This window comes from Oryza glaberrima, chromosome 4, assembly GCF_000147395.1.
Source record: "Oryza glaberrima chromosome 4, OglaRS2, whole genome shotgun sequence".
NCBI lineage: Eukaryota > Viridiplantae > Streptophyta > Magnoliopsida > Poales > Poaceae > Oryza > Oryza glaberrima.
This window is the reverse complement of record NC_068329.1, coordinates 12644849-12705796: the sequence shown is the minus strand read 5'-3', so window position 1 is coordinate 12705796 and position 60948 is coordinate 12644849. Positions and strand designations below refer to the sequence as shown.

The following is a 60948-nucleotide window of genomic DNA, read 5'->3' as shown; positions in this document are numbered from 1 at the left end:
GGAGGATGAAGTTGCAAACCTTTTAGGCACCTCCGATTTGTATGTAATCACCAAAATAAATTCACTAGAAATTTTGACATGACCTCCCCTCTTTTTTGAAGAAATTTTGAAGCTTGCTCGGGCAGCTGGAGGAGGAAGAAGACATATATATAGGGGTGGGACTTTAGTCATGGTTGGTGTTACCAACCGGGGCTAAAGATCCCCGAGCTCTTTAGTCCCGGTTGGTAATACCAACTAAGACTAAAGTTACGATCTTTAGTCCCGGTTGGTGTGTTACCAACCGGGACTAAAGATCCCGGGGGGCCTGACAGGCCCTGACAGCATTTGAACCGGGACTAAAGATCAAATATGCCCGTTACCCTTTTTAACCGGGACTAAAGATCATCTTTAGCCCCGGTTTTTATTGCATCCGGGACTATTGTGGAATTCGGCTGACCGACGAAAGATGGTTTCTCCACCAGTGACTGTACAACTTCTTGGCCTCTCCTTGCAACCAGAATGGGAGTTACTTCCATTTCATCACTTCCAAGGGAAATCCGTGGATTGAGATGATTGAACCGATTTGATGATAATCTCTTATATGTAGGTAATAGCTAGATTTTGGACTTTTAAGTCGCTTCTGGATCTCAATCTAGACACAATTCCGAAAAGTGCTTTTGCCTCCATAGAAAAATAGGAAAAGGAATTTCTACAAATTCAGGTTCAGACAAAAGCGTCGGCAAGCTTGTTGGCGGCTCTTCTGACAACTAAAAGTTGTAGGATCGAACAATAAGAACTAAGCTAACCAGAGAGGGTGAATGATTGTAGTACCCAAAAACCAAAACTTTTAGCGGAATTAAAAGTTACTCTCGAATCCGATGTAGATCGGTCTGACCGAGATTGATCTGCCAGTCTTACAGCACCTGTGCCATCGGTCTGACCAGTGTAGATCGCCTGGTCCAACCACTCTCGTCGCCTCCTCCTGTTGTCGGCGCCGTCGGTCTAACCACAATGGTGCTACTGGTCTGACCGCTGCGATGCCGCCGATCTAACCGTCGTGCACTCGCTAGTGTGACCGCCGAAACCCGAGCAAATACAAATTGAAGATCTCTTAAAGTAGATTAAAACTTTATTACTTCTCTCTATGTTTACAAAGTGTAACAACAGCACACATCACGAAAATCTCGACTAAACTTGAAACTCTAAATTTTCTCTAAACTCAACTCTCTCAAAAATCGGTACCGTAAGGCCACACCCTCCCTCTCTATTTATACCCGAGGTAGGCAGCATAAAACCACGAACCAACCTTGTACAAGAAGTCATAATCCCCTAGGAAACTTTCCCGTACAAGAAACAAACTTTACAAACTCCAAATTTACCAAATTTTGACTCCCTCCAAATTCAACTCTGCATCCCATACACACCTAATATCTCCATCATATGTCATATGGAATTTTCACCAACCACGTGCATTGATTTTTAGCCTAAGCATACCACATGATATCATGATCATCCAAACGTCATCTTGTCCCAAGTTGACTCCCGATTCATCACCGGAAACGCTCTCCCGGGGCATTAAGAATCACCTACACATGCATCAACCAAGAAACCATATCTGAGCACAAGTTCTCACCAACTTGACTCATTACTAGCAAACAACAGTATTACATACGCATAGTATCCACGGATATCCAAAGAATCAAGAATAAACTGAAACTGGCACAGTGTCGACCAGTCAAACCGCGAGATGGCCGGTCTAACCGCACACATAACGTCGGTCTGACCAGTTACCACAACACAGTCTGACTGAACACGCTCTATCAGTAGTAACCCTTGTTCATCACCTGAAAGTTCTAATTATCTCTGGGGTGGAGTGGAGCTATGGAGTAGTAAAAACCCAGCTGCACCCCCATAGTACAAATTTGTAGAGCTGCTTTGCTAACTCCGCTCAAAAAATAGAGAATTCATACTGATTGGCACAGCTCCAGCTCTAGATAAGTTAGAGTTGGGAGCTAGAGTGTGCCAAACAGGACCCTTCGTTCTGCAAGATCAGCGCCACACTACCGCTACTCAACTAGATGTCAACCTCAGCTCCCGCTTGCCTACCTCGAGTGACAGCGGCGTGGCACGATCTACCGGTGAGGATGGTAACAGCCGCTTCCTAGTAGTCGTCCTGTTCACTCCCTTTCCGCGATGGGCCGACGGCATGACCATCGATCGCGAGTACTCCCGATGTGTACGGGAGTGCGGCAGTACCACATATGGGTGCATTGGCTGGCAGTGGCGGCGCACGGGGCTATGGCCTGGACAAGATACACAGAACTACAGAAGCATTAGCAAAGGTATATTTACTAGGTCTTCTGGATTTACTCATTTTCCAGTTTTCTTTTTTAACCCTTTGTTGGTGTTTCTTAACAATATTACTAGAAATATAATTCCAAGCAATGGCACGGAAATACTCCTGGTATATTATGGTTACAGAGTTCATCCACAAGCGCACGGATATACTATTGTAGCATTTCACCCGAGAGTATTCCAAGGGTATCGTATTTATTTAATCCCTGTAAGATCATAGTAGAGAGAACCATACTAATAATTTATATGTTACTTGTAATAATTATAGTCTAAGCAGGGGTTAATATAAATCAAAGGTAGAATGACACACAAGCATGGAGCTACTCATTCTCGTACTAAATTACCTAAGCTAAGTGGAAAGAAAATAGAAAGAAAATCTATTCCTATACTTCTAGTATACATATTATACATACATTCTAGTTATATGATTAACAAGCTAAAACCCTATTTCCGATGCCCTCCTGTTACTTTGAGAAGCCACCCCTGACTGCCGAGTTCCTTACGACAGCTCGTCATGACCATATAACCAGGGCTAAATACGGAGGAGTACCCTCCCTAGGAAATTAACTTAGGACTATATACACGTGCGGAGGAATACCCGTACTGAGCTGTCACCATCAGCAGCCCACCTCTCATCCGTAGCATATAACCCCAAATAATGATATCCCGTAATCTAGACACCACGCCTAAACTACCAGATACTACTGTAGTAATATCGTCATGACATAGAGTAATTGCAATACCAAACATTATACTCATACCTATGTATCTCCCAGATAAGCTAGCAGTATAATCAGTATAACATGAACATAAAGTAAAGTTGGCATTCATATACTCGAAAAGTATTTCAATACCAGAAATGTATAAAGAAGAGTATTCTAAATAAAGTACAAAGCTTACAAAAGAGGAAAGGAGAGCTACTAGAGCCATACTCGAACTCTTCCGAAGGCTTCCGGACTCCGATTTCTATTCTATTCCTACTCCACTAGCTTAAGAACACTAAACTAAACTTGAAAGAATATAAGAGAGCTTTGCATGGAGTGTGTGAGTGAAGTGAGAAGGTGAAGTCCTTATATAGAGGTAGGTATGACGGTTGTGGAAGGCGAAATATCTGAAGTGCCCTCCAACCGTCATTAGGATGCATACCTGGATGTCCACGACGAACCCTGGCCTCAACGGTAGAGATGGGGGTTCGGCCGATCCATGGGCTGGCCCAATCCAGCCCATTTTCGGCTGGCGACCTCCTGGACTTCTTCTCTTTGCAGACTTGTGAATTTTGGCCTAATTGATCGTGACATTTCTGAGTTCTTTTCCCATTCATACATAAGTCTAATTCTCAACGTCATCAAATTGATTTATCGTTTAATTTGATGACGATTCTCCTCCACTTTATGTTTATTCTCTGCAAAATTTTAGTAAACCTAATACTAGTGGAATATTATTATTCTAACACAAATATGCATTGCAAGCATAACTAGTTCTCCTCTATTTTAATAATATTAACGGTCAAAATTGGTCGCTAACGACCGTCAACAAAACCCCCCAAGCTTGGTCCCGAGTAAAGGACGAAAGGAAACAAAGACTTGGTTATTAATCAGGAGTTGCTACTATGTTGTATATCTCAAAGATACGGGTGCAAGGTATATGTACTCTCTCTCAAATTAAATAATCTTTGGCACGGTGGCTTTCCCTTACCGCTGATTCCCACAAGACACTGCTTCTCCTTGTCTTGGGCGGTTGAAAGACAGAACAGCAATTAGAGCACTAATCACCCAATCTTCATTCAACTTTTATTCCAGAAATTTTCAAATGATTTTGCAAAAGAAAGTCAAGTTCCTCAAATGATTCACTCAATCTCTCTAAGTGTATCAATAGAAATTCCTCACCAAATTGCTTTTTTCGATTCCCACTCTAAGGTTTGATATGTAGAGCCCAGTAGGGATCAAAACATGGCATACTTGCATTCACATTTATTACTAAATCAAAAACTCAGACTAAAATAGATGACTAAACATACCCAAGATCAAGATCGTGCAAAGTATGTGTGTGATATATGGTGGAAATGAAATGTGAAAAAATAAAGAAAATGCTTCTCTTTTGTGCTTACTTCCTTCTCCCAAAAATCCTTGTTTTATTAATAAGGAGAGGGCATGGCTATTTTCTCTCCTTTTTATTTCAATGTCATGCTCATGCTTGAGAGAGCATAACTTTATTTTTATTTTTTTCTTTCATAACCATGCATTTCCCTCCTTCCTTTTTTTTCTCAAAAAGGATTTTCTTTTTAGGAGAAGAAAGCACATAAAAGCATGGAGAATTTATTTTGGTGGTAGAATGGAAATGGAATGGAATGGATAATTGCTAGCTCCCAGTGTTGGAGTTTAGCATGTGCATATATGTAGGTGTATGATCTTGATCATAAAGCATGAGAAGTATCTACACAAGTGACAAGAATTTGACAAAGTTCAATGGAATGACAAGTAACCAAAATGTATATAGTTTAATCATGATAGCATATTTTTGGCTCTGGTAGGAATTTATATCAAATGAGGAACTTCCAAATTTATCATTTTGAAAAACAAAACATCCGAAATTTAAGTCAAACTTAGAACAGGATCATAGCAACTCTTATTTACTATCTCATATCTCGCAACAACTTAGACTCATATTAGCAAATGCAGCTCATTTACCTCGAGTTCCCAGATAATTGTTGGCTACTTATGTTTAATTTTTGAGAGAGCACTTACCTATGAACCCATATATGAGAGATATAAAACATGGCAACTATTCATCATTTCAACAAAAGAGAACTAGTTTGTCTTACCTAGCATGACAAAATCTAACCTATCTTTTTGGTATTTTCTATTTTGCAAATTTTAATGTTGTTTTCAGATTCATAAAATGCAATTGAAAAAACAAACATGCAATTGGAAAGGGAAATATGCAATGTGATACAGGTTACCTCAGTGGGGGGAGAGATGTCTCCCCCCAAGCTTGGCTTTCGCTCAGGGCCCTTGGTAAGGATTGAACCCCTGAAAGCGGAAGTACGCTTGAAGGTCATCATTTTGTTGCTGCATCAGGTTGTTGATGTTGGTGAACTGAGCATCAGCAGTCTGTTGCCATTCTTGTGTCTATGCTACGTGTTCCTCGAGGTTGTGTTGGATCTCTCCCATCTGCATATCAAGGGTATCCATTCTCCTGGTGATTTCACCCAAGTCCCAACGAGAGGAACTTAAGCGCCATTCACCAAGAGATGGAGGCATACCACTTGGTTTGGGGGACTGATTGCTCCATCCTTCCCACTGAATGTCATGAGGCGCCTGCCACCGATCCTCACAGCCGCTTGCCCAGCTTGAGACTCTGATGCTGTGGCATGGAGCTTGGATCCATCTGGGTGCATCCCAGTTGGTTCCCAACATGCCTCATACATCTACACGGGTGTTGAGGATGATGAACCGAACCTTCTCGTTCATTCCTTGCCATGTTGCGCATCTCCCTGTATGTTCCACCTGCACGAGATTCTTCTATGGTCTGCTGGGGAATGGTTAGTTCATGACAGTTGTATAAATGATATCCCGCGTTAGGCAACGGAATTTCATTTGTACAACCGGGGAAAAAGTATATCAAAGATCCATCTACTCCATGTTTAAGAATATGCCCTTGCACTAGATAATTCTCATCAATACAGGGACGAGCAGCTGAGATATAAGCAATTTGGTCATTGTTAATGACCCCTAGTCCCTTCGCTATCCTAGTAATCAAGGAAGTGCACTCAACAGGAGCAGCAAATCTTATACTTTCTAACCATTGCCTTATCATACATTTCCCAGGAGCAACTTTGATTTTTCTAACCATGGCAAACATGATAATTAATTCATCCCCCTAATGGGTCTAAGATCACCTCTAGGAAACAATGTCATAGCGATCCATTTGTGCATAAGCCTAAGTGTAGGATTATGGATATCATTCGTCCTAGGTTTCTTGCAAATTGGAGCACCAGAAATGTCTTCCCAAAACCTATTTTTCTCGAACCCAGAAATTCCTTTCTGGAGATCGATTTTACAGAATCGTGAAAACCAAGAAGTGTACTTAATCCTTTCCATGAAAGTGTGTATTTCTTACGGAAAAAGCGAAAGGAAATTCCATCTTCTATTTCTTTCAAAGTGCACAGAAATTGCAAAGTAAGCAAACGAGAACCAGACTCATCTACCACAGCAAATCTCTGTCAACCAACAGCTTTCCAAATAGCACGAAAGTCAGTATCCATACCTATCTTTTTCAGCAACTCCGGAGAGTATTCTCGCGTATGAGCATACTCCCGGTCTCTCAGCATGTACTAGGCTTGCCTTTCCCGATCATCAACAAGGTCGAGGTCGGCGTCGCTCAAGAGACGTTGCGGAACGTCAGCATCCTCCATTGAGACATCAACAGATGAACGAGCACTAGACTCGTCATGATGACTTGACGAAGAGCCGGATCCCTTGAACAGACGAGACAATCGCCTCCTCATTCTGCACAATGGAGCAAAAACGGACTAACTCAGCGGGGGTTAGAATAGCAAGAGTTTCACCCGCCGGTTAGTTTCATCAGAGCAACTTGTATGTATGCAACTAAGTCTTTGAATTCAAGGGAAACTATCAAAGCTTGAATGAATTTGAGGGCAAAATTTGGAGAGGGAATGAAAATGTGTGGAAATGAGGTGGATTTCCCTCTCACAGCCGTCTTATATAGGGTACCCACAACGGTCAGAAATGACATGTGGGTCCCACTAGCCGTTGCCCTACCAAAAATGTCAGGTAGCTGTTGCCTGGCGGGTTCGGCCCAACCCCTGGTGGGCCCAATGTTGACGGTCCTTAAATCATAATATTTGACTGTCAATACTTGCATATAATGAAATAAAATGTGGTATCCAACTTAGTGGTAGGGATTATTACCAATCAATTCCACTAGTGTTGGTGAAATATGTGTATGCAGGTATTTCAAGGAGAAAACACACCCGGCATGTAAGGAAACACACCTCCGGCCAATCAGATGCAAGCACACGGATTGGAGGGCCCACAAGTCAGGTGAAACCGACATGGAATGAGTCATAACTGTCATAACCTCCATCAGAGCCCACTAGTCACTGTCCCTACCAAAGGAGAGGCCAGGAGGTGGGGCCCACGGTTCGCCCGAACCACCATACGCACCCCTCATCCTGGCCTTCCACGTGTACGCTCTGGATGAAGCCTCAATGACGGTTGGAGGGCATTTAGGATATTTCCCATAGCTGTAACCATCATATGGAGGCTATAAATAGAGCTCTCATCCCTCACTTCACTCACACACAACTTTGAGCTGAATTACAAGAGGCTCTATTTTATCTTTTGTACATTATAATAAGGTAGAGAGTGAGGGGAAGCTTTGGAGGAGTGCCCGGAAGTTTGGCGCTCATCTGACTTCAACCTCGACGAGTGTAGCTTCCTAGGAGGAATTCGGGAGTAGTACCGGAGCTGTCGGTACACTCTGCTCCGGGTTCGAAGAACTTCTTCTATAAAGTAAGCATTTGTGTTCCTTTCTTATGTTATTTAATTACTTTGTTGAAGTAAGATAGATCTCCATCTTTGTGGGTTCATTGTTTTGTATTTATACTAAGTGCTCTAGTACTAGGACTCTGGATAAAGAAGCAAGTTCCTATACAAGTATTAGAGTAATAATTAATAACTTAGACGTAGTGTCTAGGTTAGAGGTTACCTTTGTTTGTTGTGTATCCTACGGATTTGTTAGAGGTAGGCGGCAGGTGGTGACAGCCCTGAATTCCGCCCTAGTAATCCTCCACGTTCGGATACATCATAGAGCTATAGCCGGAACCACGCTGGCAGACTAACAGGGGTCGGTGCCCGAAGCAACAGATAGGAAATTATCTTTGGTTAGCTTAGATGATTAAAACACATAGAAAGTCCTCTCTAGCCTGCCTAGCCTACCTTTAGTTGTTGTCCTTGGATCTTCTTAGCCTTACACACGTTCCCTGAGTTCGATATCCTTTTGGGGTCACCCGAAGGTGAAGTGCTATAGCGGTATTCCATGCGCTTGCGAATTTATCTGTGGTCGTAAGAAATACCAACACCCAACCGGCCCCACTTTTGGCCGTTGGATTCCAACGGTCAGTGTGGTTGTGGCACAGCAAATTTTCGTTGAAACTTTTATTTTGGTTTGCTCTAAAAAATTCATTTGAAAGAATTTCCACAAAATTCAAATCCTAAATGCAAATTTTGAAATTCAAACATGCATTGATGCAAAAAATCAAATTGATGAAAATAAATATACGGATACATACCAATTTACCTGTTGATGAAGGTCGCGTCATTTTGGGTCCAACGTGCAAGACCGTACCTCCTTCCAGTTCAGTTTGCAGATTTTCCACCCATCTCCGGAGGTGATGGAGCGGGCGTCTTTGGCTTTTCCTTCCACACCTTCTTTGATTTTGGTGTGGGAGACGTCTTCTTTTGCTTCTTGGCCAGTGTACTGGATTTTACTGGCGTCTTCCAAAAACGGTTCTAGGGAAACGTTGTTTCATTCTCCAGGAAATTCTACCTGAATTTCACCAGGCTATCCGTTTTGGGTGGCTCCACTTCGACCACTTGGATGTTCTGCGGATTTGGCCCGTATTTGATTCTAACCATGGAGCATTGTTCGGTCCATGGCTGAAACTCAAACTTCTCTTCCTTCCCGTTGATATGGAAACGGATACTTCCCGTTCCCACATCTATGTTGGCTTCTGCGGTGCTAAGGAACGGACGCCCCAAGATAAGTGGCGTCTCCTTCTCCGTGTCCATGTCCAACACCACGAAATCAACCGGGATGAAGAAATCTCATATCTTAACCGGCACATCCTCTACTATCCCAGCTGGGTAACGGTCTGACGAGTCGGCCAGTTGCATGCGCATCAGTGTTGGTGCCAACACCGTGAAGTTGAGCTTGTCAAAGACGTCCTTGGGCATGACGCTGACACTTGCTCCAAGATCGCAAAGAGCTTGGTCGAACTATTGTGTCCCAATCGAACAGGTGACCGTAGGACACCCCGGATCTTTCTTCTTCTCCGGGAGCTTGTGGAGTATGACATTGCTGCACTGCTCCGTTAGCTTGTCCACCTCCGTTGTCGGGAGCGGTCTCTTGTTATTGAGGATATCCTTGAGATAGCGTGCGTATGTTGGCACTTGCATAGCGTCCAACAATAGTATGTTGATGTGGATCTTCTGGATTACTTCAACAAAGTGAGCGAACTGCTCGTCCACTGACGGTTTCCTGCTCCTTTGAGGAAACGGCAGCAATCGGGTGTCGCAGAATTCTTACGGCACAGTCATTTCTGGCTGAACCTCTTCATCAGCCATGTTACCAGATGGTGCTTTCCTGGTGATACCGCTAGTCCCTGCAGGGTTAGTATATGGCGGATCACGTGTGGACTTACCTCCCCTTGTTGTGATCGCCTTGACATTTTCAACGGAGTATTCGCGCTACCGTGGAATCCTCCCAGATTCATTTGCAGGTACTAAAGCAGCTAATTGAACCAGCTGGGTTTCAATCATCTTGTTAAAGCTTAGCTGGTTTTGAAATGCAGAAGCACAGCCATCTAATTTAACATTTATATTCTCTAAGACCTTGTCATTAGCAGCTAGCTTTTTGCTTAAAGCATCTATGGTTCTAACTTGCGCAAAGACGAGATCTTTCAAGGAGGGCTGGTTAGAGAAGTTACCGTTGTTGTTACCTCCATGGTAATATGGGCGTGGTTAGTTCCACCCCTAACATCCTTGTGGATGATACTCGTTGTTATTGTTGGCCATGTACATCGCCTCTTCACGGGTCTCCGAGCAGTCATTCCCAGAGTGACCCATGCTGCCGCAGACCTCACACGTAACGTGTGAGTCCAAGGCTTTGACGGTGCCTTGTGGCCGTTTGTCGTGGTCGTCCAAGCGTTTCATGAGGAGGTCCAACTTGGCAGCAAGCATTTCCGTCTCCTTAACCGTGTGCATGCCTCGCTGACGGGTCTGGAGTCGTTCCTCGCTCCAACCCATATTGGAGACCATCTTCTCTATTAAATCGATGGCTCCTCGAATCGTCTTTGAGAAGAAGGCTCCTCCAGCTGCCGCGTTCAGGTGGTCACGGGACGTGGGAGTGAGTCCATTGTAGAAGTTTTGCAAAATAAGCCAGTCGTCCATCCCATGATGAGGGCAAGCGGCCACATATTCCTGAAGTCGTTCCCACGTGTCAGGAATGGACTCATCCCTTGTCTGCTGGAAACTCAAAATTCTTCCACGACGGGGGTTGGTTTTGCCCATCGGGAAAAACTTCGATAGGAATGCCTTAGAACACCTGTCCCAGGTGTTGGCATAGAACCATTGCTTCGCTTTCCCAAGAAGAGAAAACAGGAATAGCCGCAGCCTAACGGCGTCTGGACTGACACCCTTCATGGTGTACGTGCTACAGATCTCCAGGAATTGTTGTAAGTGAGCATTGGCATCCTCGTTAGGCTTGCCGCAGAACGGGCTAGCCTGCGCCATCGTGATGAGGCTGAACTTCAGATCGAAATCCATGTCTCCCATGTTGATTTGCGGCCCAATGGCCACATTGTCAGCAGAGGAAGCAGCGAATTCACGGAGGGTCTTGTCAGCCATAGTCTTGAAAGTCGGTGGCGCTGATATGGCTGGTTTCATTGTCGAGAGAGCTACTAGAGCCATACCCGAACTCTTCTGAAGGCTTCCGAACTCCGATTTCTATTCTATTCCTACTCCACTAGTTTATGAACACTAAACTAAACTTGAGAGAATATGAGAGAGCTTTGCTTGGAGTGTGTGAGTGAAGTGAGAAGGTGAAGTCTTTATATAGAGGTAGGCATGACGGTTGTGGAAGAGGAAATGTCCGAAGTGCCCTTCAACCGTCATTGGGATGCAATCCTGGACATCCACGCCGAACCCTGGCCACAACGATGGAGATGGGGGTTCAGTCGAACCCCCTAGTTCGGCCGAACCATGGGCTGGCCCAATCCAGCCCATTTTCGGCTGTCGACCTCCTGGACTTCTTCTCTTTGTAGACTTGTGAATTTTGACCCTATTGATCCTGACATTTCTGAGTTCTTGACCCATTCATACATAAGCCTGATTCTCGATATCGTCCGATTGATTTATCGTTTAATTTGACGTCGATTCTCCTCCACTTTATATTTATTCTCTGCAAAAGGTTAGTAAACCTAATACTAGTGCAAAATTATTATTCTAACACAAATATGCATTGCAAGCATAACTAGTTCTCCTCTATTTTGGTACTATTGACGGTTGAAACTGGTCACTAACGACCATCAACACCTTTGTAAATTGCGATCTCAGATGTATTGTAGTTTTTTTTAAGATGTCGTATTGTATATTGTTGAAACACGAAGCAAAAGAGGAATGCTATCAATTTCATCAAGCACAAGTTAAAGAGAAATAATGGGTGATATCTTTTGAACGATTGTCTAGTTACGACTATTTTCATTAAAGTGAATGAAGAAAATATAATCCGCACTTTCATGACATTGTAAGGTGTAGATCACCCGACATGAAGTAGTATGATAATCTTGTTTAATTTTTTCTATCTATATAAGCATATTTAAGTCAAATGTTTTTTAATTGTCAATTTCAAGATGTTTCTAAGGTGCATTATTAATAAATCTTGGTGTATTTTTAACCTATTCTATTACCTATACTTGTATTATATATATCGGTCTAGTTACATTTACGGTATTTATAAAAAAATATATAAGTTGGGCCACTCATATCTTAAATCCTGGACACGCTACTGTTCTACAAAGAAGACACTTAACCATCCAAAATGGTCTAAAATGTGTAATGTGTACAGATCATATAAATGAAGATAGCAAGCATCTCCTTTTTACATGTCCATTTGCAAAGCAGTGTTGGCAGTTTCCAGGAATCACTTGGCAAGATTAATTGGATCTAATCGACATGACAGCTGACGGAGCACTCAATTCAGACACCCGCTTTTCATGGAAGTATTAGGAATTGCACCATGGAATATTTGGAGAAGAAAGAATGATCTAATTTTTAAGAATATTCAGCCAGGCTTTGCGAAATTGCTAATGCGCCGCGCGCCCTCCCGCGCGGCGAGGCACGTGGCGCGCGCGGAGAGGGCCGCGGCGGCAGCGCTTGCGTAGGGTGGGGCCGTGCGATTTTTTTTGGTTGTTTTCCTGTTCGGTTTCCCTCCTCTTTCTCGTTTCCGGTTTTCTTTCCTTTTTTTCTTTTCCTTTTTTCCTTTTCGGTTTTTTACAACATATACGTATACAAAGTTTTTATACGTATATATATAAAGTTGTATACGTGCATATAAGTTTGTATACGTCATATATAAAGTTTGTATACGTGTATACAAACTTTAGATACATACGCATATAAAGTTTGTATACTTGTATACATATACATACGATGTGTTTTTTGGTTTTTTTTATTTTTAATACATACGTATACAAAGTTTACATATTTCGTATACAAAGTTTACACACATCGTATACAAAGTTTATACACATTGTATACAAAGTTTATATATGTGTATATTTTTTTATATATAGAAATATATATTTGTTTATAATAGTAGTAGTAGTATAGCAGTAATAGTAGTAATAGTGGTGTAGTAGTAGTACTAGTAGTAGTAAATACTGGTAGTACTACTAGGGGGCGCCGCGCGCCTGCCCCCGCGCTCGGTCAGTCACGCATTAGGCGCCCCCCAGGTTTTGGTCTTCAAATAAGACTTTGCTCTAGATATATATATAGAGAGAGAGCAAAGGAGTCAGATAGAAACATCGCAATCATGGATTAGTACATTCTTGTAAAGACAAATGTATATTCTTGTAAAAAAAACTTCTTGTAAATATTTCCTTTCTATATTTAACATGTATATATATCTATTAGAATATATGGTAGTTAGAATCATATTAGGATATGATTGTTTTGTGTGGACTCCTTCCATATATGTAATCCTTCGTTATCTTCTCCCCCACGTACTCCTATATATACCGGCCCCTGAGGCTCAATACATTGTGTCCCACGTTAGGCAGTATTCCCCTCTCCCTATACTATCCAACAATATCTATCCATCTATCCATCCATAGCTATACTAATCGACATCGCCTTGGCAACACTGGCGCGCGTGTTTGTCCCGAGTTGTCCCGAGGTCTGGCAAACCCTGTGTGACGTCTCGTCCTTTACGGTTCGACTACATCGGCTCTTCGGCGTCATCTTCCTTAGTGACCGTCGCAATTGTGTCACCGTCTTCGTCTCCAGCGTGTCCTCGCGCACCATTGGTCCACGACGCCCTCTCGTCCATCCACGACCACTTCTACGGTGCCCCCTGCACCTTGCGGCTCGGCTACCTCGACATCAGCTTCCTGACTTCGGCTACATCGACCACGGCTACTCTACGCACGGCTACCTCGACCACGGCTCCCTCGCATCCTTCGCTTTGGCTACATCGACTATAGCACAAAGGGCTATCATCCGTGTTGAGCACTCTTGTCGGTTTCTTCTCCGGTCCAAGTGTCCGCGCTGCTCATGCTTGGACTGCGGGGGGATATTAGAGTATATGGTAGTTAGAGGTATATTAGGATATGATGGATTTGTGTGGACTCCTTCCATATCCGTAATCCTTCCTTATCTCCTCCCACATGTACTCCTGTATATACCGGTCCCTGAGGCTCAATACATTGTGTCCTACGTTAGGCAGTATTCTCCTCTCCCTATACTATCCAACAATATCTATTCATCTATCCATCCATAGTTATACTAATTGGTATATAGGAGTTGCTACGTTCATTAGAAAGATTTGACCACTGATTAAATGTATCATGACCGTAGAATAATATTATAATCATATGTGGACTTTTAAAGCCCAGCCAGCCTTGCATGCGTACATTTGGACTAGCATATATAAATCTAAATCTTACTTTTGTCGATCTCAACAGAAATCGAGGATTTCTTGCCCACGAGATGGCCGACGGGAGGGGTTTCCTAGCTAGCTACTTTCCTTCATCGATCGAGTACTGCAAAGGCGACGAAGCTAGCGCTAACGGTGAAGCACGCCGAGAGCCCAAGATGCCGCGTGCAGGAACGTCATCAACATGATCACTAGCTACCGCTGTCCTGCCTGCCGTATGCTGTACATGCATCAAGTTCTACTTCTAGTCTGTGCATGCATGATATATACGGCAACGATCACGCGTAGCGAAAATAATGAGACCTATTAATTAATTAGAACAGCAGTGATTCATCCTGAAAGTGGGCAATTTTGGAGGCCATCCATCCAACTGAACTTTTCCTAAAATCTCCAGCGGCTGCTAGCTGGAAGCTCCCCTCAAACAGTTCAGACTTTCACTCAGTAAATAAGAATCTATAATTATAGAATCCAAATAATAAACTAGAAGCTAGAAGCTTCTACAGATTTTCACCAGCTATTTCTTAGAATATTAAGCTTCCCCAAACAGGTTTTTAATTGTGACAAATCCGTGGTCACCATATATATATTTGTATCTATGCTGGTATTCACAACTCTTAATGTGACCTATAACACCTATTTGATTTTTGTTCCTTTTAATTGAAAGAATGAATCAAGTTGCTCATCTTTTGCCAACTAAATGACATGTTCTATCATAAGTGCATTGTTCAGATAATTAGGTCGATTAACCCCAAAATTCCAATACGCTCGCTATAAAAGTTATGTTTTTAAATTTTAATTTTGAAACAATGAATATAAATTCATCTATATTTCTCTGCATACGCGCTAGCAACTAATATTTTTTTCCATATGACATGTTTGTAAAGCCAGGACAGACTTCATAGCCAGATGAACGGATATAGGTTTTGAAGAAAAAGGTGACTCACAAAACACGCCCCTTGTAACAGAAAGGTTTTGAATAGATTGATGCTTCATGGTAGGGAAGAAGAGGAAGGAATAAAATAAAAGAAAATATACGAGGATGAATTAAGTTCAAAGATGATAGGTTACAGAGTACTTTATTGAAGAAGCATTCACCGATGTATAAAAGGAGAGATAGTACCAACAGCTCCAATACTTCTCGGACCTTACCTTCACTCTCTATCTATTTTCACCATACTACTAAAATGATGCCTAAGATATAAAAGTGAGTTGTACTCCACTTTATTGTGCATTTTGGAAGTGAGTGAGTTCCTCCTTTTATAGAACAGTTATGACAGTTATGAATATCGGTTCACCCACAATCGTCATTTTCCCTGGACCTCCACATGAAAAGTGGAGATGAGAGGGCCTAAGGTCGGTTTGACCAAATCCCTGGTTCGACCGACTTGTGGGTCTCACCACTCTCCACCATCTTTCTCCCGTGTATGATAGGTGGGCCCTTATGGCGGTTAGCATTGGATTAGATCAAATTCAGTCGATTTTGACTAAAATGTGGTTCCTCTAATCAATGTGCTCATATATGATTCGTCAGAGGTACGTTCTGTTGCGTGATGGATGTGTTTTCATCCAGAAATCACCTACATACCAATATTTACCAATACTAGTGGAAATGGTTAGTAATAAACACACTAAATTTGATATTCTATGCAACGTAAGAAACATGTTAGTACTGCTTCTCTACTATTATAAAAATTGAAAATATTTTTGCCGGTATTTTGGTACGTTATCCGTGTTTGAGTTGGTTTTTTAAGTTTGTTCGCTTTTGGAAATACAGATTCGTGTTTGAATTTGAATTTAAGCTCGTTTGTTTTTGGAATAAAAAAGGAGTCATATAATAAATCTCTTTAAAATAACTCATGCTAACTTCAAATGAAAAATACGGACTCCTAATTACACCTCATGATTTTCTTAAAAAAATATTCAAGTGAAATCGCACAGTGTATTTTACCCTATCTAAACCATGTAACAATTATTAAAAAATTAAAATAACATTTACCCGTGGTAACGCACGGGTATTTTTTTTTCTTCTAGTAAAAGAAAAGAAAAGAAAAAAATCTCCCGATTCGTCCCTGGTCCACAGCCGCGAGGCCACACGAAATTCGCGGATATCAACCCCCCGCCCCGCCACCACCGCTTCCTTTTCCAACGACTTCTTCTTCTTCCTCTACCTTCTTGGCTTTTGCCTCTGTTCCTCTTCCAAGATTTGCGAGATGGTGGCGGTGACGCCGGGCAGGCGCCGCCGGCCTGCAGGATGCGCCGCGGGGCACCACCACCAGCACCAGCAGCAGAGGCTGCTGGCCGTCGCCGCCCGCCTCGCCGCGGCGAAGCCGGCGGCCACTACGGAGGCCGCCGTGTACGGTGGCGGAGGAGGAGGATGCTGCCTCGAGTTCCTCGACTGCGTGCTCCGGGCGATGGGCGTCGCCACCCCCGCCGAGATCATGCCCCCCGCGGACTTCAGGTGGGCCACGCGCCCGATGCGGCGGCGCCGCCGCGGGGGCTCCTCCTCGCCGCGCGACCGCGAGCCGAGGGACGGCCGGATCGCCGCCAACGGCGCCTCCGCTGCTGCCTCGCTCTACACGATGCGGGGCAACAAGGGCGTCAACCAGGACGCCATGCTTGTCTGGGAGGTAATTATTTACTACCCATTAGCATTTTCTTTCATCCCCATTAATCCCCAGTAACTTCTTTTCCATGTGTTTTTTACTTTCTTTGAGATGATGTGTGATGTGAAATTTGTTCATACCCCGGCAAAAGAGAAACGTGTTAAATCGTGATTGATTGATTGATGATTGAACGTTTACATGAGAGCCCCGAGCTGTCTGATATATCTGCGATTTTTTTTTAATAAATGTTGTTCTTGGGTATGCTTGACCTGGCCTACACAGGTTGGATTTTTTTTTCCAACTTTGACATAGGACATACATGTGTCATCTTGGTGTAGAATGCATGTTTGATTCCCCTACTTCTTGATATTATAATACCACTTTGTTCTGTCTCCATATGGATTGCCATTGGATATTGCTGGTGGAGACTGTTTCAGATAGTAATATAATACAACCTAATTATTATTCTCCCTATGTAGAAAATTTGTTAGCAGGGGAGGTGCTCCACACGATTCTCATCCTTATCCTTGCTTCTTTTTATGGATGATCTTACTCTTATCTGTTTACACATTGAGTTTAGCTCTTGGGCCATCCTTTTGTTGTGTAATTAATGTTTGCTTATCGTTCTGCCGCTTGACACCCAGTATTATCCTTTTGTTGTGAGGATCCTCTACCATAATATTACTACCATTACAGTCACTAGTATGTGGGTCCTATCCTCCTATTGCACCACACGTCGGTGCCTATAATGATAGTACCATTATGGTAGAGGATGTGAACCCACCGAGCCTTATTGTCTCCACAGTTTGCTGAAGTACCACCTGGCATGCCATGTAGCATACAACTATTGTTTTTGTGAGCCAGCTAGTAGAATGATAGCTCCTTTCATGTACTTTTGCAATGGCAACATATTTGCTGCCCTACCAATTTCTTTATTGTGATAATGGTTTCTGATTTTTCCATATTTACATCTAGTAACCATGGAAAAAAATACTATAAAAGCCAAATAATAAATTGAAAGTACAATTTTTTTGTGATCTAGTTTATTGAAATTTTTGGAGATCTCCATGGGAATGCACCATCTGATGTTCCTTTCTATGAAGCCTTTGTAATATTAAAACCATGAATGATATTCCTTTCAGCTATAAATTACATAAATTTATCAATTCCTACCTGATAATAGTCTGTAATCATATGAATTATCCACTTCCAGTTTTCCTGTTCTACCATTCCATTTTTAGGCACCGGAAAGTTGATTTTGATGGTGTTTTTTGTTTGACTTCCAGAATTTCTGTTCAAAGGAAGATACAATTTTTTGTGGTGTTTTTGATGGCCATGGACCATATGGCCATTTGGTGTCCAAGAGGGTCAGAGATCTCCTCCCTATAAAGTTGAGTGCAAATTTAGGAAGAGATGGACACAAAGAAACTTCAACTAGCATTGTCACGAGCAGCATGACTGAAGGTGGTGGCACCGAACGCATGGATAGAGATACTGAAACTCCCCTGGGAACAGAGGAGAATGGAGAGTACCCCGAGATGTTTGCTGCATTGAGAACTTCATTATTAAGGGCATTTTATGTAATGGACAGGGATCTTAAGTTTCATAAAACCATTGACTCTGTGTTCAGTGGTACTACAGCAGTCACAGTGATCAAGCAGGTAAAAATGTGTCAAAACTTAGGATTTTCATGATGATAATGCCCTTTTTCTTATTGTTAAGCTTTAGTTGATATTTTGAAACCTGTTTTTTTTTCTTTACTATTTATACAGGGACATGATCTCCTGATTGGAAACTTGGGGGATTCTAGAGCTGTCTTGGGAACTAGAGATGAATATGACCAGTTTTTTGCTGTACAATTGACAGTTGACCTGAAGCCTACCATTCCAAGTATGTTTTGTATTTGTGTTCCTCATCTGTTCTTCTAAAAGTGTATGATGATTGTTTTTCCAAGTATGTTTTGTATTTGTGTTCCTCATCTGTTCTTCTAAAAGTGTATGATGATTGTTTCTTTTTTTTCCTCCAGTACAATTGAAATCGTGGGTACTGCTGATTATTTTGATACAAAGAATTCTAGAAGCACTATTGTTCTGTAACAAGTTCATGTACAGAGTTATTGTAGTGCGTCAAACACCATTATAACTATATGTTTTTCATGAAACTACTTGATATAAGATGAACATGTGGAAATGATATTCTGAACAAGTTAGAATGTCGGGCTAGTTTTTTTGTTAAGCTGGTTAGAGTTTGAGGTGGCTGAGGTTTGCAGTCATCCTATCTGTGCTAGAGTAAAAACTTCCTTGTTAGAAGGTTTAGGATACTGCAAAATTACATAGGAAAAATCTCTAGCTTACTCCCTCAGATGTAAGGAAAAGTTTAATATTTCAGTGCTTCTAAAACTAGATGCATTTGTAAATTGCTGAACTGAAAACCAAAAATTGGTGAGCCAGCTGAAATGATTTCACAATGTGTCAATATAAAATGCATCTTTCATTAGTTTATTTAGTTTCACAGTGCAATAAGTTTATTTATCTGGGATGTGATAGTTCATAGTTGTCTGTCCCACGCCTTTGATTTACTGATACCTGTTGTCTGTTCAAAACTGTGATTTATTTTTTCTTTGGAGGTATGGCAATTGGCAAGATGAAAGAAACCTTTTGATATTGCAGTAAAAAGTACTTTTATATGGTACATGCTTCATTTATATACCTGCTATTTTGTGTGTGGAAACTCAACATGATTTGCACTGCCATTTTCCTCTTTCAGAATGTCAGGGCTTTAACAATTTGATGCATCCGAAGAATTTGGTTCTTAAATACTGTTTTAACACTTTTGGGAACTAAATATTCAAAATTCAAATTGGAAATAATAAAGATCTTACAAGTAAACCTCTTTTAACATTGAAACCACAAGGTGACAAATTTGATCTGCCATGTCACGTCTGGTCTACAAGGACTGGCTTGATTAGAGAATGACAGATTTTTGCATCATGCAGCAAGTTTGGCATTCTATTTACATAGTGTATCCCAGTATGATATAAAAGTTCAGTTCAACATCACTCCCTGAAGAACTTTGTGAACTAATTAGTACAGTGCACATGTGTTGAGCAAAAATAATAATGCAATGTCACAAAAGGAGAGACTATGTATGTTGATTTAAATGAGGATAGCTGAGTAGAACCTTGAACCCAGGCAAATCAGATTGACCTGACCGGATTTCACATGGCATAGGAAGTTGAACATTTACCTGGCCAAACTTCGCACTAAATATAAAAAGGACATGCAGAAAGGTTCAAACCAACACCTACAGGTTAACATAGACACGAATGTACCAAATGAGATAACAGCTCTATTGTTTTAAACTATTAACATCCTGCATAGGATTTAGTTATGTTTTTTTTTACCGTTCAAACCCAACATGCTGGTATTTTCCTGTTCAATATAATGTGGTCTGACTGGTGACCCAAGGTCAAGTAGGTCTGACTGGGTGCTTTGGATCTGATAACATTGCCATGCCTGCCGGCGTTCAGTAACTATCATTGAAAAGCGTTTTTAAATGAAATTATCGGGACTTCGAAAAAATAATTGTAGTTTTCTACAAATAATTGTTGATATAATGAAAATCATTAGTCTTTTTTCCTGAAATGATCAATTCCAATATTTTTCCTGCATAGCTGAGATTGTTGGCACACTTCAGTATCTGTTGTAAAGGCTTGTTTCTGTGAATTATTTTAAAATAATAATAATAATGATAGTTTATGTTTGATAAGTAATATCAAGATTTTGTGTCTACATTACTAAATGGCATGCATGACTACAAATGTACACATCGGATAGTTGTTTCCTGCTTTTACTCCCCTAAATGAAGCAAAACATGTTTTCAGGTGAAGCTGCACGAATTAGGGAACGAAGTGGCAGAATATTCTCTCTGCCAGATGAGCCAGATGTTGCTCGTGTTTGGCTTCCGAAGTACAACATGCCAGGGTTGGCCATGGCAAGAGCATTTGGAGACTTTTGTCTAAAGGATTATGGTCTAACTTCTATGCCTGATGTTTCCTACCACCGCATCACTGAAAAGGATGAATTTGTTGTGTTGGCAACTGATGGGGTGAGCCATTGAGCACAAATTTTACTTGAACATATATCTTGCTTGTTCACAGAAGTAAATTTTACTTTTGGTTGGAAGATTATTTTTGATATATGATTGTTTTGTTTCTTTTATTAACTGTAGGTGTGGGATGTACTTTCCAACGCAGAAGTTGTTAGCATTGTCAGCCAAGCCAAGTCAGAAGCCTCAGCGGCACGATTTGTTGTTGAATCAGCTCAACGTGCATGGAGAACACGGTTCCCCACATCAAAAATTGATGACTGTGCTGTTGTCTGCCTGTTCTTGAATACAGATGCTAGAAATAAACCCCCCGGTTCAGGAATCAAAGATTTGGCCAATGCCATAGAACTGGGTGGTGGTAATCTTTCTTGACCATCAAATCAAGCACTAGGGCTCTTACCGATCTCGTTACTGCATTGGTAACAGGTGATGGGTGGCCTGTCCTTGATGGTGTCTCGAAAAATCTGCGATAGCCTACTTAAGTTGCAAGGGAAAGCATAAAATCCGTACTTGTCTATGGATTAGGATAACCATTTTGCCCAAGATTTGTGCAGCTTATTATACTTGCAATGATTCTTCTGCATGGGAAGACGGAGCCAGTTTGCTTGTTGGGGAGTGGTTGCTTGGTTTATTCTGCACTGCAATTAGTGGTTCTAGGACCTTTGTTTCAGTTATTCTGTAAAGTATCAAATCAGTTTAGTGCAAGTCTAAAGAAATTCAGTCTAGTGCTGTGGTATTATTACATTTTGTTCATAATAATAGCCAAGATTTATATGTCAAGTATCATTTTTGTTCTATTATTTCTGTTTCAGATTAAGTTTCTATGGAACTGTAGGCTTTGTTAAACTTTTTGTCCAAGTCTTTTTATCATATTATTGTGGTTTTTGACAAAAGAGCCAGAAGAATGTTTAAGAAACCGTCCAACTTACGGTACCTTATCAATGGAAAACGACAGTGTGCCATTTGGTCTTGCATGTGATTTCTGAACATATATATCTTGTTGCATTCATCATGAATCTCAGGATGGTGATGGCTATGGCTGTAGCAATGTGTATGTTCTGAAAGGAGAACAGGATTATATGATTATGTGCCCCAAAAGAAATTGGAACAGAGGAAAATAGAAAATGTAACAAAGGGATGAGACTTCTCTAACTTTGTGTAGTTTGGAGTTGTGCCACTAATATGTGGGCCATACCAAAGTAGGGTCTACATGTCAGTGGTATAACTGTAGACTATACAAAGTCAGGGGATCTGTTTCCTAAACAAAGAGAGGGGAAAGCACAAAAACTGTGTATTTTAATTTCATACCTTAGTCTCTATTTCCATGATGAGAACCCTTCGATGATCTCTTCTTGGATCCGGTGATAACATCCTCCTAAGTAGCATCGTCTTGCTGGAGACTCTACTAATTGGATGCTATTTGTTAAATAAAAAATAAAATAATCTTAGACATACTAACACTGCATTTTCTTATTTTTATAGAAGAAAATATTGTTGTTTTTATGTATTTGTCATAGCTTATTTTTATAAAAACATATGGAAGAGTTATTTTTTAAGGCAAATCTACTTAATATGATTTTTCACATTTTAAATCCTGGTATTTTTACATCTACAGAAGTTTTAAAACTACGAGGATCGACTGTAAATATTTTACGATGTCAACAACGGAGTTACTATTAAATATTAAAATTAAATGGTGCACCTAAGTACACTTAATTTATTTCTCACGTGCTACATGAAAATAATTTTTTTAGTGGGATGGGATCCGATCAGATCAATCATTGACCCACACCTAACCCGGCAACCCCTCCCTGGTTTTTTGGCACCCAAAATCCATCCATCCAAAGGCCAAGCCTTAACTACAGTACCCCTCCTTGCCCCCACCGATTATAAATGTAAAGCACGGTTAAACTTAACATGATCTCCAAAAGTGTTTTCTTATTATTAATTTCTCGTATAGCAACAAAATCATTTTTTTAAGATAATGATAGCAACAAAATCATAGCCATAGAAAAATACATTTCTCCCCGAAAAAAAAAACATTCCAGTGTTAATCAATAATAACATTATTTTCATCAAAATAAAATTAAGTAAATTGCTGGCTAGGCCAGGTTTTTTTTAATCGAAGTCTTTGTCTGAAAAACCATCTATCCAATGTTTATTTTTCTCTAAGGTGGTGTTTGAATCTCCTGAAGATGAAGATAAAGATAAAAATTAAGTGTTTCACGTAAAACGATGTGATAATAACGTGTGGTTAATTGAGTTGAGTTTTAATTATTACAAACTTGAAAATGAATTAATATGATATTTTAGAGCAACTTTCATATAGAAAGTTTTCGCACGGCACAGTTTAGCAGTTTGAAAAACGTGCCACGAGTATCCAAAATTTCATCTAAGCCCGAGTTTAGTTCTAAATTTTTTCTTCAAACTTCCAACTTTTCCATCACATCAAAACTTTCCTACACACACAAACTTCCAACTTTTCCGTCACATCGTTCCAATTTCAACCAAACTTTCAATTTTAACGTGAGCTAAGCACACCCTAACTCTTGTTGGAGTATCCAAGACAGCCTAACTCTGATTCCCCATCGCCACCACACCATCAACATCGGCTTTGGCCCTTCCCTTTACCTAGAGCTTAAGCTCTACCATTGCTCCACAAGGACACTTTCAGCTACTACTTCTCCTTAGCTCGGTCGGGGCTACCTTGCTCCTTCTCTCTTAATGCCTTTGCTCGATCTACTGGCATTAAACGGGACATGAACAACACATTACCTGTGCCGGAAAAGATGAGCTCAGCCCCCATCTCTCCCAAGCTTCTTCCTTCTAATCCTTGCTGACATGCGGACCACCGGTCCAAAATACAAACGGTAGGTAAATATTCCTAACTTTAATTAAAAACATGAAACAGAGAGTGATCATACTCCACTATAAAAACTTCGATAAAAATAATTAGCTCAACTTACAATTTACTCGTCGAAATTAAATCCTCTCTACCACAGCTCTAGACAACCAGCCAGCCACACAGACTTTGCATTGGGCGTGGACCTCCATGGCTCCATATCATCTACTCAAAATCAGAGCCAGTTTAATAGTATAGCCAACTACTAGCTCCAAATCATGTACAATCAATTTAATAGCCCCATACTGCGACGCAACATATGTTTATATCTGGCTTATAATTTGCTATTATAGCTGCTCTCAGGGGACAGTACTGCATATAGGGGTTAAAACGGGGTGGCGCCCGCCAGTCCGGCCTAGGGGTGAAAACGGTATGGAAATTTTCCGACCGTACCGATACCGTTTTCGCAAAACTAATATAATAATAATATTTTTACCGATGTTATCGTTTTCAAAATTTTGTTTTTTTTATTTATGTCAGCATGGTATCGAAGTTGGCACTAAATAGATGAATTCATCGTAAATATGGAAATTCCCCGACCGTTTCTACTCGTTTTCAAAAAAAAATAATAAAATAATGTACCGATTTCGACCCGTTTTCATCCCTAGTCCGGCCACATTATTTGGAGACAAATTCAGTGCCGATGTCAGCAGGATACTCCAGTGGGCCCCACCCCTTCACCTGACACGTGCGGCTCCACTGTTCGCTGGCGCCAATGTTTTATACTCCAGTTTTAACACCCCCCACCAACCTCCAACAAAGAGAAAACAAGGACCCATCGTCGCCTCGCCTAATCATCATCCTTTCCGATGCCTCGCACCGCCGCCGCCGCCGCGCCGCCGCCGCTGCTGCTGCTCTCCGCCGCAGCCGCCATCGCCATCGCCGTCGCCGTCGCGGCCCCCGACGGCCACCTAGTTGCCAGCCTCCCGGGCTTCCATGGCGCCTTCCCCTCCAAGCACTACTCCGGGTGCGTCTCGTGTCGTGTCGCGCGCCGCCGCTCTTCTCTTCTCTTCTCATCTCATCTGACCGACGCGCCGTGGTGGTGTTCGTCGCAGGTACGTGACGGTGGACGAGGGGAGCGGGAGGCGGCTGTTCTACTACCTGGTGACGTCGGAGCGCGACGCGGCGGCCGACCCCGTCGTGCTCTGGCTCAACGGCGGCCCGGGATGCTCCAGCCTCGACGGCTTCGTCTACGAGAACGGTGCGCGGCTCGATCTCCTCCCCCTCCCCCTCCCCCGCCCCCACAATCTCCTTCTTCACCACCATTGATTTAATCGATTCAAGTGCTCCATTCCATTCCATCCAATCCATTGGATTAATTTGCATATTCAGCGCAGGCCCCTTCAATTTCGAGCGTGGCAGCGATCCGGGTGGTCTCCCAAATCTGGAGCTCAACCCCTACAGCTGGTCCAAGGTGATAGCTCTGCACTGCTCTGCTCCTTAATCTCTGTTTCTGAAACCTCTTCTCCGTAATCCCCGGGGGATTAGGTGTGCACCTTTGTGGTCTTTGTGCTAATTTTTTAAGTACCTTTTACTCTTTACAAAGAAAAAACAACTAGTAGTAACTGATCTAATTTCTTCAGATGCTTTGTTCCGTTATTTGTGTCACAATTAGTTGTCACGTGGCAGGGGTGTTTATTTTTGCATATTTCATAGGATGTCTCATGTGTCTGGTTGTTGTCACTGAGCTTTGGTGTGCTAAGCTTAAGAAAAGAAGAAATTAGGTAGCTGAGAGCATCACCGACAGAATGTGTATAGTCCTGAGAAAACTCCTCTCTCCAAAAGAAAGCCTAAATTTAATTGAGTGAAGTATTCCAAAAACTAAAAAACTAAGAGTGGGCTCTTATGTTAAACTACCAACCGAAGTATTTATTTTTGCACAGGCCCCGCACACCAAAAAAAAAAGATCGCTCCTACACGTGCGCGATCTCCCTCCTCGCGCACAAAGAGAAAACCTCGCGGGAAAGAGAGATTAGGGTTGGAGGTGCGGCGTCGCTCTCCCTCAAATGAAGAGAGCGAAGGATGCGGGGATGGGGTTTCCAACAAATTAGGATCAGGATAGGTTATCTGTTAGAGGCATTTTTTTTACCAAAACCCAAAAAATTAGGATTAGGGATAGAATAAGGGCATTGTTGATGATGCTATTGGAGGTTGATTTTCAACGCATTAAGTATTACTCCCTCCATCCAAAAAAAACTCAACCTAGTAATAGGATGGGACACATCCTAGTACGTCCAGATTCGTTATACTAGGATGTGTCCCATCCTAGTATGAGGTTGGGTTTTTGGACGGAGGGAGTAACTATTATAAACTTAAAAAATGATTTATTCGATATTTTTAACTAACTTCTATATATAATCTTTTTTTTGCAAAAAGTGCACCATTTAACGGTTTGAAAACCGTTTTAACAGAAAATGAGATGGAGTTGAAGAAAAGAGCAGTACCTAAGTCACTCTTAACGTTCTATCAACTCTTTTTTGGCTCAAAAAATATCTATACAACATCAAGTGAGTGATTAAATATGGCACTAAATAGGTTTCCAACGTGGTGTACCTCGACTCCCCTGCTGGTGTTGGGATGTCGTACTCGTTGAATAAATCAGATTACACGACAGGTGACCTAAAAACAGCGGCTGATGCACACACCTTCCTTCTGAAGGTACCTACTCCCTACTGTGGTTGCAATAATATCAATATCACTTCGGAAAATTTTTATGTTGATTCTATGCATTGTTGCAGTGGTTTGAGTTATACCCTGAGTTCCAGTCAAATCCGTTCTACATGTCGGGAGAGTCATTTGCAGGGATCTACATTCCAACACTAGCTGATGAAGTTGTAAAAGGTTGAGTTTGTCAGTAAAAAGTATATATAGAAACTATTATTATCAAAAGTTTCCTACTTATGTTGTTTATGTCCTGACAGGGATAGAAAAGGATCTGAAGCCAAGAATCAATTTTAAGGTCCTCCCATTTTCATTTGTTGGGAGATGACGTCATACAACAACTCTACATGCATGCGAAAATTGTCTTTGGGCTCACAATTTAAAGGTTATTTTTCAGGGATATCTAATTGGCAATGGAGCAACTGATCAGGACTATGATTTCAATTCGTTTGTGCCGTTTGCACATGGGATGGGTCTCATCTCAACCGAATTGTTTGAGGTCAAGAAATCAATGCCTCCGCTCTTGTGCTCTTTCACCTCAAAACAGTAAAAGAATCTGTCTAAATACTTCTGTCTAAAAGAATATGTTAAACGAGGGTTGTGCTCACTGGTAATGTCAGAGGAGATAGACAACACAGAAAAAAATCTGATGAAAGTTAACAAAGCTAAAAAATGATTTGAGTTGCTTTCTTGCAGGATGCAAGTACTGCATGCCATGGTACATTTTGGGGCAAAGTTAATAATCTGTGCCAAGAAAAGATAGACAGAGTGCATTGGGTAACTTCCCTGTGCCAGCACATGTAAACAAAACAATGTAGCACAATCCTACAAATTTGGTAAACGCTCCATTACTGGCAACTGCAGGAACTCAAGGACCTGAACAAGTACAACATCCTTGCTCCCTGCTACCATCACCCTGAAATTCAAGAATTAGAGTTCAAGAACAGCAGCTTGCCATCAAGTTTTAGAAAGCTAGGTGAGACAGAGAAGCGATTTCCAGTGAGAAAGCGAATGGCTGGCCGCTCTTGGCCTCTCCGTGCTCCTGTGACTCGTGGACGCATGACGATGTGGCCTGAACTTGGTGGTAGATCACTCCCCTGCACGGTGTGTAAATTGGAGTGGTAGTTTAATATGTCTCAAATTTCATCATTTTGATTTTGTAGATCAAACATTTAGCTGTGTTTCGTTCCAAATTATTAGAATTCGGGTGCCTAATTTCGTCAACAGATAAAACATTTTGTTTCATGTGTTTAACAAATCAACATTTCCATGTACTTGTAGAGCGACGAACTTGCTAATGCATGGCTGGATGATGAAGATGTAAGAGCTGCCATTCACGCGGAACCGGTATGATAGACGAGGAACCAAAGGTTTCATTTTGAATTTATCTTAAAATTTACACCTCACTTTCTTCTCTTTGTGGGGAACTACCTTGTTAAAATGGCACATCAGAAAAGCTTAATTGGGTCATGGGAACTGTATACTGCAAGAATAGAGTACTACCATGATACTGGAGACAGCATGGTGAAGTACCACAAGAAGTTCACAGCCATGGGATATCGCGCACTTATTTACAGGTATGCAACAGACCATTAAGATTGTAATTTGAAAATTGAGTGATTTAAAGTGCTAAATTCCTATAAAAAAAGCTACACATTAAATTAAATTAAATTCCTATTAATAACCTTGGTGCAGAATGCCAGAATTTTTAGCTACAAATAACAAATAGTACTACAATTATTGCTCATTTGGATTGAAAATAATTGGAGTACCCAAGTTGGGTTGTTTGGAATCCAACTTATATGGGTTAGGGATTATCAACGGTTTCTGAACCTTGCTTCAGCCTAAGAGGCCCAGGGTTTCCCAAACCGCTCGGGCCGGGGTTACCGCGCCCCGATGATAAGCAAGGTTACCGCGCGGTAACCGTGAAAAACCGTATAAAACCGTGCAAAATTTATCAAAAATTCAAATTATTTTTTAAATTTATTTGAATTTAAGGAGGTTACCGCGGTATTTATATACCGTACCCCCGCGGTAAGCCCGATAACCGCGGTAACCGCGCGGTTACCGTCGGTTTGGGAAACCCTGAAGAGGCCTGAAATTCAAATTTGTGCTTGTCTTTGAAAAAAATAAAATGATAACCAACTACTGATCATTCTGTTTTTTGTAGTGGAGATCATGATCTCTGTATTCCCTATGTCGGAACGGAAGCATGGGTTAGATCCATGGGATACCGAGTAATTGATCATTGGCGACCATGGTACTTTGGAGGGCAAGTCGCTGGGTATGTTCTCATCCTTTCTTCATAGGAATCATCAGTTCTTCATATACCTTTTCAGGAGTTATGTCACATCTAGATATTAGCTCAGTTCAGCTTAACTCATACTTTTCTACCTAGAATTTTAGAAGTATATGTGCAGATTGTAGATAAGACTTCTGTTTACATTTTTTTACTTGAGGAAGCAAGAAATTAAGAGAGAATGTTTTGACAAGTTTTCCTCACTAGAGCGATTTTGCCATTGCAGTTATACACAAGGTTATGAACACAATCTCACTTTCCTCACCATAAAGGTAAGTGACCAGATTTCTTTTCCAGTAGATAAGCTGCATGTTCTGTACCAAAAGGATGTTGCTCACTCAACATGTGTTTTTTTTTTCTTTAGCAAACACTGGACGGTTTTCAGTCATGCATTAGCAAGTTCAGGCTAAACCCCAACTGTCTAAACAAACAATCCATTGGAATGAACACATCTATTTTCGCTTGTGGTTAGCTTTTGAAGCTGTACTATTTGATGATGTTAACAACATGTGCCGACGTTTCAGGGAGCTGGACACACTGTCCCGGAGTACAAGCCCAAGGAGACGCTTGCGTTCTATAGCCACTGGTTGTCCGGGGAGAAGATTTGACATCAAGATCAACTCGTCGTAACAGTTTTGAGCCTCCGAATGAAAAAAAAAGAAGTTGTAATCTCAACAGGCAGACAAGTGCATTTGTCTGTAATCTGCATCTAGGGATGTGAGCAGTCCCAGTACTACCCCCATAAAAACCTTCCTGATAATTTATTTGCTACATGTGATAGCATAAAATTCAATTGCCCGATCCATTTACATTCCTGCATGCACCGTTGTCGCATTGAAGATGGTAATATTGTCCCACAGAAACTACACCGTATTTTAGGAAACACATTACATTTCAGAGCACTGATAGAACCTAACATAGCACCTGTTTGTCGAGAGAACGGAACGGAGCTATAAGACGCAACTGACAGAAATACACAACTGAGGCTGCAGCATTGCCATCTGCACAAGATACGTCCGCCAACATAAATATTATACATTCTGGAGTCAACATTCTACCCAGGAAACAAAACATTACATCAATGAGGATACAACTAATGAATCAACTTGGGTTTCCCCTAGATGGCAAGAGTCTTTACAGTTCATTTCATCAACTATGGAGTTCACCAAAGTCCGACCGCCCTTTCAGCTAACTGCAGTACGCTACTACGGAAACAAAGTGTCGTAATGATCTAGAGAAACAGCTAGGAGCGCTTCTGCTTACAGCCAAGCACACCATGCCCCTCAAAAAGGGCGCGCATTCGGGAAGCAGCCAGGCCTGGCGAAGCGCCGTTAGATTTACCTGAACTTCGGCTTCTTTGAGGGTCCTCCCTTGAAGCTGCTGCGCTCCGGTGGTGGACGGGACTTGCTGAAGGTCTTCACCTTGCGCCGCCTCCTCTCTTCTTCGCTGTCCGACTCCGCACCATTCTCCCTGTCTGCATTGCTTGCCTCCCGTTCCAGCTCCTCCCAGGTCTTACCCTTCTCTTCCTCAGAGTCTTCTTCAGAATCGTCCTCATCATCCTCATCTGATTCCACCAAGGACTCGCTGTCAGAATCTTCATCTTCTGATTCAGACTCAGGCTCAGCATCAGAAGGCTCGTAGCCCTGATCAGATTCCTCTGTTTCCTCTGTTTCTGAATCACTTGCTTCCATATTCAAGAATTCCCAGCCACCGTCATCAATGAATTTCTGAGGATCATCAATGATAGTTTTCAGAATAGGACGCCAGTTAAGGTTCAGCCTGCTCTCATAGTACTTGAGGTCAGTCGTGTCAAGCCACTCCTTTATTGCATCAAGTGATGTTGATGGTATGGAATCAATGCGAAGAACATCCTTCTTGAAATCCTTGAACACGATAGCCATGTCAAAGTTCTTTGTCCCAAAGCCCACCCTCTCCAAATTAACAATCTCTATCTCACTCAGGGTCACCACCAGGAAGGGTGTCTCTATTAGTTCAACCAAACAAGTCGAAGTTGGAATGATGAAAGCTGAAGCTTTATATGGAACACCATGGAATCCAAGCTCTCTAAGAGGGACATCAAACTCAAGATCCAGCCCCTTGAATTGTGGCTGCGACCAGTGATCATTAACCTTGTTCACAAAGTTCTGGAAATCCATGTTTATTCTATTCTTTCGGTCCCTCTCACGCTGCTCTTCTTCAATTTCATCAGGATCAAGAGCTGATCTCCTATTCCCTCCAAGAGTCTGAACAACATCCATCACCTCAACATAAAATTGAACATCCTTTGTCTTCTTGTTTCCAACCATAATATGATTGTGCAAATGGAAATGAAGGAGTGTAATCATTTCTTTTTCTGCTGGCTGGAAGAAGGCATGCTTTACATTCCCATACATGATATCCACACGCTCATCAGCCCTTGAAGTAGAATATCTAAAACCATTGACATGGGACTCAAGAGTTCCTGTAAGCTTCCGCCCACGTCCACCAAATGCAGGCCTTATCCACACATCAGAAAGTCTCACTGGCTTGTTTCTGTTGCTTGCCAACTGAAGTTTCTCCTGAGTAACAAGGGTGGCTCTTTCAGCTCTCTCTGACTCCCTTGAAGCAACTTGCCGCCTCAACGTTTTGATTTGCTGAACAACTTCACTGCTATGTCGTGGATCTTTCGAGCGGAACGTGATCTCCTTCAAGTAGATAGCCCCTTGCGACTTCAGATTGCTATCGTTTGAGAATGGCATGCCAGGCACATTGAAGAAGATGCGGATAGTGCAAGTGCGGTTGTCTTGGTGACTTGTGACACTCTTAACAGTAGAAACATGGAAAGGAACCATGCTGCCATAAATAGGTAAGAGGACAGCTTCATTCTTCTGATCTACTTGTATGACCAACTCTCTTGCATATGGAACATCATTAACATTCTTATATGCAACAAGCTCATTTGATGACCTTGAGGGACCACGCCCATCACCAGAACCAGAGCCAACCCCAGCAAGCCTTCTAGCAGTCTCTTCATTCTTTTGACGAGCAAGTTCAGCCTGGTGTTGTCTCCGGAGCTCTTCCTTGGACATCTCCTGGTTGTCTGACCTAAGTGTGGCCTTTGTTGGTGGCAATGCCTCCTTTGCATTAACCTCCACCTTTTTGACAGGAAGAACTTCATCCTCGTCATTAAACGAATAAGCAACATCCTTAAGAAGCTTGGAGCACGATGCTGTTAAGTTCTCCAATGGCACTAAACATGTATCAGCCAACAAAAGAGAGTATTGTTTTGTCTTCTCACTCTTTGTTTCTGCTTGAAGATTATGCAAACCAAGGGAGACATTGAAAACCATTCCTGCTTTTATGATACGGTCATTCTTGGGATTCAAGTTTAAGCCAGACTCTCGGAATTCAAGACCAATTCCTGTACCAGCAGACTTCGTTAGATTAGGAAGTAGTTCAGGGGCATTCTTCTCAATAACGTCAACTGCAGCCTGATAAACCGCACTCATCCGATTCCCTGGCTTCAATGCTTCTAGAGCAGCTTCATGAGCTTTCATAAGAGTTTCATACGCCTTGCTCTGTGTAGGAGTAGCATCTATCAGAAATGTTCTGGCCATATTGGAGCAATAATTTCCATATCTGGCCCCAATTGCACATATGATAACACTTGCAGAGTCATAGTAAAGATAATCATCATTGCTTGAGGCACCTGGCTTGAGGTCAAACTTCCCTCCACTTTGAAATACAGGAGGATAGCATATGTCAACATTTTCAGCCTTCAACTTCACTTTGACCTTAAGAGGATCAAGAATAGCCTTTTCTGTCTCATCCATCAATGAAGAGTGTGTCACTTTCCTCTCTTCATCAATCACCTTCTCTAGCTTCGGAACCACAAAATTTTTCATTACAGATGAGGTTAGGTAGGAGGCCTTCTTCACACATGTGATCTCTGAGGTATCCTTCATAGCAAAAAGCTCAGAGAAGCCATTCGTTATATCTGTAAGTTGCACAGATGAGCTAGACAATTTGTCTGCCCAAGCTTCAAGGAGCTTACCCTCAGGTGCCTCTTTTGCAATGTGACCAACAATTGGGTCATCTGATTTTGACTGAGCACAGACAGCACGCACTATGTCCTCCATTAAGCCAACACCACTGTCATTCTTAGCTTTCACATGCAAGACAATATCAGCACCAACAGCATCATTTGCAGCCTTCTTGAGGGTGCCAATGAGATTTGCTTTCTTTTGACTGCATAAGAAATGTATTTGCTTGTGCATGAAGACAATTATGGTTTCTGGAAATTCATATCCAAGTAGCCAGACGTCCAGAGCTGACGACTTCAAATAACGAAGATCTTCAGACGGGGGTGGAGTAGCAATTGCAATAGCGTTAGAAGAACCCCATAGATCAGAATTATGCTCTTTCCAATGGTCATAGAACACCTTCAGCCGCTTACTGAAGTTATCTAGGTTGATTGTATAAGCTCCAGATCCCCCACCACCTGGCTTTGCATTACCATTATCCGCCATATTTTATCAAGAAGCTCACATTAACCCAGTGAACTGCATGAAACAAATCAATCCATAATTAGTTAGTGAATTATTTCACAAGTTTATTTTAATGTACAGGAACTATTTAAGCAAGGGCAAAGGTTCTAAAATATAGTTTGAACACAGAATGCTATTATTCCTCTTAAATGTTTGCTCTTAAGAGCACGAGAACATAACTTTAAGCTGCTTCACTTATTCTAGATTTGTTAATGGCATAACAAGGCAACAGACAACCATGATCCTAACAAAAATGCATGCAACAGTGCAACATTGTCACTGCAATAAACTATTTACATTGTTGTACCACAGCACCAAACAGATATTTATGTACTTCATTCCTGCAAACCCAAAAAGCTGTCTACCACATAGATGTAATACCACAATACTAATTCCATCACATCTTCACAACAATACCAACAGTTAAGTACATTTAGGAAACCGCAAACAAACAATCATCTTATTCAGTAAAATAGGAAAAAAAAAGGTCATGTATAGTTCCATGTTAAGGTCAAGAAAATAGTACATACTAGTTGAGGACCTTTGGATATTCCAAACTTTAACATAGACAAGTTTACTCCCTCCGTCCCAAAAAAACTAAACCTAGGAAGGGATGTGACATTTTCTAGTACAACGAATCTGGACAAAGGGCTGTCCAGATTTATTGTGCTAGGAGATGTCACATCCTTGCCTAGGTTAAGTTTTTTTGGGACGGAGGGAGTACGTAATGAAGCCAGCCTATATATAGTTATAAAGCAAAACAATAAAAAATGCAATGACCGTACAAGATATATATCAATATAATTCGAATTTCAAAACAAGGATTTGGTCAGCCTAATTCCAGCCTGAACAAATTTATAATATAGAACTGATAACCATAAACACAAACAGTTACCCAAAAAGAGAGAAAAACAACGATAACATTTTTCTTATGACAATAATCATGTTGAGAGTTCAGACATGCCTACTTTCTCTCACTATATGTACATACAAACACATTTGCAAGCTGCAACTCAATAATGAAAAATTAATAAATATGATTTGCTTTTGCAAACAATGCACCAACACAATACTGAAAACGAATGGATTGCTACAGCAATCAATACAGCAGATATAGCGTAGTATACATTCATTCATGGAGTCACATCAGCTTTCTTTGGCAGTTATTTATTACTACATGAACAATTTTGTGGAAACGGTACGTACGCAATTAATACGTATAAAATTACCATATTCTGCACCCAACAAGGTTTATGCTAATGCCCCTACTTTCAACTTTTGCATCTAATCGTCTTGTTGTCCTAAGATACCTTCAAATAAACCAGATAGGACACAAGTTTTTTGGGAGAACCAACTTCCAAAATAAAAAGTAACTGCTAAAAAGCATTACACAAATGACAAATTCGAACCGAATGCTACACGTGGCACTGCGATGGAGCAGCCTTATACTCCCTCAGATTATTTCCAAACATTACTCCACAAAACCAGTGAACCTAATAGAACTCAGCTCCCAAGTCAATTCTTTCATCCTCCCACAGCAGACACGGAAGTCTAATGTTTACAAATGAGAAATACAGCTGCAAGCAGCCAAACCCTAAGTCCCTAAGGCTTCAATGATCCTATAGGCCCCTCGCTACGAAAAGACAGCAATTTTCAGAGTACATCTCTTGTTCGGTAAAAAAAAAATCCATTCCCGTAAACCCTAAAATGGCCACAAAAAAAAAAATCCGTCTAGGGTTGCTCGCACCTACGGCCCACCACGCCATCCCCATCCCCATCCACATCCCGCCGCTGCACCGCGAGCGGCAACCCACGGAGCCCACGGAAACCCCCAACCGAGATCTCCCACGCGCCTCCACTGGATCGACGGGATGAACAAGTACAACCCCTCCTACTAGGAACAACCAAATCCCTCGACCGCACGACGAGCCCCCCGCAACCACCCCGATTCCTGCCTCACCCGCGGCTAGGAGCGCGGCGGAATCGATCGGACCAAAAAACAAAAAACCTAGGGCTTACCCGGCGAGAGGATTGCGCAAGCCCAGCGGGGGGCGACGGACGGATCTCTCCCGCGCCCAGAACGACGGCGTCCGGACGCGCGCGTGGGGCGAGGAGGTCGAGCTCCCCCCCACCACCGGTGGCGGCGAGCCCCGGCGAGTCGGCGGCGGCGGCGGCGGCGGCGGCGGCGAGGTGGAGGGGGTGCGCGGGGTGAGGAGGAGGGCGAGGGTTCGGGGGTGGGGGGTGGGTGGGGCTCAGGCTTAATAGGATGCGGGGCGCCCGACCGAGCGGAGGAATGGACGGCCCGGATTCGGCGATGCGGGTGGCGCTGGCACCCGATCCGCCGTCCATCTGGGATGCGCAGCGCTCGCGCTCGCCTCCGTTTTTTTTTTTTTTTTTTTTTTTTTTTTTGGGCTTGCTTCTTCCCTCGCTGGGAATCTGGAAACCCCCGGGAATGGAGGGGAATCCGGGGCGCGGGCTCCGTTTGAAAGACGCGGGAGGGGATCGCTCTTTTCGCATCGGTTCTCTCTCTCTCGGAATTTTAACGTGGTGTGTGTGTTTGCTTATGTTTATAGTTGTGTAAATATATTTTTTAATTTTAGCATGTTGAAGAAACTAAGGCCCCCATCGTTTGGCTTATTTAGGGATTAAGGCTATGTTTAGATCCAAAATTTGGATACAAACTTCAGTCTTTTTCCATCATATCAATCTGTCATACACACGTAACTTTTTAGCCACATCATCTCTAATTTCAATCAAAATCCAAACTTTGCGATGAACTAAACACAGCCTAAGCAAAATTGCATATTTGCAAACAAAAAATAATTTGTGAACAAAACTTTTATATACGTGTTTCTAGGTGGTGTTTGAATCTCCTGAAGATGTTTCTAGGTGGTGTTTGAATCTCCTGAAGATGAAGATGAAGATAAAGATTAAGTGTTTCACGCAAAACGATGTGGTAATAATATGTGATTAATTGAGTTTTAATTATTATATAAACTTAAAAAATAGATTAATCTAATATTTTAGAGCAACTTTCATATAGAAAGTTTTCGCACGAAACGCATCATTTAGCAGTTTTAAAAGCGTGCCACGAGTATTCACAATTTAACCCTCTCCTTACATAAGAAACGAACAGGGCCTTAGTGATCTAAAAGCAAAAAATAAAAAATAAACTTTGATGAAAAACCCCAAAATTAACTCCAAATTTAAGGTTGAAAATTTAAATTTTGGCTTATAAGTATAAGCAAAAACAAAAAGATGGGGTTGTAATAAAGATAACCAGTTTTTCTATGGCGTTTTAAGACGTACTTATATCATTTGGGGGTAGAGAACACTTCCACTACATACAGAATGAAGCGATAGATTAATGCACAGTTAATTAAGTATTAGCTTTTAAAAAACTTATTAAAAAGATGATGGAGTGACCGACAAATTAACTCTATGTAATGTTATAACATGACAATAAAATAGTAGTAAAACTTTCAAAATAGCCATTTCCAGGGTAGATTCCAAAATGTGAAGAGTTGGAATTAAAACAACCGATACTATACTTCAATAAAGGAAGTGCTCACACATATATTCCTTTGGATCATTGGGTGATTGGGCGGGAAGAGTATGTATTGCAACAAAGAAATACTTCATTTGAACCAAACGAATTCTGGATGACTTTTGCAGAAACTGAATCAATTCGAATGAAAATCCTTCGTATTGCAAAATATTTTAAATCATATATGAAAAACAATCATGTGAAACTCTTGAAGCCAAAGGATTAACCCTCCTACAAAGTTCTCTCAAATTCCCGTGACATAGGTTATTCCATAGGTATTTCGAAGAAAAATAAGCATCTCGACTTTCCCGGCCCAAGCAACATTTTTAGAATTTTTGTGTGTTCATAAATCATGTAGGTTTGTCAACCTTCATGCCACAAATCACAAAGGATACTTAAAACAAACAACTTTATGCCACAGCAAGAACCAAAAACAAAAGGGTTCTGAACATGATGGTTAGATTCCTTATTGCAAGCAAATTCAACCCAGAAGCCTCTTAATCGCAATAAGTTTCTTTAGAGAAGTCACTCTCAAGGCAAGGACGAAAGCTGTTAGCAACATATGTTACTTCATTCCATGTAAAGCCATTACAATGGCTCCATTTCAGCTGCAGGGGTCGAATCACTGGCGTAGACAGGGTGGAGCACATGCCCAGCAACAGGATCAACATGAACCCATTTCCTGCCAGTCAGCTTGTTGCGCTCGAATCGCACATGTCCTTCTTTCAGACAGAAGAGAGTATGGTCCTTCCCCATGCCAACGTAGTTCCCAGGATGGAAGCGGGTTCCTCTTTGGCAGACGATGATGTTTCCTGGCTCCACTTTCTGAAAAATGATGCAAATGCTGATGTTCAGGAACAGTTTAGATCTTTTTCACCTTTTTGTTCTAATAACAAAAATGACAAGTTGCTTCAGGAGTTCAGGTACGGGATCAGAAGGGACACACAAATCTCCGAAGTCTGATTACTTTTACGTGATTAAAGAAAGTACTTTGTACTGTCATAAACAATAAAAAACATGAAAGTCATATGACAGATCACAAGATTGTACCTCTCCGCCAAACTTTTTAACACCCAAATACTTAGGGTTAGAGTCACGGCCATTTTTTGTTGATCCAGCTGTCTTTTTGGTGGCCCAACGCTTAAAAATCAAGCTCAATCCTCCAGATGACTCTGCAATGAGGTATATTTTGTCATTCAAACAGCCAAGCACCTTATTCAGAATAGCACAAATACAAACTCAAGTCAGTCAAGAGTCTCAGACTGCCTAAAGCCAAAGCCATTACATGCTGCGCTAGTGTAGACCGAAACATTTGAGATCAATTCTTTGACATTTCCTTTCCTGAAAACTGATGAAAAAGCCATCTTGATTGTCTCAAATCACCTGAAATCATCGAAAGCAATCTTTCATATATTCAACACTAATATTATACTGAGGGCGAAATTAACAATGATACGACTATGGAAGTACCTTCTCCAGTTTCCATTTGATAGAACCTATTATCTGGTTACTCTATTTTACTAAACCTAAGTTTCAACAAAGAATCATAGTAGCTAATTCTTCCAATTACCTAGGTTGTGATGTACTAGTCTACTGAAGCTCTCAGTTAACTTATCCCCATTTTATGCAAGAAATTGAATTTAACAAAAAAGTAGATGCAGTAATCCAGGCAGCAAAGCACAAAGTATATCCGTATGTGAAGTGTAAAGATATGCAATGTTTGCTCCTCAACATCTTTTATAAATAAAACTATTGGAGACAAGTAAATATGAATGTGACCATAAGAAAATACCAATGTACAATGCCACAAAAACTCCATAAATTGTGGAGATCGTCAAGGCGATTTTACAAGTATAGTCATATTTAGACTTGTAGACCTGAGCAAAATTAGGGAAGTAAACATGACCTCATCTCATTCTTTGGAGAACTATGAAAAGGTCAAATATATCCATAACCAGAGTTTGCTATTTCAACGAGAACTATGAACAAGAATGCACCAGTTCCATAGAAAGATGTTTCATAATCTCACGCAATTCATGGATTGCTGAAGATACTCAAACCATAAATAATGTTTACTATAGCTATATTTACTATCACTACTATACAGTTCATAACGGGTACATATTATAACTTCAAACACAGAAAACTTATTGAAAAAAACTTACTTGATTGGAGCAAGCAAAATTAGAAAACTGAGGAGCAAGAAATTTCAAGTTTGATTGAGACAAAATTTCTAGAAAAAAAAATCAAATATGCATGTAAAGGTAAAGACTATACATCAACATATTGGGTTGTGAAGATTATAAAAGTTGCCCCCTGAGGCCTCTTCCACTAGCCTATCAAGCACCATATCACGAAGAAAATTTCTGGATTGAAAGGCTGAACTAAACCTGCTTCTTATGGCCATTGGCCAGCACGGCCAGCACATCCTCAGAATACAGGGGGAACGAACGAATAGCCTTCTCAGGAAAGCAATGCAAGGCTGGCAGTTCACCAAGCACATGCATTCTACAGTCACTGCCATTTCGTGCCTAAGGGGCAATCCATCGAACAGTTGGTGCCCGCATGGACTACATACACTGACTCAACAAGCCATCTACCCACTTGATGATGGCAAGACCAGAGATTCAGAAACTCAAACAGGCTATAAAAACTGTACAATAGCGAAAAATAGGCAGAGAACTGCCAATTCCCTCATCTACAAAATAGCCCAAATGATGAAACAAACCATTTTTTCCCCTCTTGGCAACCGCAAACTCCAGAAATTCATAGTCAACCTAAAGCCATCCAACATCGCCATGGCCAAACAAACGAACAAACAAGGGTTCGCGAAGTCCCCAAATCGGGGAGCTTACCAGCAGCAACGGACGGGAGTCTCCTCGGATCCAACAACATACTGGGAACACCGGCATAAGCACATAACATCTCAAACAATATTACAATAGCATAATATTACGTTGTACTCTAAGGCTGCGTTCGAGCGCAAGAGAAAGGGAGAAAGATTGTTTCGTTTTCCACGCATACGCTTCCCGAATTACTAAACGGTGTGTTTTTTGCAAAAAATTTCTATAGGAAAGTTGCTTTAAAAAATCATATTAATCCATTTTTGAAGTTTAAAATAATTAATACTCAATTAATCATGTGCTAATGGCTCACCTCGTTTTGCGTATCTTTCCAATCTCCTCAATCCCCTTCTCCTCAAACACACCCTAAAAGAAGTTTCATATGGAAACAGAGAGATAATGAGATATCAGTACATCACAACTTCATTCACAAGACAATTGATTATTTTCTCACGTGCGACGCGGATTATCCTTCACGAGGCAAAATCTGTACATGAGAGTATGAGACAAAACATTGCATACCTTGTATTTTGCAGCCGTCGGGCTAAGGGGCTGCCTGCTGCTCGCCTGGTCCTTCACGTGCTGCCGTGGCGTCGCCGGCGCCGGCCTACAGCCTCCGCCGCCACTGGCCTGCGGCTGCTCGCGCTCGCGGCGCCGCGCGCTTCGCCTGCTGCCTACTGCCGCCGCCCGCTGCCGCGCCGCGCGCTTCCGCCTGCTGCCTCACCGGCGCCGCTGCACGGGGAGCTCACTGCCTTCTGCTAGGGGATTTGGGGCTGGGGGATTGGGGAATTAGGTATTTGGCCACTTGGGCTGGGCCGCTGGGGGCTAGATGTGGGATGTGGGCCTGTAGCCTAATTTCTAAGGGAATTCCTTTTCTAAGAGCAAGTTTAATAGTATAGCCCACTACTAGCTCCAATTCATCTATAGCCAATCTAATAGCTAACTCATACAATAGTTGCTTACTATAATATTAATGTATGGTCCCATCTGTCATACACACATTACGTCTTGGAGTTCATGCTGCAGCTGGCTACAGATCTGTAGCCCGCTGCTTTTCTATATCATCTTTTATCTTATTAAAATATGTTTATAGCTGGCTAATAGTCTGCTATTGTATCTGCTCTAAGTGAGCCTGGCCCAACTGCGTTCGTCGACACAATTTCACGCTTTCTTCAACCTCCAGTCATCCAAAGACCTCAAACACCTGCCGTTGGGGAGGGTTTGGGGATCCCCATGCTTACCCATACCCTCACCCACTTCAAACCTTACTCGTTCTTACCCTCCCCATATTCATTCTCATCTAAATTACCCATACCTGTTGGGGAATGGATAAAACTGATAGGTGTGGATAAAGAGAGTTGGGTAATAGCCATATCATTTAAAAGGAAAATTAGATATGAAACCCCACAATTTAAGGTACAACAAAGCTGTTAATAACAGGAGTACATATGCTTTCTGCTACTAGCTGATTAAGTGAGTTAAAAATGAAACTAGACCGTGAAAAGTACTGAGTTTGAAATATTCGACTAGTTGATACAATGTGCTAGGTAGGTCACTAGTAATTGGCAACTGATCCAAGTGCCTCAATCATCACAGCACATCTTCATTCAAGTTGATCTACAACTGCTTGTTCTTGAGTACATGACACATCTTCTGCTATCATCTGTTCCAAAAACTCATCTGCTCCAGAAAGATTAGCAAATTCATCAAAATTGCAATACAATATTTTACTCTTTTATTGGAGATCTGTACTTGGTATATAATCCCTCAGCTAATCCTGTGTACAAATCACACCTTCAAGTGTTTCAGGCAGTAAACTGCACCTCTTCTCACAAAGTGCTTGATTAGCTAAACTGAAGCATGATTCAGATGCTACTATCGACATAGGAACACTTAAGATATCACGAGCCATTCGAGAAATAATTGGATATTTGGAACCATACAACTTCCACCAAGCCAAGATGTCAAAAGAAGTATCACTGATTCCAGGATGTGGAGGATCATCAAGATAGACATCGAGCTCTGATCTTGTTTGCTGGCTTGAGTTGCTATCTTGGATATACTTTTCTAATCCTACTATGGTAGAAAATAAGCTCAACGAGGACTCATGTGATTGTGAACTGCACTCCTGGAAATTTCTTGAAGTGTCAACAACTGATGAGGATTGCATTGTTGCTTGCTTTGAATACTCATCAAATAATTCACTAAAGCATCTCCTCATATGTTCAAATTTCACATCTTTTTCAGAAGGATAAAGCAATCCATAGAAGTACTCAATAGACTTCAATTTGTAGCGAGGATCAAGAATGGTTGCAATAGATAATAACTTGTTGCATGTCTCCCAATATTTCTCAATTTTTTCTGCCATTGGCACAGCCATTGAAGCAATAAAGTTATCATCACTCAACTTCAATTCTTGCAGAAAAATATATATTCCACAAAAATCATTGAAGTAAAGACTTGCTGTGGAAAATTTTGAGCCAGAAGCCCTCAGAGTTGCTTCATAAAAGACATGCAAACAATCTGTTACTTTAGTAACATGTACCCAGTCCTCATCTGATGGGAAAAACTTGTCACATTCTTTCAATCACAGAAAAGCTTCACGGAATTTAATGGTTCTCTCAAGCATGTGAAAAGTTGAATTCCATCTGGTTGGAGTATCAGTTTCTAAAGATAACTTAGGAGCATTCACTTGTTGGGTAATCATTTCAAACTTTTCCAATCTTGACGTGGATTTGTTGATATAACTAATTGTCTCTCGAATATTTACCAGAATGGGGGCAATTACTTTCAATCCATCCTAAACTATTAAGTTCAATATATGCATTGCACATCGGATTTGAAAGAATTCACCTTTTAAATGTAATGCTTGCTTGGGTAAAAGGATACCAAGTATTTCCCGAATCACTACATCATTGACTGAGCAATTATCAAGAACAAAGCTAAAGAGTTTTCTATCCAAATTCCATTCATACAATCTAGCCATGATTGCCTTAGAAATGACAACACCAGTGTGTGGGGTTTTGACATGCACAAGCCCAAAATTTTTTTGTGCAATTTCCAATGAGCATCAATGTAATGTACTGTCATGCTCATATAGCCTGTCATTTCACTCATTCAGGCTCTGATTTTTATCCAATATTTCATATATCTTCCTTTTTCCCTCCTTATATAACTTAATGATATCATCTTTCACAGCAGTTCTATGCATTAACTTAAATTGAGGTTGCAGATTATAAATGAATCGCCTTGTGTAATAATACTCAGACATACAAAATGGATAATTATGGCAAACAACCATTCGAGCAAAAGTCATCACGACTTCTTTGCTGATCAAAAACAGGAAGTTCTGCCTTTGAAGTAGTTTTCTTTTTCTTTGACTTTTGAAGCTCTGGGCAAACACGTATGTGATAACACAAATGACTTGTTCCATTCTTGTTGCCAGTGACTAGATGGGCAGAATATTGTAAACATATTGCCTTAGTATAACCATCCACTACTGACATTTTAAAATCCTTCCAAACTTTTGATCTGAACTTTCTGTTGTCTGAACTAACATATTTACCTAGCTCAATTATTCCCTCAACTCTATGGAATTGAATCGACGAAAGTACTATTTTAGTAAATTCTAAAGCAAAATCCACATTAAACACACTATAAAAGATTGGAGTTCTATTAGCACGAAAAATAAATAAAGAAAGACGATTAACTAGAAGTGTGAAGTAGAAACATTACCCATCATCATGCCGCTCGTCAGATGATTCATGTGAAAAATTTTGCAATTCTAGATTTCCATCGAAGCTTTGAATATCACCAATGGAGCTCATTTGAAATAAAATTCATTCTACTGCCTAAAGATATACCACATGAATGGTTGTCAGTATAAAATAGCAACATCTACAGGTACAGCAGGTCCTCTCCACTTACTGGAACTTCCGGCCGCATCACTATCGTGGCTGGGATCTCCCATTAGAATCAGCAAGATGTTGGATGCAACAAAGCCAAGAACTTGCAGGAAGATGACACTGCCAAGATTTACACATATGCAACCAAGATTACTTCTAGGGTTTGAGGCTTTGAGCAGAAGAAAGATTTCACAAATTGAAGCAGCAGATGAGTCAATTGAAGCAGTACCTTGTCAAGGGTTCTTCTCCATTACCGAGGCTGCAGTCACTGTTGCCGGATGCTCACCGAAGCCGCCGTCGAAGCCGCCGCTGCCACCATCGCTTAGATCAGGTCGATTGGGGACGGGTAACACGGGGAAAGTGGGTAGCACCCTCCCTATACCCTTTTACTTTACGGGCATACCCATATCCACCATATTTCTAATGGGTAAAGGATCTTTTATCCATACCCTACCCGTTTTAGGTGGGTATGGGTTTGGGGAATGGGTAAGGGTACCCACCGGCATGCATTAGACTCCTACTCTATCATTCATGGCAAAAATTTTGAAGGGGGGCGGGGAGGGGGGACATAGGTCCAGAGAGGGTAGGACAGCAACGGCGACTAAGGCAAACCGGGGCGCGTGTGTGTCCGGTGTGGACAGGCCTCCGGATGGGCTTCACACGCTTTGGAATGGAGCGCGTGAGGATGATGGGCCTCCCTGTTGAATTTGGTAAAAGTTTATTCAAATTTTAGTCAAAATCTGTTAAAAGTTAAAAATTCTAAAAACGTCGGTCCCAAAAATACCCAAAAACACAAAATTTCGTAAATTTCCTCCGTCCGTGTGTTAATATGGGTCATTAATGCAAGGATGGAGGGTTATCATAGCAAAACATCATGAGGAGAAGAAACAAGAGAAAAAAAAAAAGGAGAAAATAGCTTTGTGGCTTGTGCTAGTTTTTGTTTGCACACGTACCTTTTTTCTTTCTAATAATGTTGCACATGTACCTGAGCTATAGAATTGTTCATGCCAGTGTGTATGGGAGACTTTTGGAATTCCTTTGTTCTGCGCCATTTATTTGCTTTTAGTTTGAGAACTCAAAGCATTATTCCAAATGGCCAAAAACTATTTTTACGTGCGGTTAAGCCGTCTTTTTGCTTGAAAGTGTCTGCGAAAACCCGATTTTCGAATCCAATTTTAGTGTGTGGGTGCTTATGTCGTCCACATGTAAAAATTAAATTTGAAAAAAAAGTAAAATTCCCAAAAATCAAAACCCTAGCTAGGTGCGGTCTGCCACTACCACTGCAAAATCTGTGTGGGGGATGGCCCTGCCGCTACTGCCGTCACCCCTCGCCACCTTCACTGGGCGGGAGAGGGCCGTCCCTTGCGCATCTATGGCGGGGATGGCGCGCCTGCCGCCCGCCTCTCCCACTTGAGCCAGCCGCCGCTTGCTGCCACCCGTTGTTGCCTAGTCGCCCGTCACTGCCACTCGAGCCAACCGCTGCCTGCTGGCTAGTCAGAGAGAGGAGAGGAGGTGATAATTAATATGAGGAGGAGGGGAGGTGAGAGACAGAAGGAGGAGAGCTAGGGGTGAAAACGGAGCGGATATTATCCGATCCGATCCGCTCCGAATCCGACTGGAGTAAGGATATGGTAAGAGTTTTCAGATATCCGTCATATGCGGATTTTATCATGCAGATGCGGATGCGGATATGGTATGATCGATATCCGGTGGATGCGTATTATCCGATTTTTGAATCGGATTATCCGAATGACGAGTTGGCGGATAATCCGCATGTTTCAGGCCAAAAAGCTACACAATTGAGCCCATTTAAATAGGCCAGCCCATCTAGCCCATTTATGTTGAGTGTTGACATAATCCTAATCCCCCACTGTCAGACGCTGGCACTCCTCCCACTCTCACATGCGTCGGCGCCACCATTGCGCCACAGTCCCAATGCACACGTGCGCCGCACAGGCCAGTCCCCGTCCCGGCACCGCACACGCGCGACGCCACCGCCACAGCACCGCGACTACCCCGTCAACTGCCCGTCGCAGCGCCTCCTGCCTGCCATGTGCCATCCTGCGACGCCGCCTCTCCTCCAGCGGCCAGCGCCTCCTGCGACGCCGTCTCTCCAGCGGCCAGCGCCAGCGCATCCAACGACCATTACCACTCGCCAGCGGCCAGTGCCTCCTACGACGTCGCCTCTCCTCCAGATCCAGTCCCTATCGTCCCCTTCCTCCCGCTTGCTTGTTCCATCCACCGTCGCCACTCTCCAGCGGCCAACGCCTCTACCTCCCGGACTCCCCGTTGCTAGCCACCGTCGCCTCCCACCGGCTCCATATTAAGTATTGTGTTCTTTGACTTCTTTCTCTAATTTGAAATTTTAATTTTGGGATTTAGAAATTTAGAGATGAGATTTGGGATTTAGAAATTTAGAGATGAGCTTTGCTTTAGGTAATTTAAGTCAGTAGCAATGTCTAATTTGATTAATTTAGAGATGAGATTTAGCGTACTGTCATCTTGATCTTGGACTATTGAACATGTTAATTTGTTGGGTCTCTGATGGTGATGTTATGGCATTTGCCCGTTATTTTTAAGCAATGCAGTGAAGTGAGGACTTATATTATGTTTTTGGTTGTTTATATTATGGATGTGTTTTGGATGTATTTTCCTAGAGAGTTGACACCATGTTTAGATGTTGTTTTGCCATCGTATTACTGCTCATTGTATTGCTACCCTTTTGTTGTATGGATTGAATACAAACTTAACATCCGATAATATTATTCCGTTTCCGAACCGACTCCGCGCCAACTCCACACCGAATCCGACGTCCGAAATAATCCGCTCCGTATCCGCATTCGCATGTCATCCGCAACCGCTCCGCATCTGCTTTACAAAAAAGGTATAGGATATGGTATGACCATTATCCGTCCGAATCCGCTCCGTTTTCACCCCTAAGAAGAGCGGATAAGGAAGATGAGTTAAGAAAATTGAAGTATTAAGTGGGAAAATAGGAGGTAAGTGAGATTTTTAGGCGGACCTTTTAAGAGGCCTGCCTGCAATCTCATGCAACCGTTTAAGAGACCCGCATGAGAAAATGATCTTATTTTTACATGTGGCTCCATAAGATGTTCGCGTGGCGAGAGCCATATGCGAAAATAGAGCTCGATTTTTAATAGCGCGGCCGGTTACGATTTACCTACAACCTATATAAGGGCCCTCGTGAGTATTTCATCTCTTGATTAAGCGAATATGGATTCTATAAATCAGAATAACGATGTTTTGATTGGAAGGAACTTAATTAAATAGATATATAAAAAAAAATACACCCAAAATGAGCCTAATTAATTAAGAGAACTACGAGACATCTACTACCTTCATTCTTTAATAGACGATGCCGTTGACTTTTTGTCACATGTGTGACCATTCATCTTATTTAAAAAATTTAAGTAATTATAATTTATTTTGTTGTGAGTTATTTTTTCACTCAAAGTAATTTAAGCATGATTAATATCTTATAGATTTGCAAATTTTTAAATAAGACTAATGACGGTCAATTTTTTAAATAAGACGAATGATTAAACATGTGTTTAAAAATTAACGGCGTCATCTATTAAAAATTAGAGGGAGTATAATTTAACGTGACAGACAAGTCGGATGCATTATTGCGATATGACTAACCAATTTTGTTTTGACAATATTAACCATTAATACTACTAACACTATACGTACAGGTCGACTTGTAAAAGCATCGAGTCGACACTCGACAGCGATTGAAGCTTTCTTGTTCGCACCGTCGCACGCATATCCACAAAAAATAATCTTTCAGATTATTTTTGGTCCAATTACATTGGAGAAAAAAAATATTTTTTCTGTCGATCTGGACATACAAAAATATGAGAGGTTGCCGTAAAACCTATATGCATCTTTTAGCCAGAAGACTTTCGGCAAATATGCAATATTTTCTTATAGAGATACAACCGTAGGTACACGATAATCGTTTTAACACAATAATACGCTACATATCAAGAGCTTATTGAACTCACGGAGGCAAGTGTACCAGCAGCACAATAATAACAAAACATGGTATATAATGATGTTTGTCATTGTGCACGTGCATCATACAAAGATGATTTGAGACTAAAACATAGTTTTAAAACAAGTTGTACTCCATCCGTTTCAGGATATAAAATATTTTTGACTTTCGTCAAAGTCAAGCTACTTTAAATTTGACCATGACCAAGTTTGTAGAAAAAAATATTAATATTTCGACCCAAGATAAATTTATTATAAAAATATATTTAATTATTAATTTAATAAAACTAATTTGATAATGTAAATATTACTATATTTATCTAATTTAGCTAAACTTAAAGCAGTTTGACTTTCAGCAAATGTCTTATAACCTGAAACGGAAAAAATAGCATTTATGGTAGAGTCTAGCTCAGAGCACCGTAGCAGTCCTTTGTATTCTATGACTCTCAAGCCAGGAGCACCTCGTCGATCAGCCTGTCGAGGTTCTGCATAGACCGGCCGCCCTGCTGCCCCGACGCGACGGCGCTCTCCCTGAGCTCGGCCACGCGCCGCCGCATCTCCCTCCCCTTCTCCCCATCCATGGCCTCCCGTATCAGCGCCTCCACCTCGCCGCGCCGCACGTCGTCGGGGATCTCCGCCCCGATCCCCCACTCCGTGCGCTTGTACCGGCAGTTGGTCTGCTGCTCGGCGAAGAACGGCCAGCACACCATCGGCACGCCGCCGACGATGCTCTCCAGCGTCGAGTTCCACCCGGAGTGGGTGAGGAACACCCCCACCGCCTCGTGCTCCAGCACCTCCGCCTGCGGGCACCACGTCGTCAGCATGCTCCTCTCCCCCGTCGCCGCCGCGAACTCCGGCGGCAGCGCGGCGGCGTCCCCCTTCACGAGGTCGGGGCGCACGTTCCACAGGAACGCGTAGCCGCTGCCGGCGAGCCCCCACGCGAACTCCAGCAGGTGCTCGGCCGACATCACCGTGATGCTCCCGAAGTTGACGTACACGACGGAGCGCGGCGGCCGGCCGTCCAGCCACCGGAGCGCCTCGCCCTGCTCCTTCCACAGGTTGGACCCGACGCCGGCGACGGGGCTGTCCGCCGGCAGGTTGTTCCGCGCCGTCAGGTGGAGCGGGCCGACGGTGTAGATCGGCGGGAGCAGCGCGGACATGGCGACCATCAGCGGCGCGTCGAGCTCGTCGAAGGTGTTGAGGATCACCGCCGACGCCAGTGGCATGGTCGCCGTCACGTCGATGAAGAAGTTGAACATGATGTCGTCACGGTCAGTGCTCCGCACGAAGCTCGGGAGGTCGCGCAGGCGCAGGTCGGCTGGCATGCCCGGGATCCAATCCATCTTCGTGTCCAAGTGCCCATTGCTGAGGTCAGCCTCGCCTGTAAAAACATGTACAAATTTGCTATTTTTTTTATTACACAGGAGACGCACACACCCCACCAGGGTTTAATCTTTCGGTCTGTACATTTCTATCGGATGGTGCCGATATTCGGTCCGAAGTTTCCAAAATTTTGAACAAATTTTAGTCAAATTTGAACAAAATACTACCAAATTAAAAAAAATGAAAAAATTTCAGCCAAAATAATATCATACTGAGAGGTTCGAAATGACCAAAATTTTCAAAATTCTGAAAATTCTGTTTCAGAATTTTGAACCCTACACACCTATACACACGTAATATCACATTCACACCCTATCGAGTGTGTCCCCTAATATATCTTTAAAGAGACGGAAATCAACAATATATAGAATCTGATTTTACTTAGATTTTGTTAAAAACCCATCTTCGTGTGCGTAATATTTATGGGCGACATGATTTGAACCTTGGTCAATCGCTTATATTATTTTTAATATAAATTTATTACACACAAATAAAAACCTGTATGAGCTAGAAATAATATTTATGTATGAATAATTTTATCCTATTTTAGTTAGAGAATAATATAATTTTGCTATTTAGGGAGAGAATTAGGATGATGTGTACTTTTGAGGGGGAAGAGGCCGCGGTCGAGGAGGTGTTTGTAGTGGTAGTAGCCCATGAAACCGCACGCGCTGGCGGTCCAGAGCGTGGCGCAGCGGAGGCCGAGCTCGCGCGCGGCGAGGATGGCGAAGGCCATGGTGCTGTCGGCGACGACGCAGGTGACGCGCCGCGCGTCGCCGGCGCCGGCGCCGGCATCGGCGTCGGCCTCCTCGTCGAGCTTGGCGAGGAGCGCCTTGAACCTGGGCAGGCAGGTGGTCCGGACGGAGTGGCACAGCGCCGGGACGTCCTGGGTGGCGTCGGCGTCGGACGGCGGGAGCCCGTCGTCGATGGCGGCGAACCTGAACCCGGGGGCGCCGTCGAGCGCGCCGGCGCCGCGGGCGCGGAGGAGGCGGCGGTGGTTGAACTCGTTGTTGACGAAGGTGACGTGGAACCCGCGCGCGTGGAGCAGCACGGCCAGCTTCAGCATCGGCGTGACGTGGCCCTGCGCCGGGTACGGGACCATCACGGCGTGCGGCCGCGCCGCCGCCGTCGCCGTCGTCTCCTCCGCCGCCGGGAAGGACCCCATCGCCGGGACCGGGCGTTGAAGCTAGCTTTGTTGCGCCGCCGTGTTGTGTTGTGTCACAGTGTCAGTGTGTGTGTGGTTGATCGATCCTGGCTCGTTGCAGGTCCTACATATATATACAGCGGCTTCGCTGGTGATTTGGTTAAGTGAATTATTGCGTGATGGAGATTTTGCTTTGTTTATGTACGGCGGATAGTTTGTTGGGATTTTGGGGCTAATTTATGGGGCCTTTTTGAGTTATTTGGTTGGTGATGGGGATATGATGAATATGTGCCCAGGAGGCAAGGACCCATGTGAGTGTACTACTTGATTAATTGTGGCTCATACTCCCTCATTTACAAAATATAACAACTTTTAGCTATTAGGATTTATCTCAAAATATAACAACTTCACCACCAACATTCTCTTACTAACCAATCACAACCCTCTATCATTCACTTTTTTCACCTGCCTTCACTACTCATCCAATCACAACCCTCCACCACTCACTCCACCACTCACTCATACCTACTTTCTTAATAACCGTGTTCAACCCTAAAACTTCTTAAAATTCTGGGACGAAGGGAGTACTTGATATATACCCTCGCTGTATTCAGTATTTCTCTTTAACATAATGGAATTAAATCCGGCATTTACTTATGAAACTACACCCACTTATTACATAATCTATTGACTTAATTAACTTATTAAAGTAATAATAAAAAGAGCCTTCATGTGCCCCCTCACGACCTACAAATTCTCACATTAATGAGAAAAAAAGAAAAAAAGAGTTCTTAAAAAATTGCAATTAAAATGAGCTAAAAATCGAAAAATTTAAAAAATAAGGAATATATGAATAGGAAACTAGAGTCCATACCGATATACATTTTAGGAATAACTAAAATTAGGAATTAAAAAATAAAAAAAATAGAAATAGAGCTTAGAGTTCATATAGAAATATAATTTATTGCTGAAATTTGGAATTAAAAGAATAATAAATATTGTAAGAAAAGTTTAAAGAGCATATAGAAATACAATTTAGAAATAACAAAAATATCAAAATAAGAAATATTGAATGAAAAGTCTAGAGAGCATATAGGAATTTAGAGCTAATTGAAATTCGGAATAAAAAATAATAAAATTAAAAGTAGGGTTGAGACCATATAGAAATACAATTTAGAAATAACTAAATTCGAAATTAAAAAATAAGGAGTATTGGAAAAAGAGTCTAGAGCCCATATAGGAGGAATACAATTAGCAATAACTAAATTCGAAATTAAAAAAAATAAGGAATATTGAAAGATGATTCTAGAGTACATACAGAAATACAATTTAAAATAATAGAAATTCGGAATTAAAATAATGAATATTGTAATAGAAATCTAGAGTCACATAGGAGTACAATTTAGAAATAACTGAAATTCAGAATATAAAATTAAAAAATATTGAAAGAAGAGTTTAGACTACATATAGGAATAAAATTTATAAATAACGGAAAGAAATAAAGAATATTGGACGAGGAGAATATAATTTACAAATAACTAAAATCTAGAATTAAAAAATAGTTAATAACTAGCACGTATATGCAATACAATATGAATATTACACATTGGTTCATTTGGTCAAGTTAGTACATAATTTAAAGGAAAAAGTACGAATTACCCCCCTCCGAACTATCGTGGTCGTCCGAATTACCCCCCCCCCCCCCGAACCACAAAACCGGACATTCTTCACCCTCAACTATGAATACCGGACGAATTACCCCCTCGACCTAATCCGCGGTGGTTTTGGTCTACGTAGCATACACGTGGCAGTCCAGTCAGCATTCTATTTATAAAAAAAATTTGGGACCCACCTGTCATACACTACTATCTCTTCTCTCTCTCACACTCTCTCTCTCACTTCTCTCTCACTCTTCCTCTCTCTCCTCTCTCTCTCTCTCACTGTAAACGACGGTGGGTGGCGCCGCGGGACAACCGGACGAGGAGGCGGCGGTGGCGGGGGACGTGGAGGCGGCAGCGGCGGGGGACGCGGGACGACCAGACGAGGAGGCGACGGTGGCGGGGGACGTGGAGACGGCAGCAGCGGGTGACGTGGGGCAGCGGGACAAGGAGGCGGCAGCGTTGCGGGACGGACGGACGGACGGAGGCCACGACGAGGAGGCGGCGGCCGCCATGGAGCGCGTCCCACAGGTTGCCGAAGCCCCACCCGCCACCGACGTGGTCCCCCCGCCAACCGCCTCGCCGCCGCACTCGCCTCGCCGCCGATGCCGCCTCGCTCGCCTCCTCTGTCGCCGCGCTCGCCTCGACGCCAACCGCCTCGCCGCCTCTGCCATCAACCGCGCTCGCCTCCTCTGCCGTCGTCCCCCGCCAACCGCCTCACTCGCCTCGCTGCTGTTGCCGCCTCGCTTCCTCCGCCGCCACGCTCGCCTCCTCCGCCACACCCTGCCGCCGCTCGCCTCCTCCTCCGCCGCCTCCTCACCTCGCCTCGAGCAGCGCGAGCTCTTGCCGCCGCTCGCCTCATCCGCCTTCGCCGCCGTCGCCTTCTCGTCTCGCACCCTCGTCCTCCCCGCGCGTACGCCACCGAGAGGGAGAGGGGAAGCCGCACCGAGCTCCTCATCCCCCACCGCCGCCGTCTCCGCGTCACGCGCCGCCGCTCTGTGTCCCCCGCCGCCGCCGACGACGAGAGGGAGGGTGGAAGCCGCGCTGAGCTCCTCATCCCCTGCCGCCGCGGCCTCCGCGTCACGCGCCGCCGCTGCCGTCTCCGCGTCACGCGCCGCGGCCGCCGCCGCTCCGTGTCCCCCGCCACCGCTGACCCTGTGAGCCGGTGAGAGAGAGGAAGAGTGAGAGAGAAGTGAGAGAGAGTGTGTAAGAGAGAAGACAGTGTAGTGTATGACATGTGGGTCCCACAATTGTTTTATAAATAGAATGCTGACTGAACTGTCACGTGTATGCCACGTAGACCAAAACCACCGTGGATTGGGTCGAGGGGGGTAATTCGTCCGGTATTCATAGTTGGGGGTGAAGAATTTCCGGTTTTGTTGTTCGGGGGGGGGGGGGGGTAATTCGGACGACCGCGATAGTTCTGGGGGCTGGATAATTCGTACTTTTTCCTAATTTAAAACTATGTTGCCATTTTAATATATTTTTATAATAATAAAATATGAAATATATATGCTATTATGTGTGAAAAATATAATGAGGACCAATCTTCCTCCCACAAAAATATATTTCCCTTTCCAATGATCAACTTCTTTTCAATTCTTTCCTCTATTACTTTTCAACCCATATAGTTTAACCTTTTGAAATACATCGGAATGCCAAGATATCTAAGAAAAGTTCCAATATGACACCAAAAATATTAGAGTATTGTTCTTGACATTCTTTTGCTTCACCAAAGCAGAATAATTCACTCATATGAAAATTATTAGAAGACCGGAGAGCATTTCAACCACATACATTAGTAACTTCTTGTTCTTAGTATTCTCTAAGTTGTAGTCCATAAAAATGAGTGTATCATTTGCATATTGCAAAATAGACAAACCATCATCTATCACATCTATCAAATGATGAACTACTCTAGCTATTTGACCATTTGCCCTTGCCCTTGATCAGCAAAGCTAAGATATCAACAACTCTATTAAAAAGAATTGGAGATAAAGGATCACCTTGTCCTAGACCCTTCCATGTTTGAAAATTTGGTCCTACTTGATCATTAACGTTGATACCAATGCGCCCCCTTTGAATAAAAGAAATGACACCATTTAGTAGAGAAGCCTTTCATCGTAAGGGTTTGTTGTACAAAAGACCAATTTACTTTGTCATATGCTTTCTCAAAATTGATCTAAAAAATAACCCCATTTTTGTTTTTTCCTATGCAACTCGTAAATCGTATCATGTAAATAACTACCATCTCCATAATATTCTTGCCAGGTATAAAAGCTAGCTATCTACATTGGGCTTATTACATTTTGGGACACACCAATAATTCTATTAGTAGGAACCTTTGTAAATATCTTAAAACTGACATATAATAAACAAATCGGTCTATATTTTTGTATCTTTATGGCCTCTTTGGATTTAGGTAACAAAATAATTGTATTGAAATTTACCGAAATTTAGGGAATGGACCGTTATGGAATTCTACGAATAAATCTAAAAAGACCGCCTTTATAACATTCCAGAAGACTTGAGAAAATTCAGCTGAAAATCCATCAGGACTCGGAGCTTTATTATGTTCCATTTGAAAAATTGCCTCTCTAACATCCTTTTTAGTAAAATTTGTTGTTAATGCTTCATTTTCCATTTGAGACATATACAAGATATCATCCCTTCTATGCTCATCTAAGGTGAAATGTTATTCCTCAGATGGCCCAAACAAAACCCTTGTGATATGTTGTAATATGCTATCTTAAATTTGCATCACCACTTATTATATGGTCACCATCCTGCAACTGAAAAATTCTTGTTTTTCTATATTTACCATTGGCAACCAATTGAAAATATTTGGTATTAGAATCTCCTTCCAACAAGTCCTTAACTTTAGCCCATTGGGAGGAGTCCGACCGAGGGGGCCTCGTCGGTGCTGTTGATGCCTTCAGGATAGATGATGAGGCGGGGTAGTGGTACGGTGGCGTCAGCGGTAGTGTTGACGGTCGTTAAGTACTAATTTGGACCGTCAATCATCTTGACAAATAAAGATAAATAATATTTCTTACACGTATATTTGTTTCAAATGATATAGTTACACTTGTCCTTGGAGAATATTTCTTACGTCCCCTTCCATCGACAATGGGACATGGATCCTCTGCAATACTGCAGTAGCAGTAGTAGACGCAGACATGTGGGCCCGGTCCCACCTATTAGCCACTGCTACTGCAGCTGTAGTACTGCAGACAATCCCCACTGCCTAGCTAGCCGGTGGACTGGCCTCTGCCTTGTCCAGTGGCACCAAGGTCGCAATGGGGTCTCCTCATACGCCTCGACCGTACACATGCCGTCGATTTTTTTCATGACTGCTTAGTTTTTTTTACCGTAACATTAATTTGTTGCATCTTAATATCGTGGGAAATTGCATACACCCACAAATTCCGTTTTTGTCTTTGAGAGCTGGAATCTACTCCTAATTTGTGTGACTATTCCCTCTCTGATTTCATCCATCAGATTTGTTTGTGGAGGCTATTCACTTACCCTTTCTAGTTGTCAAATTACCATGCCGTCCGCTAGTTGCTGACGTTAATGTCGACTTGGAATATTTATCATGTGAATCCTATTTTTCTAACAATACATAACTATCTTTTTTTATATAAAAAAAGTCATACTAGTATAAATGCAACACTCACATATACGCATGGACACTCACCCCTATAAGTACGCACATATTTTCCCATAACTATCTTTCTACAACAATACAATGACCATATATATTTAGCATTTATTATAAGATTTGGTTAAAATTTTAAAATCCTACTGTCAGTTTTGTATTACAATGGATTTACAAAATCATAAGGTTAGAATATTACGGTATTACTTTTCATACAAATCTATGTTTATGCCACTTTCATTTCTTTTTAAACTAACTAATTAAGAAATTATTGATGATCGGATTTTTAAAATTTAAACGAATCCTATGTTAAACATCAAATCAAATGTTTATAAGGGAGCGTTTCATCCGTTAAAAAAAAAACTTACCGGCCGGATTTAAATTTGAATGTAGCTTGTGTGAGTTTTGTTATTCAGGAAGGGAGTATATCCGTGAGATCAGAAAACGTAAGCAGCATATGGAACAGGGAACGACAGACAAGCATATCGATCTATTTCGTGTGGGTCTCCATCTCCCATATCACCACGTGGCACTTGCTCTTCCATACACGTGGCATATTGATCGTTTGTCGGCAAAAATCACGTCCTGCTCATGCCATAGTCAAAACTTAGTCTATGCACCTGCGGATCCGCCATAAGAAAATTGCAAAGAAAAATAATTATTTTACTATTTTATTTTTTTTACTCCTACAAGCATCGAAACCATCTGAACTATTACGCTCTGAAATACTTTTAAGCTCATTGTAATCTAACTAAAATGATACATTTTATTCCGCAGTGATCTTTCTTTTTTTCTTTTAAGCAAGCCGTAATTTAGGTTAAAATTAATTTCGTGCGATGACAATAATTAACCATTGTGTCGCATATAGTAGCTTATAAGTTATAAGCATGCAGAGAGACTAGTTTTATATAAGTGCTTAAAACTGACTGCAAATTAAATTATCCTGAAAATAATTAAAAATATTAGTTATAAGGGCAACATATCCTATATACACCCCTGCTTTCATGCACTTGCGGAATGTACACCGTCCGACCTTAATCCGAAGGACATGATCCAAGATGGCCATTTTTCTACATAAAATTGTCCGCATCGGCACTGCAAAAATTTTGCACCTTATCCCTCTTTCATTTTCTCTTCTCCCATCAATTAGGTTTTGCCAAGCATTGTGCCAAAAGTTGTGGGTCACCTACCCCAAGACTGCTATATTAGATCTACTCCTAAATAAATTATTAGTTATAATGGCATGGATATGAACTCTATTACGGTTGTATTGGCAACTTGGCAACCAAAGCAGGCCCTATTTCTAGTCGAATATGGAACATATTCTCCACATAAGGCTCCCTGATGTCAAAAGCTTGGGGGTTTTATTCTCCATTCTCTCCTCTTCGTTTCCCCATCTCCATTATTAATTTTATTCTCTATTCTATCCTCTTCATTTTCCCCATAATTTTTGTCTTTACCGCCTTGATGTCAAAGGCAAGGTCTATAACACCCAAGGCAAAAAAAACAGTATTGGGCTAAAACCCATTTAGTTGAATCACACCTACACTGCAACACATTACGTTTTCATCATCTCGCTTGAGGCAAAAAAGAATTTGCACTCGGTGTTGCTAGTAACGGCCATGTCACCTCATAAACCGTTGTCCATCTAATATAGCTAACCATGGATTGCTTAGCTAGCGCTGCTGCTGCTTGCTCGCATGGGCCAGCCAAGGCCCAAGGCCTGCCGCTGCTGCTGGGCTGCTAGCTTGCTTGCTTTTCTTGTTTTTTTTTCATACATCCTCCTTGATCTATATATAAATGACGGCCCACTTCTTCTCTTCCTCCCCTTTGCACCGCAGCACTGGTGCTCCAACGCCGCTCATCCTCACTGTTATGTCGCGTTTTGCTTAAGCACCGCCGTCGATGCCGCACTTCAGCCGCCATTCCTCGGCGGCCGGAGGCTTGCCTAGCCTGGCTGACCCCTCCACCATCCTCCCCCCCTGGCCCCTAATGTCAGCGCCTCAACATCCTCTTTCCTAAGCCCCAAGGCCACTGGAAACCTCGTGTCTCGTCACTCCGCTACCCTCGCTTCGTCGTACCGCCGCCCGACTATGTTTTTTTTTAGAAAATAGATTAAAATCCAGTCTCTACATCTATTAATGGATGTACACAGCCCGACTATGTTGTCACCTCCGACATTACAACACCAAGAACCAAGCACGCCCTTACCCAAAGACCATCGACATGCCATCGCCCATTGCCATCATCGACTCGACAACCCCCTCCCTCAGTCCCTCCCCCCGCGCTGGCCGTATTCAACGACGTCGCCATACCATGGTGACCCTGCTAGCGAGCTCGTTGCCCTCTCCTCCTGGTGTCCTCGCTGTGTATCGTCGTGCCTCCTTGTTGCCGGTGACCCTTATAGTCCATGTGCCACAGACGTCCGGCTGAGCGTGGCTGCCGTGTTGGGCCGCATCAGCCTTGTGTTCCCGTGTGGCTGCCTGTGTCTGCGCTAGTGCCGCGTATGGATGAGACCCACGTTGTTGACACTGTAATTTGGCTAGTTGGGTTATTTGGTTTGCCAAATTACTGATTAGTTAGTGGTTTGCTTAATTAATTGCTTTCTTTGGAATTTGTGTGTTAAGTTAACAGGTACAGCACGTGGGCTTTGCATGTATGGAGAGGCTTTGTTGCGTCAGGATGTGTATCGTGCCGGAGTTGCATGCATGGCGATGTGTTGTTGGGCTGAGAAGGTTTTGCTCTGCTTGCTGTGTTGCTGTTAGATGAGGTTTCCGTGAAGGCATACGTATTTGTTTTTGGTAGAGTTAAACTTTTGTTAGATTTAATTCCGTATTCGGCTAGGACGGTAGGAGTAATGTGTGTTGCCGTATATGGTTGCTAAAAGATCGGAGCACGCCTGTATATATATCAGGTGCATGGCCGATTGGAAGGAACCAATCGAACAAAATCAATCTACTTATTTAGTTTTTCATCTATTTCTGTTTTCTCTTTCCCGTGCTTTTTCTCTCTACTGCCAAGCTCTAGGGTTTGGTGGATCTTTGCCGTTTTGCGCTGGAAAACAGTCGATTCTCCTCCACGAAAGCGAGGAATCTTTGTTGCTTTGCTCGGAAAGCATCCGGTGATCGTCACGTAAGTACGGTCAGTATCGTGTTGTTGCGCGGATCAATTTCGCGTGCCAACACACGTGTCAAGGACACCCTCTCTCTTTGTTGACCGAGTAATCACCTCTTTCAATAGAATAACTAATTTCAATATTTCATAAATCTAAATTTCATATAAACTTCAAATTGACTCGTACTCCCACTGACTCTTAATATAAGATATTGTGATATTTTGCTTACACTGTTTAACTACTCGTCTTATTAAAAACATTGTGCAAATATATAAAATGAAAAGTTATTCTTAAAGTACTTTGGATAATAATGTAAGTCACAAATAAAATAAATAATAATTCTAAAATTTTTCGAATAAGACGAATGGTCAAACAGTGAAAAAAAATCAAAATCCCTTATATTAAAGGACAGAGGGAGTACAAGTCTCTAAATTTTCGCTAAAACATTAATACTCCCTTTTTATGTACTGAATATGTTTTAGATTTGTTTGGTTTGTCTCATGTAGCTCATGTCGTTTTAGAGGACTCGGAAGTACAGATCAAGATGTTGGAAGACTGCCACTTGAAGCAGGGCAAGTCATGCTCTTCTTGAGCATACTCAGCCCACAAAAATTATTTTGATTTAAATTATTGTATTTTATTTTCTGTTTTACTTAGCGTTCCCTATCATCCTTGTTGTGACCTTCTTATTATTTGTATATTAGTCCTTATCAATTATACACTCTCCGTTTCTAACTATTTGACGCCATTGACTTTTTTAAACATATTTGACCGTTCGTATTATTCAAAATATTTAAGCAATTATTAATTCTTTTCCTATCATTTGATTTATTTTAAATATACTTATATGTATGAATATAGTTTTACATATTTTATAATTTTTTAATAAGATAAATAGTCAAACATGTGTCAAAAAATTAACGGTGCCAAATATTTAAAAATGAAGGGAGTACATAACAACTAACAGTGCAAACCATACATGTGGATGCGCGACGGGGGCGAAAAATTAGGGCGAAGTCGTCTCGCAGGCTGCTCGTGCAGCCATTTCATATGTAGAGGGCACATGGATACTCCACGAGTTCCGTTAAATAATGCGCTTCACGAGAGGTGCATATTGTATATGCAGTTAGCGGATTTGATTCAGGTGCAGTTCTTAGTTCTTAGTGTGACTGTAACTTAAACAGTCACATTAGGACCATCCAAATTACATCTAATGGTTGAGATTCTCCGAGCACTGTTCATATAGGAAAAATACTACCCCCTCGTATTTTAATGTATGACACCGTTGACTTTTCGAACAACGTTTGACTATTCGTCTTATTCAAATCTTTTGTGCAAATATAAAAATATTTATGTTATACTTAAAGAATATTTGACGATAAATCAAACCACAATAAAATAAATGATAATTACATAAATTTTTTGAATAAGACGAATGGTCAAACGTTGATTAAAAAGTTGACAACAACGATCGCAGCACCTTATGCCTTGCGGTGATCCTAGAGTCGCCAACCACCTCGATCTAGCAAAGAGCTAAACCTAGATGGGTTTTGACAAATAAACTGGCTAGCGGAGCCGATTTAAGATAACTACCCGTCTCGTGGGCAAAACGGAAGGTTTTCAGGATAAACCTACGAAGAGATGTCGCACTCTCGCAGCGGCGGCGGACGGTTTACGGCGCAAACCGACAAAGACGGACAAACTAAGAGAAAACTAAAAGCAATATGAAAACGATTCGATTGATTGATTGTAGATTGGTTTTTACAATAGAACCAGCCATGTCCCTTATATAGGGGTTGGTCTTGCCCTCTACAGGCCCTCCTCCATGTCCAACTCGGGGTAGAAACTAAAGGAAACCCGAAACATGCCTTCCCGAGCAAGGAAACCGCGAGACCCGATGAAACACAGTCGGACTCGGACCTGCCGGTCAAACCGGCCACACACCGCCGGTCTGACCGGCCTTCAACCGCCGGTCTGACCGCCCAACACACGGCGGTTGGACCGGCCTACTCGAAGGAAACCGATAGACTTCCAAATTTTGGCAATCTTTTCTATTTTAATCCTAGGTGCCAAATTGGGTGTAAACACATGCCCCCCTACCTTTTTGATGAACAACGTGAATCTAAAAGCATAGAACATGTTTTGGTCTTAGGACGATAATTCAATTACCGGCCATAGTACCTCCTAAGCGTTTTGCCAAACGCTCGGGAAGTATTTCCCATTGATTGCTTGCTGAAAACGCTCCCCTTGAAGTGTCTCCAAAAAATATGTGTTTCCTCGAACAATGC

General features: G+C 42.1%; 4 protein-coding genes, 1 long non-coding RNA gene, 1 other non-coding gene and 1 pseudogene across 7 annotated transcripts; 3 read left to right on the top strand and 4 right to left on the bottom strand.

Annotated features, from left to right (window-relative positions):
• The first annotated feature begins 10524 nt into the window (after window positions 1-10524).
• On the top strand, window positions 10525-10634 carry LOC127772415 (small nucleolar RNA R71). The gene has a single exon (XR_008017403.1). It is a non-coding gene; the product is annotated as a small nucleolar RNA R71 (small nucleolar RNA).
• Window positions 10635-16446: 5812 nt separating this feature from the next.
• On the top strand, window positions 16447-21779 carry LOC127771973 (probable protein phosphatase 2C 38). The gene is given in 6 exon segments (XM_052297935.1): window positions 16447-16916; window positions 18179-18553; window positions 18665-18782; window positions 20776-20999; window positions 21123-21360; window positions 21363-21779. Coding segments are annotated over 6 exon segments (1482 nt in total). The 5' UTR covers window positions 16447-16499; the 3' UTR covers window positions 21473-21779.
• Window positions 21780-24651: 2872 nt separating this feature from the next.
• Window positions 24652-29654, top strand: LOC127772338 (serine carboxypeptidase 1-like). Its single transcript, XM_052298368.1, has 14 exons — window positions 24652-24868; window positions 24957-25102; window positions 25239-25315; window positions 26437-26559; window positions 26640-26742; window positions 26823-26860; window positions 26960-27061; window positions 27259-27339; window positions 27427-27666; window positions 27844-27909; window positions 28015-28139; window positions 28733-28846; window positions 29088-29133; window positions 29386-29654. Exons 1-14 carry the CDS (start codon window positions 24711-24713, stop codon window positions 29467-29469), a joined length of 1503 nt encoding a protein of 500 aa, XP_052154328.1. The 5' UTR covers window positions 24652-24710; the 3' UTR covers window positions 29470-29654.
• A 222-nt stretch (window positions 29655-29876) lies between these two features.
• On the bottom strand, window positions 29877-35592 carry LOC127772337 (FACT complex subunit SPT16). Its single transcript, XM_052298367.1, has 2 exons — window positions 35407-35592; window positions 29877-33402 (listed from the first exon to the last, which is right to left on the bottom strand). Exon 2 carries the CDS (start codon window positions 33367-33369, stop codon window positions 30199-30201), a length of 3171 nt encoding a protein of 1056 aa, XP_052154327.1. The 5' UTR covers window positions 33370-33402; window positions 35407-35592; the 3' UTR covers window positions 29877-30198.
• A 1676-nt stretch (window positions 35593-37268) lies between these two features.
• Window positions 37269-40357, bottom strand: LOC127771728 (uncharacterized; annotated as a pseudogene).
• A 141-nt stretch (window positions 40358-40498) lies between these two features.
• Window positions 40499-44049, bottom strand: LOC127770039 (uncharacterized). Of its 2 annotated transcripts, none has more exons than XR_008016875.1 (4): window positions 43912-44049; window positions 43705-43802; window positions 43513-43628; window positions 40499-42333 (listed from the first exon to the last, which is right to left on the bottom strand). It is a non-coding gene; the product is annotated as an uncharacterized LOC127770039 (long non-coding RNA). The 2 variants fall into 2 exon arrangements; XR_008016874.1 differs by having other exon boundaries at window positions 40499-42276.
• Window positions 44050-48023: 3974 nt separating this feature from the next.
• On the bottom strand, window positions 48024-50312 carry LOC127769945 (7-deoxyloganetin glucosyltransferase-like). Its single transcript, XM_052295603.1, has 2 exons — window positions 49686-50312; window positions 48024-49080 (listed from the first exon to the last, which is right to left on the bottom strand). The coding sequence occupies exons 1-2, from the start codon at window positions 50245-50247 to the stop codon at window positions 48146-48148; spliced, it is 1497 nt and encodes a 498-aa protein (XP_052151563.1). The 5' UTR covers window positions 50248-50312; the 3' UTR covers window positions 48024-48145.
• Window positions 50313-60948: the final 10636 nt, after the last annotated feature.

What these genes read in the sequence shown, in the direction of transcription:
- LOC127772337 (XM_052298367.1), bottom strand. Translation starts at nt 33,369, where the DNA reads ATGGCGGATAATGGTAATGCAAAGCCAGGTGGTGGGGGATCTGGAGCT.
- LOC127769945 (XM_052295603.1), bottom strand. Translation starts at nt 50,247, where the DNA reads ATGGGGTCCTTCCCGGCGGCGGAGGAGACGACGGCGACGGCGGCGGCG. An exon ending in CGGCCTCTTCCCCCTCAAAA is followed by an intron (nt 49,081 to 49,685) that starts GTACACATCATC and finishes ATGTTTTTACAG; the next exon opens with GCGAGGCTGACCTCAGCAAT.
- LOC127772338 (XM_052298368.1), top strand. Translation starts at nt 24,711, where the DNA reads ATGCCTCGCACCGCCGCCGCCGCCGCGCCGCCGCCGCTGCTGCTGCTC. An exon ending in AGCTGATGAAGTTGTAAAAG is followed by an intron (nt 26,743 to 26,822) that starts GTTGAGTTTGTC and finishes ATGTCCTGACAG; the next exon opens with GGATAGAAAAGGATCTGAAG. An exon ending in TATCGCGCACTTATTTACAG is followed by an intron (nt 28,140 to 28,732) that starts GTATGCAACAGA and finishes TGTTTTTTGTAG; the next exon opens with TGGAGATCATGATCTCTGTA.